General features: G+C 41.1%; 2 protein-coding genes and 1 non-coding gene across 3 annotated transcripts; 1 reads left to right on the forward strand and 2 right to left on the reverse strand.

Annotated features, from left to right (window-relative positions):
* Positions 1-1,193: 1,193 nt before the first annotated feature.
* morgue (modifier of rpr and grim, ubiquitously expressed) lies at positions 1,194-27,397 on the reverse strand. Its single transcript, XM_045750232.2, has 11 exons — positions 27,296-27,397; positions 21,020-21,201; positions 17,124-17,252; positions 13,834-14,515; positions 12,339-12,528; positions 9,894-10,003; positions 8,531-8,672; positions 6,723-6,894; positions 3,154-3,324; positions 2,625-2,764; positions 1,194-2,323 (listed from the first exon to the last, which is right to left on the reverse strand). Exons 2-10 carry the CDS (start codon positions 21,050-21,052, stop codon positions 2,687-2,689), a joined length of 1,707 nt encoding a protein of 568 aa, XP_045606188.1. The 5' UTR covers positions 21,053-21,201; positions 27,296-27,397; the 3' UTR covers positions 1,194-2,323; positions 2,625-2,686.
* A 5,027-nt stretch (positions 27,398-32,424) lies between these two features.
* Positions 32,425-32,496, reverse strand: TRNAM-CAU (transfer RNA methionine (anticodon CAU)). Its single transcript has one exon. It is a non-coding gene; the product is annotated as a tRNA-Met (tRNA).
* Positions 32,497-48,645: 16,149 nt separating this feature from the next.
* Positions 48,646-55,582, forward strand: LOC123763203 (calcium and integrin-binding protein 1). Its single transcript, XM_069303017.1, is given in 8 exon segments — positions 48,646-48,670; positions 49,475-49,869; positions 50,152-50,251; positions 51,607-51,630; positions 51,632-51,755; positions 52,624-52,733; positions 54,108-54,155; positions 54,157-55,582. Coding segments are annotated over 7 exon segments (552 nt in total). The 5' UTR covers positions 48,646-48,670; positions 49,475-49,783; the 3' UTR covers positions 54,217-55,582.
* Positions 55,583-72,089: the final 16,507 nt, after the last annotated feature.

Here is a 72,089-nt window from a genome sequence, read left to right on the forward strand (position 1 = left end):
AGACCATCAAAATGAATTTTTTCTATTTTCTCCTTCCTCTTGCTGGTGGCCATTTTTGTTTGATCACCATGTGCTCCTACACCATTTCCTACAAAAACAGTCAAACTTTTTTGGGCTTGTCTGTCTGGCAGATATTCATACATGTTTATTAACTTTTTCAATCTGATATGCCTTGTTTATCCCCCACAGAATCTCAAAAAACACTGGAGCTCCCCAGCTCTCAACCCTCACACAAGAGACTGCGTGTATTGTTGCCACAAGCCATCATGCCGCTACATTGAAAACAAAGGGTTGAGAGTCAAGGCTAATTTGAAAGAATGGCGACGAGTGTGTAAACTCCATTGAAATAGGTTCCCCTGGTAGGTATAACAGATATGAGACACTTGTGAAGTAAAGTTCAACTCGCATTTCCCACAGACTTTTTTGTACCATCATGCCCTCTTATTTTGGGGATATATTGCATTTCAATAATTGCTGGAACACATTTTTAATTATTCATTTAAGGGCATAGATGTAAGTGAACTCAAGGCAATGGGAAAGCCATGAAATGGTTACAATTTTGTGCAATACACTTGTCTGATGAAAGGTGAAAACTCTAAACAGTTTTTCTTCATAATCTGAAGAATCAGATTCTTTTTGTTAATATTCATGCAACGATTTTAAGCCTGATTTCAATAATTTGAGAGCGATTGCCTCATATACCGCAATCGCCTTAATCGATTTCAGGTGCCCTATTTTATTCAAAAGAAGTTCCCCCTGATTGAGTGGCACTAGAGACTTCTGTCAATCATATGCCATATTTTGAAAACAATTGGAGTCTGTACGAAGACGAGGAGTCACAATAACGTGGCTGAAATATGCTGACCAAACCACACTAGAAAGCGAAGGGACGACGACTTGAGAATGGTCCAGGACGGACCAAAACGTCGTCATCCCTTCACTTTCTAGTGTGTGGTCTGGTCAACAATTGGAGTCCTTCTGTATCCTTCCGGGACCTTAGTAAACACATGCTGATCATGTCTGGCACATCACCATTTACTGATCATCTAGGAACCATTGAACTTTTAACAGCAGCAAATCAGTGATAGCACACATCTGCACATATCCATTGCATATACAGAAATTGCATGTCAATTTTAAGTTATATGCATATAAGCCTAAATTACTATATTGGTATGAATAATATATGTATGCACACACTGTATTTATCTGTATTCATTATCTATAAATAATACATAACATTGGAATATACATAACACATCAGTACATACAAGAACTAAAAATAAAGTGAGAACAACGAAAATAAATAGACCAAGTTAGTCCCAGACTGCACCTCGCTTCATTACTACCAAAAAACACAACTTCACCACCCCATTACAGCTGATAATTTATGTGGATTTTCATCCTCCCTGGATGCTAATTAATGAAATCAAAGAATATACACAAGGCAAGTGGAGGGGAGAGGGGGTGACTTATTTTCCCCACTGATAGTCCTCTTTGGCTATGCTCACATTGATACAACTTTATCTGCTGTATCCAACAATACATCCAGAATGTGAACCACTTTCATTGTTTAAATATACAACTTTAATGCAGTCATACTATAATCTCCAATACTACACGAACTATACATAGTACAAATAATGGTAGAGGGGGTTGCCATTGCCCATCCATATGTGGTCCATACAGCTTCGTAGCTCCTATATTACAGGGAACCCATCTTTTCACAAGGGGGCAAAAACAGCCACTTTCTTTTTTAATATCTGTAGCTCTTCTTCACAGAGTTATTCCTGTACTTTGCACCCCTGACTGATGCCTTTCCACTCACGAAAAAAGAAACCAAGACGGTAATGACAGTGAAATGAATACATAGTAAAAATGACCTTGAAAACATAACACCCCAGTCTTACTCGACCTTTATGGCCAAACCATATACTGTGACTGGTACTTAAATTGCAATTAAGCTTGTCTGGTAATGATCATCATTCCTTCCATACAAAACACTCAAAACATGTAACAAGTTATGACAACTTTGTTAATGTCTTATCTTACAAATATGATTTTTTTGGGGAAATTTTAATAATTTACTACTGACAAAATGCTCCTCCACATAACAATTTGTAAACATTAATTTCAGTGTTCCTCACTTTGTTCTTAACCTTTTTTTTTTAATTTTGCATTTTATCTTTGTCGTCTTTGTCACTATTTTGCTGCGAGTATTGTACTATATTAGAATTAATAAAACTCTTGTAGAGTGCACCGACTCTGCAATTTACACAACTTAGGTGTCCATGTCTCTCTCCGTTGATTCAACACACATCATCTGTAACATATCATGGACTCTTCAGTCTCAAATACAGTATTACTGGATAATTTTTGTGAAAATAAAACTGAAGTGAGTTTTTGGCTTCAGCTTCTTTCCCAAAAAAATATATTTTAACAAATAAATTATCAATAATTATTGACTTGAACAGTATTTGTCAGCATTCATCGATAATTATTTTTTGAATGACCAAGTAAAACTAAACATATATTTCTCTCATCAATATACGCCTATAGCTGGCCATCTTACACTGAAATGTATTATATGCGTTAGAGACATAATGTTTCTTACGAAAACTTACCATGTAAGAGAGATATATATATTCTTAAAATGGTTGGGTAGAAATTAAGTCTACTTCAAGTATCACGTCAGGAAAAATGAAATCATCGAGTCATTATCTGCTCCTGTTCCGCTTGCTGATGGTGCATCGTCCAGGTTAACCTGTAAATTCAAGGATACTTTAATAACAGAGACCCGGAGACACTTCAAGATAATACACGACCAAAAATCCCATTCACTCCATAAATCTTCCACCTACAGGTTATTCATGCCCGTGCCATCTCTTGTGGTGGCTTGATCTTCAACAACAACACTTCAATAGTCTACAAAAACTTCCATGCATTAATCATCCACAAAGCCTCCAATGCAGTATTTATCTGATTTTATACATGTTCACCAAACACTGAGGATGCATTCCTGGAAATGAGAGTGATAACTGAATTTGAACTAGACAAGATCATTGCATATATTTGTAAAGGATATTTGAATATGTTCATCATAGGTAATAAAGGTATATATAGGCAATTCTTAGAGAGGAACATATTTCTCACCTGAGAGGAAGTGCCACATGTTATAAACGTATGGCTCAGAGTGGAAGATGGCACAGGTTCGGGGATGAGGGCATCATGCATGGCATATGTCCAAGTCCAAGATCTTGCCACACACTCAAATTGCTTTTTATCGGATTCATACAGTCGTCCAATTTCAGGTTCCATACACACCTGAAATATCAAACAGTCAATACTATTTTGGTGCATGATTTCTGTATGGCTTCAATGCCAAAGACTATGTACTTGAGTGCTCGGAGGTTCGTCAAGATTCTTGAAGCTATCAATGTCCAGCACTACTTACACGACAGCATTTAATACTGTAATTTGCCTTTCCTTCCTAGTACAAGATTTTAAAAATTCTTTTTTTTTATCACAATGGCATGATGTATCAATGAAAATCCTTTTGATGTAACGACTTGAACGAGCAGTCTGGTGAATCCCAGAACACCAGCCTTGACCGACTCGGAAACAATGAGCTACAGTAGTAGTCGGTAAAGGTAGGTGTTTCCCAGTGAATTCAGTAGAGTTCCAGGTTGATTGAGTTTTAGCCCATCGTGGCTGAGTCGGTCAAGGTCAAGTCTGGGATTCACCAGAATGCTGGATCAAGTCACTCCATTGTCTCAAAGTGATTTTCTTCATTCTTTTAAATGAAAACAAAATCTACATTATGTTTTCTTTATTATATGATTCCTCAATAAATTTCATTTACTCAATAAATTATTGCCATATACAATAAAATATTAAGTAAGAATATACTAAATGTATTTAACTATAGGGCAGATTTTAATGACATGATCCTAAGTGGCCCTGATGCATGATGCTGCTGTATTAAACAATTTAAATTTCACACTCCAAACTGCAGAAACCCAATTGTTCAAATGGATAGAATGGTTAGAGAGAATGGTCAAAAGGCTGTTTAATTACACACTATGCAAAGGCACAGAGGCACGTGATGGCTTGGGTTTAGTCTGCCTAATATTTACTCCTAGCACCAGGGCAGTACAGCAGTCGATCCAAACATAAGCAACTGCATGCGAGCCTAAAAATCCATGGACAAATGACCTTACATGTTTACTCAGCAGTGTGATAATATTATTCTCAACACCACACCACCATCTATGGGAAAGGGGAAGGGAACTATCAGGAGAAAGTACCAAGCCATTACAACTATATAGCCCATGGAGGGGATCAGAATAAAGATTTGGGATGGAACGGGGAAAACGAATCGTGCCCAACAACTTGGACAGTCGGGGCTTGAACGCCGACCCTGCATGATACAAGACTGTCACTACCGTCCAGCCCAAGTGGTTAGGCACCTACGGGAAAGCTTTACCACACTATTATGTCATGACATCACTCATAGAGTAATATACAGGGGCATCTTGATTAATGAGTTTAATCTGTTCCAGCACCGAGCTCATCACCCCAGGCCTCCTAGGGGTGAAGGCCTGGTTGAGGACCGGGCTGCGGGGACACTAAAAAGCCCCGAAATCATCTCAAGAATCATGTGGAAAACTCGTCTTGTGAAACAACAACAAAACTCTCGCAAAAGGTGTCCGAGAACCAGCGGAACACTTGTTAATTGGGGAAAAAGCTCGTTAGTAGAGACAAATGTTCTGCGAGTGGCTTGCTCGTTAATCAAAATGCTCGTAACTGGAGCCGCTCGTCACTCAAGGTTCCACTGTATAACATCACAGATAAACATGCACTACTCCTTGCTAACATTTCTCCTAAGCAGCACCTCGTCACCTCATACACCTGGTCTTATAGAGCAGTGGGCTACTGCTGTGTATACTTACGGGCTCACCATAGCCCGTGCTACATGGACACTTCGTCCTGAGTAGTTAAATCTTTAACAACAACAACATACTGCTGTGGATGACCACTCGAGTACAGATTATCTGTGATGCTATATATATATATTGTTATGTGTTCTGTTCACCCAGCAGTGGAGGGGTACCTGGTTAAATTATTTGGTGGGTCATATTCTGGGGAAAAGTTTGGATTTAGGACCTGCCTGAAACTATGCGTGCTAGTGGCTTTACAAGGATGTAAGAACTCTTGTATATATGTATAAATAAAAATAAAAAACAAAAACTGATATTTCTAAAGTTTGATTACATAATATCGTTGAATGCAATGAACACCATATCTATACAAATAAAATCCATCTTCAATTCTAAGCTGCAGAGCAAGTTTAGGACAGAGTAACTTAACTCATCCATACTACTGTGTGCTAGTATTCATTCAGTAACTGGGTCTCATTGTGCCAAGTTTGTCACAATTTGAACACACTTTCAGCACAATTTGTATTTTTATTTTTATATGTATTAACGACACTTTTTATTTACTTATTTAAATACAACTCAAAAGAAAATTAAGCAAATCAAATCAAACCCCCTTAAATTTGACAATAAAATATTAACTAATTTTGAAATAAACCATGAATCATAGAAAAATTAATATTATAATATGTTAACATATTGGCGAGATGATGACAGTGGTGACTAGTGAAAAATCATGTGAGAGCTCGCAAACTATTCATGAGCTTTGCTTCACAAATTGTGCAATTTTATTTACACAAAAAAACAGTGCAGCTTATCAATGCATAAATATGGTACCTGTACAGGTATTGGTTTCTCACTGCCAGGGACAAAAAGCCTCTTAGGCTTATCGAGGTCCCCCCTTGGCCGACTTCTGACCTTTCCCCCCCCATGATGCAACTCATAACAGTTGCCTCCCAGGTACCTGTTTACTGCTGGGTGAACAGAGGCATCAGGTGAAAGAAACCTTGCCCAAGCACCTCTGTCCTGTTGCAGAAATTAAACCCGGAACCTTTCAGCTGTGAAGCAACCAAGCCCGACCATTGCATTACAGGACCCCTATAATCTCCACTCTTCACCATTCAAGCATACAGTGGGTCCATCATTAGCAAACATTAGCTTCCAATTTCTAAATTTTATGGCCCATTTTTGGAAAGCATCCTAATTGTAAGTTGGGGACTGCCTCTACCCTGCAAACACACAACGTAACGGTCTCTATGATTCCTTTGTTACAACTTGTAATAAACAGACGAGGAGTCACAATAACGTGGCTGAAATATGTTGACCAAACCACACACTAGAAAGCGAAGGGACGACGACGACGTTTCGGTCCGTCCCGGACCATTCTCTAGACAATTGATTTGAGAATGGTCCAGGACGGACTGAAACGTCGTCGTCCCTTCACTTTCTAGTGTGTGGTTTGGTCAACAACTTGCAATAAAGTTGTTACATCTTGTTATAACATTTTTATGATATATTAGAACATTATTACAACTTGTTATATTGGTTGTTACAGTTGTTAAAAGGTGTTAAAACTTGATCGAACATTGTAGCACCGTTGTCGTTTGGCGGGTATACCTTATTACAGGGCAGGGGGGGGGGGCTTAGTTAGTTGATTTAGTTGCTTTTCAAAGCAACTAAATCTTACTGCAAATTCAGCTTATAAGGAATTTTGAATAAATTATCTAAATGTAAATGTAAATCACACAATAGTTATTTATTAGCATACAACAGAAAAACTCTCACCTTAATATATGGGTCAGTGAGGAGAGATTGAATTGAAATGAGAACCTTCGAGATAGTTAATGCTAAAGACCAGTTATGTTGTATGGAGTCAATTCCAATGTCTCCATGCCGAGATATATTGGGATGGAAGATCTTGGTGATAAAGCGAACAATAGGTGGACACAGAGGATAACTGAAAAATAAAATAGCTGATTAGACTGCAGTCAAAATAGAGCATCACACATTTCCAAACCACAAACCAAACAACAAGATAAATGGATTGAGTGATGGTCTCAAGACTCGGCACTGGGACACTTTGGCCACCAGTGCCCAGACCACAAGAAAAATATGGGATCGGATTTTGTTTGAAACGACAAGATTACACGAAATACCTTATTGTCAGTAATGCAGTGGAGGTCAACCTCAGGTAAACTTGTAGTTTACCAATATGTACCAATAAGCATTGATTTTTTGGTTAAAATTCTTACTAATCATATCTCCCAGATCCCTTTTGCAATCTCAAGACCATCTAGCTCGTATCTTGTAACTCTGTCATCATTACCTAGCCATAAAACCTTACATTTGTAAGCATTAAACTGCATCTGCCGCAAGTAAACTTGCAGTTTACTGGAGGAGGATTTTAAGCTCTTCTGTTCTTGTAGTCTACCCTGAGATTCAGCCTTTATAGTGCCTGCCTGATCATCAGCCTATTGCTACTTGCAGCCTGTAAGCCTACATAGCCATCACAACACAACTAGCCTGTAGAAAGCTGGTTTTACTTCAGCATCTCCATCTTTATTCCACCGAGTGTTATATTTACTGATAAACAACCGAAACATCTAGGTGCTTTGACGTTGAAAGAAGAGAATCTTCAAAATTTCTAGTACGTTTTCAACACTAGCTGGTGTTTTTTTTTTTTTCTCGGTATCAGATTCGAGAAGAATGGATGACAGGAGTTTGGGTTTAATTTATCCTAAATTCTGTCATCAATTCTTGAAAATAAAAAAAATTATGTAATATATATATAAACAATTTTGGACCTTAGTTGGTGTTACCCAACTGTATTTTGAATACAGCCCAAAGTGTTTCTTAACTACTGTATTTATGACACCTTCCTTGAAATGTAAGTTTACTTATTGTCCTTGCTAAGTTGGATGGATTGCTTGGGTTCATGCCTTTTTGGTTAAGAAAAACAGTTGCATTTTTAACAATAGAAAATTGAAAGAATAGACTGAAATAACTGCAAATAACTGCCCAGATTAAAAAAAAAAAAAGCGTTGAATGTAATGAAATGCCATTTTCTGGGCGAGACCCGGAGGCTCCCCGGAGCTATCCAGGCTGATGTGTATTTACAGTATTTAGCTTTCTGGCATCAGTCGAAGTGCAAGGAGTTCTGCCTACCGGGAACCATGACCAGAACCTGGCCCCCTCAGAGAGGTGCGAGGAGTGAGCCTATAGAACCCCACGTGTGGTTGGAAGTATTCTATGTCTGCCATCGACCGGATTTGTCATCCAGAAAGGTTGGCATCCCAAAACAAACCCCTAAACTGGTGAAAATTGCTACTGAAAGCCAAACGAGTGGACAGAACTCCCCAAACGAAAACTGCCAACTAGCATGACGTCATCACGTCGCCGTCTGTGCATGGAGCTACTTACTACACCCTGCACCTCTCTGAGGGTGGGGGGGGGGGGGGCAGGTTCTGGTTCATGGTCCCTGGTAGGTCAATAAGAACTCCATGACTGATGGCATCTTAAAGTCTGGCACTATACCGGTATACAGTACTATAGTAGGTTCAGGGAGCCACAGGGGACTTCCCCCAGAAACATACCTGTGGGGTATCTGGATGTACAGGAAAAATGTCCCGCCCTCATAAGGAGATCCTGCAGGACCCCGTATTGAAGCTTGCCAGTGCAGGGACATCTTATCGAGAGGAGATGCCTGAATGCCTTCAGGTGGATCTGACCGCAGTGCTACAAACAAGAGAAAAATCAAGCATCATAAACTGTACACATATAAATACACAAATACAAATCTTGTACACATTAACACTGGCATAATTTAGCTACACTACTCTGAGAAAATTCTGCATTATAAATTCATCATCAATATTTTTTTTCCATCAAAGCCTGTCTTGTTAATTCATTAATATTTTACCCCATTTTAAATTCTCAGCTCCTTTAAAAAATGTTCAGTTTAGGTAAGCTATGCAAAAATGAATAACCTGTATCCAACTTGCTTGTGCTCTGTAATGGTGGTCAATATTGTTCTCGAATTGATTAATTGATTTTAATGTTAAAGTCTAACAATTCTGGGAGACTTTCAGTCACTTATCTTGAGGTTATCTTGAGTTATCACTAGGTGAAGATCTTATTTCAGCAATTTATGATTTGTATTAAAAGTGCATATAGGAATTACAGCTATGAGCATGTGATTGTGCTGACTTTATGAGATGCCATATATGTGAAAAGTACACTGGCTAAGATGGGTGTCATTTTGAATAGCCACAACCATTAGTTATACAGTAAACTTTTCGTCTTTGCTGCTGAAAAAAAATGCCTTCCAAAAAATAGAAAATTGGATCATATGGACAATAATAATACATGGTATCAAATATACCCTTACTGTATACTGTATCAGTGTTAAAAGAAATCAAAAGTTTGATGTACTCTGCATCTAAACATGAGACAAGATGATAACGAATACCTAAGCAGTGTTGTATATATTTAAAACAAATAACAAATCATGGTGGCCTGAGTATCTGAAGCCTTCTGATGATGTATCCGAGGACTCCAGACACATTCCTGCACTAACATTTTCAACCACAAAATTTGTAGTCTTACTACGTTCACGTGTGCAATAAAAACTATACATAAATGATCACTTGATTTATATTTTATTCAAAACATGTGACTGTCTGAAAACACACTTTACCATCACAATGACATGAAGAGGATCAGCAAGATTTTGCCCAAGAAAGTGAACAAGAGGTATGGCACAGAAAAAAGAAGCTCAAGTGGCTTATCAAGCTTATCAAAAACTATATGCATCACCAGTCACACTTGCAAAAACAAATCACAATACAAATGTTTACCTTTACATTACTAGGATTTAATACTGTACTGTACTACATATATCAATATGAATTAAATTATAATAACAAATAATACAAAAATATAGAAAAAATTAATTACTTCGAAGTTCATTTCGTAGGCGATTTCTTCTCCACGAGTTTTCGCTGTTGTGTGGTGGTGTTAGCAGAGACATCTGGTGAAGACACACGTGGCAAGGTGCACTCTCTGTTCTGAAGGCAAGATATATTTTGCACTAATTAAAATTCATTCATTTATGCAGACTGGGTGATCTTGACTGAACATTGCAACACTTCCATGAAGTACAGTACATAGAGGTGTGTATATTTGTCATCGATATGACTACCTGACCCCTCTCTCATGGGGTGGGGAAGCATATAGGAAAAGAATATATGGTACATATCCTATTCAAACATACAGACATCCTATCCTATTCAAACATACAGACATCCTATCCTATTCAAACATACAGACATCCTATCCTATTCAAACATACAGACATCCTATCCTATTCAAACATACAGACATCCTATCCTATCGAAACATACAGACATCCTATCCTATCCAATATCATTCACTCTCTTAACCCTCAAAGTGCAGTCATCCTCATTTGTCGAGATCCAGTTCCACTACATTACCGTCATAATGTTATTGCTCAATTTGTGTACCAATGGTATTAATATAATAACTTTCAATCAGGAATACTGGGTTCAATTCATGGAAGGGACAGAAATGGTGGCCATGTTTCTTTTCACCTAATACCTCTGTTCATTTAGTAGTAAATAGGCACCTAGGAATTATGCAACCATTGTGGGGTTGCTTCCTTGGGAGGGTCAGTATTCTTATCTTAGAGGGACCTAAAAAAACATCGATGAATGTAATGAAACGCCATTTTCTGGGCGAGTCCCGGAGGCTCCCTGGAGCTATCCAGGATGAATGGATATGTATAACTTTCTGGCATCAGTCAAAGTGCTAGGAGTTCTTGCCTACCGGGGACCACGAGCCAGAACCTGGCCCCCTCAGAGAGGCACGAGGAGCAATGGCCTATAGAAACCCCCTTGTGGTTGGGAGCATTCTATGTCTGCCATCGACCGGGATAGGCACCCAGAAAGGTAGGCGCTCCAAAACAAACCCCTATTCTGGTGAAAATATTGCTACCGAGAGCTGAACGAGTGGACAGAACTCCCCAAACAGAAACTGCCAAACCGCAAACTCTGCAAACAGCAAGGACAAAACGGGCAGTGAAAAACCTAAGAGCCAAGGCCCAGGCAGAGGCCAACAAAGAAACGAGCACCATGAGCTGAAATGGGAAATGAGAAGTGAAAAACAGGGACCCCAAAACCCGCAGGAGCAGCACCACCAGCCCCAACAGGGCAGAAAGAAGCACTTCCCATTCGAAGGAAGGTGAACTATGCAAGACATGTACGGCACTAAAAAAATGTACAGTCCAGAAAGGAACACAAAAAAACCCGTAGCCAGGGCCAGAAGCCAAATGCCCCCTGCCCCAACAAAAGGAACTGTAGGGGCAGGAGTGGGTGATTGGAAGCTACAGACACCAGCAAACATTGCCACACAGAAGCTGGTAGTGACAAAGGAGAAGAGGAAGAACGTAGAGCTACACCGGATCCCCGGGCCTGTTCCACAACAGGAAAACTGAACAAGAACAGAACGCAACCTAACACAATGCAACCTTAAGCAGAACCAAAGGAGGCCAACCAGTATCCATACCTTCTGCCCAGGATAGAGAAATGGAGTCCAAGGGAAAGGCTTCAAAAGTTTGTGGTTGGCTGAAAAGAAAGGCCCAAAAGCCTCAGCGGGATCATCAGTTTCAACTACAGTGGCGCCTTGATTAACAAATTTCATCTGTTCTGGCACCGAGCTCGTCATGTGGTTGTATATAGCTTATACAGGATTATGTACAGCTTCTCCCCCTTCCTCGTCTAATATGTCTATCCATGTGAAATAGTTTAAATCCCTTTACTGTATTTAGTATTCAGCTGATAGTTCCCTCTTTTCAATATTTACCCATATTTTGGTTACTGCAATAATATTTAGTTTCTGTCCATAGAAGAGCATTTAAGTAATTTATTTTTGTTTCTTTGGACAGAACTTCTATTATTTGTGCAATACGCCTTAAATTGGTCTTTTGAGATGTTCTCTATCTCTATCGGTATGTTCCTTTCACCAACACATTTTCCCTGACAAAACTCAGCCTTCCTTTCCTTCTCCTGCCCTCAAATTTACTTCAATACACACACTTCACCAGTCTACCATCACTCATTCATTCATTCAACACATCCAAATTATCTCAATACTCTACTCAATCTCTCGATAAAGTTTTCATTCCATGCTTTGTCTACTTCTCCTACCAATACATGTTTCAAAGATTATTCATTTCGGCTATTCTCTCTATTTTTCCTTCACTTTATCACTTGAAATGCACGCTTTTAACCAATCATATTCATACATTCCTCCAATTTCCTATTGTATTTGGCAGTAAATAAGCTTATCATATGAATTTCAGTTCATATTCCCATTAATACTCACAATTTAGTGTAGACCATCTGCCAGGGAACGTTCTTAAAGAGGGGTGCATAGAGTGGCCATCTACGCTGTGTGTACTTCTGCCACTGATCATCCGTCACATACCGATCAACCAGTTGCTGCCAACGACGACACACTCGTCCAACAGACCATAATGTCATGTCGTCTAGGAAATCAAACACCAACACCCAAACTGATGGAATGAATATACCATTTAAGAATGCTGTGCTGTAGACTCTTTGGGCTTGCAGATTGGAAGTACAGTACAGTACATTAAAAATTTACTTTCAAGTGCCATTTCGTTTATGAAAGAATGATGGTTATCTTGAGATGATTTTGGGGCCGAGTGTCCCCGTGGCCCGGTCCTCGACCAGGCCTCCTTTTTGTTACACATCCCCAGGAAGCTGCCTGTAGCATTTGTCTAACTCCCAGGTACCTATTTACTGCTAGGTTAACAGTGGCATTAGGTGAAATGAAATCTGCTCAGCCATTTCTGTCCCAACCTGGGATCCTTGATCATGAGTCGAGAACAAAGCTAACTACAGTATACTGTACTACAAGACCCACTATGTCCTGGTAACGAGTTACTAGAGCATATTTTCACTAAAAAAATTATAACTTAAAATTAGTTATGTCAGGTTTGTTGAAAAGATTTCTGCCTCCAAGTATAGGCAATCAATTGGAATTTTCATAAGAAGCATACATTAAATCATGGTAAAATTAATGAAGCATTTTTCAATTTGTTTAAGGAGTAAATTCAAATAATTCCTAGTACTATTTGTAGTTTTTTGTATGCCAGTAGCATATTTAGAGTTGGATAGGTCACTCTTCATAAGCAAATTTTTCAGAAGTGTTTTTCAGAAGTTTTTTTAACTCTTTAGTCTATCCTTTAGTTGCCTGAAATGCAACAAAATCCTTTGTTCAACCTGCAGTGTCAACACCTCCAACCAAGATGGGAGAAGAAGCATCATCATCAAAGAAAACAACATTAGGAGACAGTGCATAAAGTCTGCAGCTATAATAAAAAAAAAATCAACAGAATGAAGGAATATTCAAAACTGCTACCCCCTTCTGCTAAATTAATATTTCATAAATATATATTGCAACACACTACCCCTTTTGTCTCTCGCCATTAACTTCACCATACTAATCCACAATTGACTCAGTGACCTCACCTCTCCATTTTCCTCTTTACAGTATTGTATATGTACTAACCCTGTGTATCCGTTAGATTTGATGACACCCTTGCCAAGATCTGATTACTAGTAAAAAAAAAATCTACAAATAGTCTATCATCTCGGTATTTCTGCACATACATTTTTAAAGATTCAGAAGAGTCACAATAACGTGGCTGAAGATATGAAGACCAAACCACACACCAGAAGTTGAGGACACGACATTTCAGTTCGTCCCGAACCATAATCAAGTCGAAATTTCGTCGTCTCCTCACCTTCTGGTGTGTAGTTTTATCTTCAGTTTTAAAGATGTTATCACTGACCTTCTGGAGGCATGCGATGTATGAGCATCGGGTCAAGATTTTCACTAGGTCGAGGGCAAGTGAGTTGGATTATTTGTTCTTGAAGAGTTTCTCTTATTGCCCCAGTTCTTCCTTCAGGATTCCTAACAAGTGAAATTCTTGTATCTCCCATTCGAAGACTGCCACCACCATTGCCACTGCCTCTTGAAGCTCCTCCCCCTCGTCCTGCACCATTTAGTCCTGGTATACCTCCAGCTGCGCCCATCACTAGCATGCTAGTACTAGAACCATTGATACCACAAATGCTCCCCATACTTCCAGATGCTTGCACTGCTATAGCTCCAGGTATTACAGTAGATGGTCCTGCTCCCGATAACTCTACAGCAGATGTTAAGAACGAGTCACTGCTGCCAACATCCATGCTATCAACAGCAGCACCACCACCACCACCATCAACAACAAAATCAAAGTCGTCAGTTTCTGTTTCGGTGTTGACCAACACACTGATGTTGCTAGTGTTTCCTTCTTGTTGTTGTTGATGCTGCACTTGCTGCTGTTCTAATATATGAAGATCATAATGCTGCTGCTGATAATATTGCTCTTGCTGCTGCTGTGATGGCAACTGCTGCATCTGCTCCTGTGTTTGGTAATAATCTCCTGGTTCACGTGGTTCTTCATTCCCTGAATCACCATCATCAGTTTTCTATGGAGATAATGAGGCATATTAACAACTTTATACACCATAGAATACACTTACTTGCATGTCTACAAACTGCACCGTAATTAGTCCAGTGACCAATTTTGTCTAGCAGTTTCTGTTAACTTACAGAAATTCTTCTCATTCCCTACATTAAAAACAAAATTTGTCAGAAGACTTAAAAAAAAAAAAAAAAAATGCCTTAATTGGCATACACATGAGGAAACATGACAATGAGAAGCAGGAAATAAAAAAAATAATAATGATAAAAACCAATAAAAAAGCAGTAAGTGATGAAGAGAAAATAATCAGCATTAAATAATGAAACACCTCATTTTAGTGGGACCTCAAAGGCTCCGTGCTGCTAGTTGCCTGCCCGCCAAACACACACTGAAACTACGACGTTGGTACAACATTCGAACAAGTTTTAACACTTCCTAACCAGTTATAACAATCAACGTAGCAAGTTGTAACAACGTTCTAATACGTCATAAACACGTTAAGCCAAGATGTAACAACTATATTACAAGTTGTAACAAGCGGAAAACAGACACAGTTTCGGGTTGTGTTTCCAGGGTGGTTAGCTCCACCTAATTCAAATCATACCAGGCCCTTGTATGTCATTATAAGTGTAGCAGGGACCAGAGGCATGTCAGAAGAGGTGCAGAAAGAAAGGGATCCATGATGACCTTAACCGAGAAACAAGCCACCAGAAAGGCAGAGCCAAACCAAACAAGACAACTGCTAGGCAAATTTAAACAACTCAGACAATGAGCCACCTATCAGTTAGGTCATTCACCCTCTCGTTCACAGCTGCCCACCACCCAGTACAGAGCACCCAGCTTAGCCAGTGTAGCTATATAAGTCATGAGCTAACCAAAGGCAGACAACACACCTAAAAGTGGAAGGTATGGCAGAGAGCCACCAAGGACCCACCAGGAAGAGGCATTTTATTACATTCTCTGCTGGTTTTCTGAGAGGGCTCCATTGGTGGGCTCCTGTTGCCATCTCACCACAGAGAATAGAACACAAAGGGGAATTCACCAGGGGCAGAGGAGGGTAGAAGCCAATAACCCCAAAGGAAGGAGAACCAGTGCTAGGTAACTCACCCTAACACCACATAAGCTTGGTGGTAATGCCCAATACATTAACAAGTTAACGAGACACCAAAACATTGTTAGATTGCCAGAGACATTAACTGAAGACATGTTTGCAAAAACAGTAGACAAAACTGGAAACTTTTGCACATCATGGGCCTGAGGGTACCTGGATGGGGTTTTGGGATTTCTTCTACTCCAAGCCTGGCTCGGGGCCAGGCTTGACCCAGTATTCAAGGATCATCTACCATGGCTAGGGTAGATAACAGGCTAACCTAACTTGACACTGAGGTTGATCCAAAACAAACAGGCCTTTGAACAAGGGATCATGGACACCAGATCAACAAACACCACATCCCCTAGAACATCACGAGTGGCATGCAAATAATGATCGACAGGTGTAACAAACAAAACAAATGATGCACATCTGGACAAACAAACCAAGCATCAGTGACCAAGGGATCCCTCCTAAAACACCCACCAGGCATGAAGCTCCCTGATCTTACAACTGGAAATAAGAACCAACAAAAACAGAGCCTTATAAAGAGTCCCCCAGAATGAAGGGGTGACCAAGAATCAAGAAGAAAGATTCACCAAAACCTAATCCAGCAACCAAAAAATTCAGGATGAGAAATAGCATGCCGGAGGTGACGAAAAAATGAACAGGCACTGAACAAAGCACTTAACGATATGAGGTGACAGTATTTAGCACGAGATGCTGATTAATGAGCAACCCGGACAAAGAGGATAGTTCCATCAGAACTAAAACCGAAGACAATTGACATAGACAGGAAAAGATAAAAAGGAAAACCACAAAAAACTTCCTACTGTTGCTTAGACGAAAGATATAGTTGGGTCACCAAGAGAGCAGACATCTGCACACCATACAAATGGCAACTGACTAAGAGTTATAAACTCCAGACATTAAGATCGAAGGAGTTTTAAGCCATTAAGGAACATTACATAAAATATTTGTTGAAAGAAGAGGAGCCATGGAAAAACATGCTGGTTTGGACGAGTGCAAAGTGCCGGAAACCACAGCTGAGCCGGCCATAAGGATTTTAGTCTGACCTGTGGTAGTCTTTTAATGACTTGCAAGAGCCCTCCCAGAAAATAATAATCTTGTGAAAATCCCAGGGTATCCCTAATGGAGATAGATACCTATTTACAAGGTATAAACTATCATAGCATTACACATTTTTCCATTCAAAGCCAAGCTGGGACCAGATTCATGAAGCAGTTATGCAAGCACTTACAAACCTGTACATCTTTTCTCAATCTTTAGTGGTTTCGTTTACAATTATTAAACAGTTAATGAGCTCTGAAACACCAGAAGACTGTTTATAACAACAGTTCATTGGGAAGGTTTTATGCTTGTAAACTGTTTAATAAATGTAACCAAAGCTGTCAAAATTTGAGGAAAGATGTACACGTTTGTAAGTACTGTACTGTACTTGCATAACTGCTTTGTGAATCTGGCCCCTAGTCTGCATAGTTATGCAGACCATAATTCTTACCTCTTGGTATGGACCAACACTAGGTAGCTTTGAAGGATCATCTGGGTAGAGAAACGCATGACAGGTGGTACACAATGGCTGTCCAAAGTTTGGTCCATAAAAGCCACTGCAGTGGAAACATGAATCATGCTGAAAGGAAAACAAAATAAAATCAGAAATAATTTAAAACAGAAAATCATCATTCATTGTACTTATATGCAAGAAAATACAACAGGTAACTTATAATAAAAATCATACATTAGAGTAAACTTTCAAACACCCGAGTATCATGGTCAAGTCTTAATGCTAACAAAGTACAGTACAATAGTTGAAGTACTGTATACAGAAGTAAAGTATATATCGGGTCCCAGTAGTACAGTCGGGTTTGTTCTCAACGCACAATCGAGAATTCCGGATTCAAATCCTGGGCGGGACAGAAATGGTTGGTACATTTCCTTTTACCTAATGCCTCTGTCCATCCTAGCAGTTAGTAGGTACTCAGATGTTAGTCAGCTTGTTGTAGGGTTGCATCCTGTGTGGGATTCAGCCTGGGGAGGTTAGAGAACTTCGATAAAAGCCTGATGTGTATGAATACACTCAGGCTTCCTGTCCTGACACAATGAAAGAATTACAACTTTTAAAACAATTAAACATATTATAGCTAACATGTAGGCAGGCAATTTTGGTACTTACTACTGTATGTAACATTAGTTTAGTGACAGTTCAGTACTGTACTGGGAAGGGTGGCAAAAAAGGGAAACTGTATTGATGAATGAGGGGGAATTATCAGGAGAAAGTGCCAAGAACTATAGTACATAGCACCTGGAAGAGATCAGGAAAAGAATTTGGGATGAGACGAAGGGAAAGGAATGGTGCCAAACCACTTGGTTGGTTGAGGATTGAACGCTGATCTGCATGAAACGAGACCATCGCTCTACCGCTCAGTCTAAGTGGTTCCACATACTGTATACTGATTAATGAGTTATATTTTAGATATAATGTACAGTATTAGATGTATTAATCACCGTGCTGCGCAAAGCACCTTGAGGCGTTATGAGTGTTATGCTTTTTTTTTTTAATTAGGCTATATTTTAATGTTTTTAAATGTTATCATCACTGTTTTGAAATGAAAATGGTTGAGTTCGGAAACATTTTGACATTAACTTTATCTGAACACTTAGAGAGAGAAAAAAATATGCCCTTAACAATTGCACTATGAAGTTTTTGCCGAAACCAGGTGCAGTACAGTGGTTAACAGCACAAAGGTCTTGCAAAGATGTGATTTAATAATGTAGTTTCCATAATGAAAAGTTGTAACTATAGGCTAGGATGGTTTAAAAATCCCCCAAACAATGCAAAAATGCCATTAAAGAGTACCGACACAATGCACCCTAATATCAGATATTAATGCTCAGTGGATTCTAAGAAACGAGGCATCAAACACTGGGATACCTGGTGTTTGATACTTAGCCTTGAAGGTGTCTCCAGACACCTTCAAGGCAAACCTACCTGCATGCAGGAACCTACCTGGAGCATACCTGGAGAGGGTTCTGGGAGTTCTTCTCCAGGTCTGCTATTCTCTAAGTGTTTTCTAAATTCTCTAAATCTAAATATATGCTGTACCTGGAAACCAGTGCCGAGGTGTCTGGAGACTTGGCTTTGAAATGAAACTCTGGACTTCACAGTTTTTGGTTAATATCTCTGTGGGCATTGCACATATAGTTGCCCATTCCGGTGTCATTTTATAGAATGTCTTTTTATATGCACCTTTGTACCCGAGACGATTTACCAACGGATCTTAAAACTTACCTAACCCAACCCATCCCAACTCAACCTACTTACTCCAACTCAACCTAACCAACCCATCTCAACCTAGACTAACTCATCCCCTCCTAATGTAATACATGATTTTTATATTTAGAAAATGAACTTTGTCAAAACACTTGTATGCAATTTGACTCTACACATCTGGGAATTAGGCAACTATCATGGATTGCATCCTGGGAAGGGTCAGTAAATGGCCCAAGGGGACCTTAAAAACTTAACAACATTCTATCCCAGACAATGGAAAACCATAACTATTTTTTAGCTATTTTTTAGTTGACATTTTAAGAACAAAATTTTCTTAAACTGTCCAGTGATCAGTGGCTTTACAAAATCCACTTTGTACAGAACATGGTTTTCAAACAGATTTTAAAACAGTCTAACCATGAGATACTTACTATATATTAAGAATTTAAAGCATACTGTATAGCGTGCTCATATAAAGAAAATTACAAAATACTTTGTAAAAAGTGGTAGAACTTTTTTTTTACTCTGTACCAACAAAATGACCTCTGTACACAAATTACTCTGTATTAAGTGCCTCTGTATATATTTATTTATTTATTTATTTATATACAAGAAGGTACATTGGGTTTGTGAGAATATATGTATTCTCACAAACCCAATGTACCTTCTTGTATATAAATAAATAGTATTTACAATCTTGTAAAACCACTAGTATGCGCAGCATTTCGGGCAGCCCAAAAATTACACAAATTACTGCACCTTGCTCGAGTTAAGCACACAACTTTTCAGAAAATGTAGTATAAGGTTTAGCTGTTCTTTGCCACTCATCCAAGCCATTAGGCCAAGTTTCACTAGACTATATGGATGTGATATATTATGCTGGTTAGGCTAGATAAAGGCTAGCACAAGGTTACCTTGAGATGATTTTGGGGCTTAGCGTCCCCGCAGCCCGGTCCTTGACCAGGCCTCCTAGTGTATAATACCGTAGTTATTTTTGTTTGGAGCAAGAGGGTAATGGGATGCCTAGACCTGAAACTGTCTATGGAAGACCATCACTTTTTTTTTAACAATGAGCTAGGCCTAAATCTAACACTGCAGATACATTTCCGACACGGAAATGTATCTGCAGTGCATCACTCGGTGACAATTGATGCCTGCCTAAAACGCTATGCGTGTTAATAGCTTTGCAAGAATGAAAAAATACAAATGTTATGTACTCTCACAAACCCAATGTACCTAATTGTATATATAAATAAATAAAATAATATAAATAAATGTTTTGTAATTCAGCAGATATAAGTCTCTCTTGCCCACAAGATGGTTCGCCAACTGATTTTAAAACCCAACGTTACCTAACTCAACCAAGCAAACATAGCTAACCTAAGCTGTGTTTTGAACATCACTACCTAACAATACATATACAGTTTCGACAATCAGAAAATGAACTTTGCGAAAACGCTTGTGTACGACTTTATCATACCTCAAATCAGCACTCTAAACAAAATTATTTTCATAACATGCTACTTTATAGTAGCTTTATTTATTTATATACAAGAAGGTAGATTGGGTTTGTGAGAGTACATAACATAGGTGTTCTTACAGTCTTGCAAAGCCACTAGCACTGCACAGGGCAACTTACAATGATACAGTATTGTTGTTTTAGATTCAGCTCCTCAGAACGACGTGTCCATGTAGCATGGGCTATGGTGACCCCATAAATGTTAGCTTGAAATCTTATCGACGAACTAATATGTGCTTATCCACGTAAAGCAGCATTATCACTGCACTATCAAGCAACCACATACAACATACCAACACTAATTAATAATTTATATTCAGAAAAAACTACATACATAAAAAATGAGTTACCAACAGAACGTCGGATTTCTAGAGCTATATACTTTACAGTAATAATAATTTGGATTCACAAGAAGGTACAATAGGTTAGTGAGATTACATAAGACTTAGTTTTTTACATTCATGCAAACCCACTTGCAATACTTATTGCAAATATTGCAAAGACGCATAATTTTGGGCACTATGCCTAAAACCCCACTAATAAACATAGCATTTTATTGCCACACCGGTCTCCTAACGCCTTCAAAATGCACCCTAAGCAAGCTGACCTTATGGGCGAAGTCCTCGGTGAACTGCATCATAAATCACTATATTCAGCGACACGGAAATGTAACTAAAAGTTGGAGGTCAACCTTGCAGCAGCCGATGCCAGACCCGCAGACCTGAGCTCTTGTTGACAAACCTCACCAGGGTCTCCGTGGCGCAGTGGGCTGCCGAGTCCCATCAACACCTGAAACGGGTTTCAAAGTAATATATTTTGATATATAGAGTACACTACACGATGTTAATTGTTTTATTATTATTATTTCTGCACACACACACACACATATATATATATATATATATATATATATATATATATATATATATATATATATATATATATATATATATATATATATATATATATATATATATATATATATATATGTCGTACCTAGTAGCCAGAACGCACTTCCCAGCCTACTATGCAAGGCCCGATTTGCCTAATAAGCCAAGTTTTCATGAAATAATGTTTTTTCGACTACCTAACCTACCTAACCTAACCTAACTTTTTCGGCCACCTAACATAACCTAACCTATAAAGATAGGTTAGGTTAGGTTAGGTAGGGTTGGTTAGGTTCGGTCATATATCTACGTTAATTTTAACTCCAATAAAAAAAATTGACCTCATACATAATGAAATGGGTAGCTTTATCATTTCATAAGAAAAAAATTAGAGAAAATATATTATTTCAGGAAAACTTGGCTTATTAGGCAAATTGGGTCATGCATAGTAGGCCAAAAAGTGCGTTCTGGCTACTAGGTACGACATATATATATATATATATATATATATATATATATATATATATATATATATATATATATATATATATATATATTAACCTAAAAGGGGTACCACCTCTGGTGCAAGTGTAGGGACCCATAGCCTCGGAGAAGAAAATAAACAGTACCCAGAGAAGACCTTGTGGATCCTCACTGAACACTTTGATATTTTCTTCTCCTACCACCATTATTCTTTTAGTATGTGTATACATTTTGTAACCGGAGCCCAACTAGTTGTGTAGCCGAAGCTCGACCAGTTGTGTAACCAGACCCTGACCAGTTGTGCAACCGTAAGCCTAGCAAGGTTACATCTCATCCAACCCCCACAAAGCTAAACAGTCCCAGAGCACAACCAAACTCCATTCCTAGCTCGACCAAACAAAAAAATCATTAGTCCTACCTAAAACCCTCCACTTGCCCTAAACACCAACTATTGACCCATAGCAAACAATTGAACTATATACCAAAAAAGAAACACGGATTTCTAGCAAACATATGAACATAGAGCCTTAGCAAACAAACCTGGAGCACTAGTACACAAACAACCGCTGAAGCACAACCATGCACGAACCGAAGCCTGACCATGCACAACCCAAAGCCGAAGTAACACCCCCGGAGCCCGACCAGTTAATTAACCGGAGCCCGACCAGTTATTTAACCGGAGCCCGACCAGTTATTTAACCGGAGCCCGACCAGTTGTGTAACCGAAGCTTGACCAGTTGTGTAACCAGACCCCGACCAGTTGTGCAACCGTAAGCCTAGCAAGTATACATCTCATTCAACCCCCACCAAGCTAAAGACTCCCAAAGCACAACCAAACTCCATTCCTAGGTCGACCAAACAAAAATCTTCTTAGCGCTACCTAAAACCCTCCACTTGCCCTAGACACCAACTATGGAACCATATCAAACAATTGAACTTTATACAAAAAAAGAAACTCGAATTTCTAGCAAACATGTAAACATAGAGCCCTTGCAAACAAACCTGGAGCACTAGTACACAAACAACCACTGGAGCACAACCATGTACGAACCGGATCACAACCATGTACAACCCAGAGCCCAACAAGTCACACCCCTGGTGTTATGTAATCGGAACCCGACAAGTTGTGAAATCGGAGCCTGACCAGTTGTCTAACCGCAAGCCTAGCATGAACGAACCAAACAACCTTTGGATCACAACCATGCACAAACGGAAGCCCGACCATGCACAACCCAAAGCTGGAGTGACACCCCCGGAGCCCGACCAGTTAATTAACCGGAGCCCGACCAGTTGTGTAACCGGAGCCCGACCAGTTATTTAACCGGAGCCCGACCAGTTGTGTAACCGAAGCTCGACCAGTTGTGCAACCGGACCCCGACCAGTTGTGTAACCGCAAGCCTAGCATGACCGAACCAAACAACCTCTGGATCACAACCATGCACAAACGGAAGCCCGACAATGCACAAACGGAAGCCCGACCATGCACAACCCAAAGCCCAAGTGACATCCCCGGAGCCCGACCAGTTATTTAACCAGAGCCCGACCAGTTGTGTAACCTAAGTCCCACCAGTTGTGTAACCGGACCCCGACCAGGTGTGTAACCGCAAGCCTAGTATGAACGAACCAAACAACCTCTGAATCGCAACCATGCATGAACCAAAGCCTGACCATGTACAACCCGAAGCCCAAGTGTGAGACCCCTGGAGCCCGACCAGTTATGTAACCGGAGTCCGACCAGTTGTGTAACCGGACTCCGACCAGTTGTGTAACCGTAAGCCTAGCAAGTATACATCTCATCCAACCCCCACAAAGCTAAACAGTCCCACAGCACAACCAAACTCCATTCCTAGCTCGACCAAACAAAAATCTCCTTAGCCCTACCTAAAACCCTCCACTAGCCCTAGAAACCAACTCTTGAGCCATAGCAAACAATTGAACTATATACGAAAAAAGAAACATGGATTTCTAGCAAACTTATAAACATAGAGCCTTAGCAAACAAACCTGGAGCACTAGTACACAAACAACCGCTGAAGCACAACCATGCACGAATCGAAGCCTGACCATGCACAACCCAAAGCTGGAGTGACACCCCCGGAGCCCGACCAGTTAAGTAACCGGAGCCCGACCAGTTGTGTAACCGGAGCCCGACCAGTTATTTAACCGGAGCCCGACCAGTTGTGTAACCGAAGCTCTACCAGTTGTGTAACTGGACCCCGACCAGTTGTGTAACCGCAAGCCTAGCATGACCGAACCAAACAACCTCTGGATCACAACCATGCACAAACGAAAGCCCAACCATGCACAACCCAAAGCCCAAGTGACACCCCCGGAGCCCGACCAGTTGTGTAACCGGACCCCGACCAGTTGTGTAACCGCAAGCCTAGCATGACCGAACCAAACAATCTCTGGATCACAACCATGCATGAACCGAAGCCCGACCATGCACAACCCAAAGCCCCAAGTGACACCCCCGGAGCCCGACCAGTTAATTAACCGGAGCCCGACCAGTTATTTAACCGGAGCCCGAACAGTTATTAACCGGAGCCCGACCAGTTGTGTAACTGAAGCTCGACCAGTTGTGTAACCGGACCCCGACCAGTTGTGTAACCGCAAGCCTAGCATGACTGAACCAAACAACCTCTGGATCACAACCATGCACAAACGGAAGCCCGACCATGCACAACCCAAAGCCCAAGTGACACCCCCGGAGCCCGACCAGTTATTTAACCGGAGCCCGACCAGTTGTGTAACCTGAGTCCCACCAGTTGTGTAACCGGACCCCGACCAGGTGTGTAACCGCAAGCCTAGTATGAACGAACCAAACAATCTCTGAATCACAACCATGCATGAACCAAAGTCTGACCATGTACAACCCGAAGCCCAAGTGTGAGACCCCTGGAGCCCGACCAGTTATGTAACCGGAGCCCGACCAGTTGTGTAACCGTAAGCCTAGCAAGTATACATCTCATCCAACCCCCACAAAGCTAAACAGTCCCACAGCACAACCAAACTCCATTCCTAGCTCGACCAAACAAAAATCTCCTTAGCCCTACCTAAAACCCTCCACTAGCCCTAGAAACCAACTCTTGAGCCATAGCAAACAATTGAACTATATACGAAAAAAGAAACACGGATTTCTAGCAAACTTATAAACATAGAGCCTTAGCAAACAAACCTGGAGCACTAGTACACAAACAACCGCTGAAGCACAACCATGCACGAATCGAAGCCCGACCATGCACAACCCAAAGCTGGAGTGACACCCCCGGAGCCCGACCAGTTAAGTAACCGGAGCCCGACCAGTTGTGTAACCGGAGCCCGACCAGTTATTTAACCGGAGCCCGACCAGTTGTGTAACCGAAGCTCGACCAGTTGTGTAACCGGACCCCGACCAGTTGTGTAACCGCAAGCCTAGCATGACCGAACCAAACAACCTCTGGATCACAACCATGCACAAACGAAAGCCCGACCATGCACAACCCAAAGCCCAAGTGACACCCCCGGAGCCCGACCAGTTGTGTAACCGGACCCCGACCAGTTGTGTAACCGCAAGCCTAGCATGACCGAACCAAACAATCTCTGGATCACAACCATGCACGAACCGAAGCCCGACCATGCACAACCCAAAGCCCCAAGTGACACCCCCGGAGCCCGACCAGTTAATTAACCGGAGCCCGACCAGTTATTTAACCGGAGCCCGACCAGTTATTAACCGGAGCCCGACCAGTTGTGTAACCTGAGTCCCACCAGTTGTGTAACCGGACCCCGACCAGTTGTGTAACCGCAAGCCTAGCATGAACGAACCAAACAACCTCTGGATCACAACCGTGCATGAACTGAAGCCCAACCATGCACAACCCAAGTGACACCCCCGGAGCCCGACCAGTTGTGTAACCGGACCCTGACCAGTTGTGTAACCGCACGCCTAGGTCTACTTAGACTGTAGCTGGTGCGCCCCCACATGAATTATTGCATCCAGGCATGGAGACCTCATCTTCAGAAAGACACAGCTGCTCTGGAGTCATGTCTTACCAGAGCTATAGAGCTTTGTCTTACGACAAAAATCATACCAGAGCTTAGTCATCTGTTGTATCAGGAACGGTTGAGGGCCACAGGGCTAACACCACAAACCAGGCATGACAGGGCGGACTTCATAGAAACCTTTAAAATACTAAATTTGGAGAATGTCGATCAGGACAATGTCTTCAAAGGGTAAGATGTTACACAAGCAAGGAGCAACGGGTTCACACTCAACAAGCCAGAATGCTTTTTCACTCACAGGGTTGTAAACCAGTGGAACCGCCTACCCGCCGAAGCAGTAAACGCCAAACCTCTGCTGGGTTTTAAAATACAGCTGGAAAAGATCATCAGGACAAATGGGGGGGACCTCTGACAAGCCGCCGGCTTACTGCCCTCATCGAGGCCACCAGTGTTAGTGGCCCTCAGGTAAATTCAGTTCCCGGAGGGGTGTCCCCGCTCCTTCCTGTTGGGAAGTTGTTCATCTATTGCAGTATCATACTATCATGCAAGAGGAGCCACACATCTATGGATCATCCAATAATATCAGCAGACTTCTAGATGTTACTACTGCTCGGCTTAGACTGTTACAAGTATCTCTGGGAATTCTCATTATCTGCTGATGTAGACCTGATCAAATGTAAACTGTGTATCAAGATTGTAACTTTCTTAGCTTAATGAATTGTGGGGTTCAATCCCTGAGCCCATTATGTGCCTCTGTAACCCTTTCCTGTACCACCCACGAGATGGGTATGGGGTGCATAATAAATGAACTAAACTATAGCAGTATTTGTACACTAGCCTGTCGCTTGTCACTAAACTTAGTTGTTAACTATTAACTTGACGAAATAATATTACCATATATGCGAGAATAATTCTGAATACACAGCGATAAAATTGACGAATGCGGGTTTGAGTCGGGCGGCGGCGTAGGCGAGCCTGGCCTGAGGACAGGCAACTGTAAATGCTTCACCCTCCACATACTTCAAGTGAAAATATTTGCCAACAGAACCTAAATACCGAACCTACTTTACGCCTAATTATAGAATATAAAATTTATACACGATAAAAACTATTTTTAATACACAGTACATGAAAGTCGATAATAAATGCGTCTTGGGAGGTGGGAGGAGGTCGTCAACTGCCGCGTTAACGAGCCTAGCCTGACGACGGGGTAGTTTAACAATGGGGAAGTGTATTCTACATAATATCCTACCCATATAATGTTGGCAAATCATGATCCTCAAAATCTTCCACAATATCCGAGAGAGGACAAACTGTTTAGCATTAGTGGAATACAAACATTTGAATACTACAGAACCCGGATGAAAAAAAAAATACGGAAACAATGACCCTCGAGACATTACAAAACTCAATGTTATAATAGCGAACAAATGTATAATGCATTAAGCATTGTAGGTGGAGGTAGACTATATATGTATACGTACCTCCCAACTACTCATATATATTTGAAAAAAAAATTATCAGTCTTACCTACACGGGAGCGACACACCGCACGCCGCGGCTGCTTCTTGACTGACCGGGTCGTAGTCGATGACCCCGTAGCGTCCAACCGACCCAGAGACTCTCTGCCTAAAATTATTTGAACGCTATATTGAAATTCCTAGCGTATAGCGCCAGGAATGTGTAAATTAATATTTATATGCATTATAGGCCTTTCTAAAGTAATTTATAGATCTGAATATCATATATTGTCTAACAAACGAATTATTTAAATTAAGATTTTTTTTATGCCAGATACAAGTCTCATCGCACACTGATTTTTTTTTTTTTAGATATATACAAGAGTTGTTACATTCTTGTACAGCCACTAGTACGCGTAGCGTTTCGGGCAGGTCCCTGGAATACGATCCCCGCCGCGAAGAATCGTTGTTACAACCAAGTACACATTTTACTGTCGAGTTAAACAGAGGCTACAGTTAAGGATTTGCGCCCAGTAAATCCTCCCCGGCCGGGATACGAACCCATGACAAAGCGCTCGCGGAACGCCAGGCGAGTGTCTTACCACTGCACCATGGAGATTCGTCGGCGGATTTATTTTTATTTATTTTTATTTATATATAAAAAAGCGTTTTTAAATTCTTGTAAAACCACTATAGCACGCATAGCGCTTCGGGCAGGTCCTTAATCCTAATTTTTTTCCCGGAATACGACCCGCCAAATCGTTTAACAACCTATTCACTGCTGGGTGAACAGTTAAGGATTGGCGCTCGATCCGTGGCATAGTGGAATTTTGAATTTTGAAACCTGACTAACCTAGTTCAACCCAACCTAACGTAACCCAAATCAAACCAATCTAATTCAACCGAGCCCAATGCAGCCTAACCTTAATAACATAACCTAATACAGCTTAGCATGACAATACATCCGGATTTAAAACTGAAAATGAGTTTAGCCGAATCGTCTCGTGTCTGAGTGTAACCAGAACCCGACCAGTTGTGTACCTATACTGACTTAGCAAACAAACACCTGCAGACGAGGAGTCTCAATAACGTGGCTGAAATATGTTGACCAAACCACATACTAGAAAGTGAAGGGACGACGACGTTTCGGTCCGTCCTGGACCATTCTCAAGTTGATTGTGAGAATGCACAATTGACTTGAGAATGGTCCAGGACGGACCGAAACGTCGTCGTCCCTTCACTCTCTAGTGTGTGGTTTGGTCAACAAACACCTCACCTAACCAGACAAACACCCCCCTTACTCTACCAAGCACACTGAGAGCCGTACCAAAGTGGGGAGGGTCCACAGACGAGAACGTTGTTGTAAGTATAGGTCCACAGGCATGGGCCCCCAGTGCCCATCATCTTGGAGGGCAACAGCTTTGCTCAGAGAGTATAATGCTGCTAACACAGCCCTGCCTTCAATATGCAAACTTTTCAGGATTATTTAATTAGCTAAGATTTACCTGAATTTACCAGAGGGTCACTATCTCTCAGTGAGGATAGGAAGCCGGCGGCTTGTCAAATGTCCCCTATTTGCCCTGGTGATTTTATCGAGCAATGTTTTATCATTTACGGCTTCGTTGGGAAGGTGGTTCCCTGAATTTACTGGAGGGCGGCCCTCGGGTAAATTCAGGTATGTCTCTCTCTCTAGTGGTCTCGACGAGGACAGGAAGGTTGTCTGGCTTTTCGAAGGCCCAGCTCCCATTTGTTTTGGGGCCAAACAAATGCCAATGTTTTGGCATTTACGGCTTCGGCGGGTATGCGTTTCCACAACTGTATAATTCTATAGGAGAAAACAAATATTTTCCATCCTTCAGTGTGGCTTGTTGAGCTCGAAACCGTTGCTCCTTGTTGGTCTTACATCTAGCCTTCTGAAGAAGTGTTTTGGGTCAATATCTTCCAAATTGTTCAGTAATTTAAATCCCGGACGCAGGTTCGAATCCTCGACACGGCCCTTGTGGATTTGTTCATTCTTGAGGCTTGCTGCCTCACTCACTTGTACAACTTTTAATTTAAACAATGAATGGTGGATTCTACTTTTGTTTATTTTTTGTCAGTTTATATTGTGTTTTCTATTTACCTGAGGGCCACTATATCTATAGTATCCTCGACGGGGACAGGAAGCCGGGTGCTTGCTCTTAGCACGTCAGTTTGTGGTGTAAGCGACCTCATGGCTTTATTACCATATGAGTGAAAAACACATCTTTTTTTCCTGTCCTACATTGTGGCTTGTTGAACTTGTTGTCCCTTGTGACGCGTAAATGGAAACAGGTAGATCCTATAGCTTATAATAATAATAATAATAATAATAATAATAATAATAATAATAATAATAATAATAATAATTTATTCACACACAGGTACAGGTGAGATTACATAAGATTTGTACATTCTTTCAAAGCCGCTTACACGTATTTCGGGCTTAATAGAAGTTGGGACCAAACTGCTTAGACTGGTGCATTAATAACAAGTTATCGTTTTGTTAGACATAATTTTATTAAATGATCCATATTTACCTGAGGGCAACAATATCTAGTTGTCTTAACGGAAACAGAAAGCCGGCTGCTTGTCAAAGGTCCACACCCCCATTGTTCATCCCAACTGGATTTTGAACTGAAGTAATGTCATGGTATTTACAGCTTAGGCTTTTATATATTTATTCTATTTGTTAATGCATTAGAAACATGTGTATTTAGCAACATCAATGATTTAATTCTTGTTGTCGGTGACAGAAAGCCTGTACTTATATATAGCGTTAGTTGACAAGAAGCATCAAACGACAGGCAACTTTCCCAACCATTTTTGTCTTGCCCGGGAATTAAATCCGGGATACCCAGTTGTAAGTCAAGAACGATGCCAAAAGTTTTACGAGACCCCATAAATATATATATATATATATATACCAATAGTCGTTTTGTATAGCACAATTCGTCGAAGAAACTAAATCAAAACAGTCTTTAAACCGAGCAATTTACATGTGGTGAGTCCTACCACATGTAAATATGGTGAAGGTCCGTATCTATCCTCTTAGGTGCTCCAAGGAGAGTTATCATCCCGTCTTATGAGACGCTGTTGCCAAGAACGCCAAGTCGCCACTTCCTAATATAGTTTTCACCCCTGACGGGCATCATCCCCCATCCCTTCCTCTTTCGGCTTGCACACTCCTCCTTGTCAGCCCCGCGCTGCTGCTTGCTTGCTTGCTTGCTGGAGTTGCTGCCTTAGTTCTACACCGTCGCTCCATTGACAAGCAACTGCGGGAGTCGTCAGTATAGCTCAGTCACTACTGCTTCTTATCCCCTCGACTTGGTACACCCATTTTTACATTTCGTACGTCGTCGATCTTTATCACTTTAAACCATCTGTATAAAAAATACACCTGTGTGCTTGTTCATATTCCAAGGAATTGTTATTTTATGTTCTCTGAATCTGCGATAACTGCAGAACAATGGTCATGAACATACTATTAAACAAAGTACTTGATAATATACTAATTAGCTTTCTAGCTGACGACCTAGACATTTCTAATTTTCAATTTACATTATACATATCTCATATACATATATACATTACACATATCTTGCATTGTATCTATATTTTGCTTCTAGTATATAAATTAAAGCAATGAAATTCCATCACTATGTGCTGGAGTGCGAAAAGATACGCGAATTCCTAGACAACTCTAAATAACAAATGTTCAAGACAATGATTTACCAAAAATATAGCCTAATATTCTCAGTTTGCTAAATGGAGGTAGTAAATGATGGTGTTTGTAACCTTTCCACCGCTGCCCACTATGGATAGGGTGCAGAATAAACATAAATTATAACGTTAGTTCTCCAATATGTCAGTTGTTTAGCTTAGGGAGTGTACTTGTGGTTGGTTTCGAACACATTGATGTCATTAAATTTAAATATATTATTAAAAGATGATGGCATTAAATTTAAATACAATACATTTTGTAACTAGCTCATCAAGACTGTAACTTGTTTAGGTAGATGAATTTTGGGGTGCCTCTGTAACCCCTGTATTGAGATAATAAGATACATCTCAAAAGGATATAGTAGCTTAGGCTATTTCTACCCTCCATTGAGCATTCTTTTGAAAAACTTCGGCGTCCCTGGCTAATATTCCGGGGAACAAGAATGTATGAACTCTTGTATATGTATATATAAAAACAAAAATATAAAAAATAATGAGATTAGTTTTGCTTCCTTAAGAATCATTTTACGGTTAATCGGATCTACTTTACTAAAATACTGTATTTATTTTTCCTTTACTGTCTCTACTGAATCATTATATGCTCCTAAATCCTAATCCTGATCTGAAACACTTCCTTGAGAGATGTAATAAACGCCAAGAGCATCACACAAGAAATATATATATCTTTGATATCCCCACAGTCAAATTAAGTCTGTGCAAAAACTCTATGCAAATAATGGGACATGGTCTATGGAACTCACTCCCTAACAAATTAAAAAGCTGTCCAACCTATCCCTTAATCAAAGGTAAAACTAAAAAGTACCTATGCAGGCGATGAGTCACAAGTAACCGTGGCTGAAGTATGTTGACCAGACCACGCACTAGAAGGTGAAGGGACGACGACTTAAAAAGTACCTAATTTCATCCTCACCGATTCATACCTTGTGCTTCAAACTTGCACTGTATCTTGTGCTATCCACTTCCCCTAATATATGTGCCTAAGACATCCAATTTAACCATTGTAATCACTGCAATCAACTTAAATTGTAGTTATTATCTGAATGCAAATCTTGCTAGAATGTACCTAATAATTTTATTCAAATTTCGCTACAATGTAATAATTTTCTTCACGATTTTGCTATTGTACCTACTAATAATTATTTGTTAGATATTAATAAAGACCTGCCCGAAACAAGAATGTAAAAACACCAAAATTATGTGCTCTCACAAAATCAATGTACCTTGTAAAAATAAATAAATAAATAAATATTAATTACTCCTTGTATTAGGCGTCTCTCTTTGATATTTGAATAGTTGTATACAAGTCAGTACAATTGTATACAAATGCTCAAATATAGCGTAACGTTATGTGAAACAACCAGAGTCCTCTTGATATGAAGATCAAGATATGAAGAACAGAAGAGCCAGTTATTTCGAAATATTGATAAAAATATTTCGTAGCAGAGCGTAGTTTCGATCTACGGACCTCTGGGTTATGGGCCCAGCACGCTTCCACTGCGCCACTCTGCTCCTGCAATCATATCTTGGGGAGCGTAAGTGATTCCAGCCTGCGGGGGACCTTGGATATAGAGAGAGGAGGAGAGAAACAGGAACATTCAGCAGTGTTTTGGCCTTTACGGCTTCGGCGGGTAGGCGGTTCCAAGGGTTTATAACCGTATGATTTCCTATTATTTTTGAGACTGAAAACCGATTACTCATTAAGGATTCTTACGACTGACGATGCAACTCATAACAGTTTCGTATATCCTATAATAGAAAAGGAAACTGTCTACCATTGTAATTCCTATTTCATGAAATCTCTGGATCAAGGGGAAACTCGCCTTAAATTTTAAGTATGCCAATGTTACTTCCATTAAGCTGAGAGCTCAGATTTTGTCCTGTGAATGACCATGACTGGACTTCTACCATTCCGTGGAGCTAAGGCAGTTGTTCAGTTTCACACTAACGGCCTGTAAATATACGTTGTTTTTGTATGTTCTACAGCCTGTTAGAGTGCCCCCTGAACAGACCCATCGGTGAAAATGATATTGAGGCCTTACAGGGAAATGTACATGAATTACACTAATGGTCAGAAGACTATCAAATGCTTATCAATATTGTGAAATGTAAGACGGTGTATATAGGGGATAATGCAACAATAACTACTCTCAGATTGTCATGCACGAATTATTTATGTTATTAATATAATTTAAAAGGTATTTAAATCTCAGGAGTTTCCAGCGAAAGGGTGAATAATTATTCACTATCAAGAGATCTCTCGTGAACTATATGACAGCATGAGCCTTTAGAATCCCGTACGCTAACACGGCACTGCCTAACGATCAAATCAGCAAAACTACCATGCAGTACAATGACGAAGAAAATGATTTAGAAGCTTACGATCAATCAATTTACATAACAAGGAGGCGCTGCATAAAAAAAGAAACCTAGGAATAATCCGCATTCTTTAAACAAATTATATATTTTTTGCTAATCTTCTCTCGAAGAGCGAGTTTATAAAGCAGTGTCAGTCACCCTGTGAGTGAAGATACAGCCATATAGAAGCATGTACAACGGTTCCTATTGCAAAGAAACCCCGCGTGACCCTCAGGTAAATTCAGGTTAAAAGTCTTTCCATTCAAGACGTGCGCAGATCCGATCCGGTCCGATGCGCAGAACCGGTAGAGCTCAGCTCATTATGTGGCGCTGTCCAGGAGAGCTGCAGCTGGTGCCACCTCTCTACCTCCTGTCGTCTCACCCGACTGCTGCATCGTCCACACACAGCAGCTGCTACCGCCCACTCTAGTCTGCCTGCACACCACCCTCCACTTCCCCCCTCACTCTCGCTATCTCTATCCTCCCCCCTATCCCCACTCTTTACTCCCTTTTTCTCTTCCTCTCTCACTTGACTCTCCCGCTGGAGGTTTATGAGGCGCTGATTGGAACAGGACAATCCTCTAGGAAAAAATCCTCTGTTTTTCGATACAGACGCAAATTTTTGATACACAGGTGCAATTTGGAAGGTAAAATGGTCATTGATTCGCATTAGTAGAGATATTGACCGCAGGAAACCTGGAGATGCCATATGTATGCCACGGTAACCATATTTTTTTATGGAAAGCCTCTCATGGAAGTCATGGAGCAACCATATGGATTCAACGTTAATCTTATCTTTATATATATCTACTGGGATGGATCGGTATATGGGCGTGGGAGAACTGCCACATGGATTCCTTATTATATATCAAGGAAGCCTAGTACGTGTGTATGCATGATTGGGCCAGTTTCTTGGTGGAGTGTTTGTAAACAATTACTATGTTCATTCCCAACTTAATGTGAAATATTTTCATAAAGGACTTAAGTTATTATACATACCATTTACAGGTTGCATTTCAAGCCACAATTATATGTAAAGTACACATTACACTTACACTGAGGTCCCTCTCCAGGATCCAACCTTACAACAAACTTACTAACTTCTATTTACTTGTAGGTGAAAATGGACATCAAGTGATAGAAAACGCATTTAACTATTTCCGCCCCGCCCGGGGTTTCAAACCAGGCATTTCCTACTATAAGTTGAGAACAAACCCAAATATATTAATAAATCACCGTGTTTGAATTACCGAGACGGAAAAAAACATCCCCTAGAACCTGATTAGGCGTTTTATTGTCGTCTATAATTTCTTTGAGTCACTACTGTTCACATATTTTCTCCTGGTTCCGTGTAGATGGGAATATTCTAGCTCCTCTTGTTGCATTGCAACATGTGTTGACTGATGAAGATTAAGCCACCAAAGAGGTGGGCAATTGGTAGATTTTGTGGAGCGAATGTTATCTTTATGAGCGTGAGATATGCAATAATGCAACCAAGCTGGTAGCAAAGAGCAGTCCGGTACTAAAATTCACTCTTCACATGATCAATTCCTTCTCTGATGCGTAGCAGCCAGCCAGCTAGCCTCTCTCTCTGTCTGAACTTCATTTTTCTCATAATATTGCATATATGCAACAATTAATCACTTCTACTATCTATGTTATTCCCTAATTAATAATTTATTGAATCTTAACTTACATACTCTCTTATTCATCATCTTAGTGGTCAATCTTCCTCTTTTCTTCTTCCTCTCTATCCTCCTCTCTCTCATGACAGAAAGAGCCTCCGGATAGGCGACATTAGCCGTCCGCTGTAGACAGGGGCTCATAAAACATGGTACCCGGAACCGGTAACCACTATATTTCGCATATTTATAATTATCGTTGCTTTTAATCAGCGTCATTAGCTTCAGAAAGGCTTATCTCCTCATTAAGAGCCAATTGTGCGCCTGCAGGGTCTTTATTTACTTAAATTTGCAACATAATAATGCTTAAAAGTGTGGCAGAAGGCTAGTTGACTCACCTTTGAACGAGAAAACATGTACATGTGATGTTGCAAACTGCGTTCCTGTTTTAACGTGATGCTGTAGATGGGAAAAAGTGAACGTGTATCTCCAAACGACTTTATTTTCATTTAGTTAACTCACAAAAAATACAATGTATATGTTTAGTGATCTTCTTAATCAAATTTCTTGAGTCACCTCAGAAGCGACCATAGAAAATTGTTTTAGGTAGACTATCTTAATTCTGAAGATTAAAAACTAAATGAATATAATACAATAGTTTTAATTGCTAATATATATATATATTAGTGCGTGTGTGTGTGATATCACAAATAACAGGTGTTCTCACCGGTGTGAAGCAACAGGTAACAGGTGTTCTTCCATGTGTAAATTAAGAAGGCTGTCGGTTATACGAGGCACGGTGCTGAGGTACGGTACGGCGATAATAGGCCTTTGGTGCTGAGCCTAAGGCCTACTGGCCAACTAGCAAGTATACCTTCATCCCGAACATTGTCCAGGACTTACTAACGTAAATACCTCAGTGTATATTCATTGAAAAGCAGAGTATACCTATCTACCTTTTGGTGTATGTATCCTCTGAATGTGGTCAATTTTCTGCCACACTCACAAGGAGTCTATAGTAAAGTAACTTATCAATAGAATTCTCCGTGTATAAACATGCTAATAAACTACTTATCATGTCAACTGGAATACTGAATTTGTTCAGCATTTCCTCACGTCCCTATAGTCATCAGTGACTAAAGGAAAGTCTCCGTGGTGTAGTGGTAAGACACTCGCCTGGCGTTCCGCGAGCGCTATGTCATGGGTTCGTATCCTGGCCGGGGAGGATTTACTGGGCGCAATTCCTTAACTGTAGCCTCTGTTTAACGCAACAGTAAAATGTGTACTTGGATGAAAAAACGATTCTTCGCGGCAGGGGATCGTATTCCAGGGACCTGCCCGAAACGCTACGCGTACTAGTGGCTGTACAAGAATGTAACAACTCTTGTATATATCTCAAAAAAAAAAAAAAAAAAAAAAAAAAAAAAAAGAAAGCGAGGTCCAGTCTCATTTACTGTTCTGATGCTCGTGTAATTATGTAACCTATTAACCAAAAAACAAGTTAATCTAACAAAAACTAAAAAGACATTTCTAATATTAAATTAGCAAATTACCAATATAAATAAAAATAAGGAAAAGGGAGGAGTTAGAGGGGAAGAGAGATAGAGAGGAAGAAGGAAATGTTTGTTAAAGGAGTTTAGGAGGCCGGTGGTGCCTGCCGGTGGAAGACGGACTGTGGTGAAGGGTTAAAACCAGACTAAAGCGAACAGTGTTCCATAAGTGGCCCCACCCCTTCCTCCACCACACCTGTGACTCTTACACACCTACTTCCCCAAACACCTGTGATTATCAGACACGTGTCTTCCAAACCAACTGGGCGGGTAGAAATAGCCTAAGCTACTCTATCCCTTTGAGATGTAATTTCTTTCTTGCCTCAATAAACATACTTGAACTTGAACTTCCAAACCAACCGATTCCACCTGCCAACTCAAATACTTGATTCTCAAACACCTGCCTCATCAAACTTGATTCTCAGACACCTATATCTTCAAACACCTGTCTATTATACAAAATATAGATTGATATACAGTATATATGTTAATGTTAGTAGGAGGGAATGTACACACGCGTGCGTGCGTGTGTGTGTGTGTGCGTGTGTGTGTGTGTGTGTGTGTGTGTGTGTGTGTGTGTGTGTGTGTGTGTGTGTGTGTGTGTGTGTGTGTGTGTGTGTGGTGTGTTCGTTCCTGCAGGTGAAAAACTGTGACCGGGCACCAAAACGTGAGCTGTAAACTGTGTAGAGGACAACAGAATCCGACAGTACACCATAAATACGGGTGTTCCAGCAGCCTGCAACACCTCCCTCTCTTTGTTTGCTTCTAGAGGAGTGTTGCGCTCTTTCTAGTGCGTATGTTTGTGTTTCCTAACATGTCTGTGTTTCCAGTGACTTTGTCTCGTGTGTGTGTGCTTGGGAATAATGGAATATAAAACATATACCTAAATGTATGCAAAAAAGAAATCTTTAAGTACATAATATCTGTAACTGAGATTGTATCTCGGGATTGATAAACGAACACACACGAGTAACACGAGATAACGCCCGCGATAACCTTCGAGATAACAACTGATATAACACCTGCACAGCATAAATCCTTTCACGTGAGGTTTACGAGAGTCATTGGACTCAGCTGCAGAAGTTCTATTGGTCAATACGAAGCAGCTGCTATTATACCAGATGAGGCAGCTGCTATTGTACAACAAGAGGCAGCTCCTACTGGACCATACGAGGCAGCTCCTATTGTACCATACGAGGCAGTTGCTATTGTACAATAAGAGGCAGTTCGTATTGGACCATATGAGTTAGTTTAATTAGCTTTGCCTTCTATGTGTCTTCGTTCCAGCTTGGGCCCATTATTTCCCATTTTTTGTCATACTTGAAGTCTCCCATTAGTTTTTTTTATCAAATTTTTCAGTAAGTTTTAAATTGTTTATAAACAAATAAATAAGTTTTATCAACTTTTCTTTTAATCTTTTGGTCGTCTCTGTCACCCCTGGAAGGATGTTCAATTGTCTTGTTTATAGTTAAGTTCTCCTCTATTAATTTTCAATGGTTCTCCTGGGGGGTCGATCACAATAAATTATTCCAAAGACAGAACAGAAATCGTTTAGCTAAGCAAATTTATTACCAGAGTTTGGTTTAAGAGGTATCCAAGGTGTCCAGTATGTCGCAAAATATGCAAATTAGCTATAGCCATTGTAAGGATGGTAGATGGATTACAAGATGTATTTAAGGGTTGCTGTGGTTGCCACGACAATTAATGTTTATTGTTACGTACGAATATATGAACTCATTCTCCAAAAATAATAGTACTGATTATTACTATGAGTCGAATGTCCACATTGGAATGGTTCACATTTTGTGCTACTGGAATACGATGGCTAAAAGTGGAACAGTAACTCTAATATACCTAAACTAGCCTCTCCTAAATATGCTCTTAAAGGCCTAATATATGCCATCTTGTGTGTTAATTTAGTACCTATATGCGTTACATTAGGCGTAGGAGGTTAAAGTTTGATTGTTGCCTTCTTTCTCTGACTCTCTACAAAACGAAGAAAACAAGACAAGTTTTTTGTGCTTGCAACATTCTTGTAATTTTGTACGTGCCATCTACAGTGGTACAAGTTCCTGCATTTTTGGATAACTGGCTGTCATATGCACTTGCATATATACTGAGAATAATTTCTGATTATAAATTTAAAATTTTTATTTAATATTAGATATGCAGTTGCCTTTTCATTCTTAGATTTTTGTTTACATTTAATTACATAGTGATGTAGGTTATGAGAGTAGCTTTGCAGACCAAGTTGATAACATGAGGTGCTGAACGGGTCATATGTAAATACCGTTTACACCTAAAAAAATATATAGTAATTACTGAACTAATTATGCTAAAAGTAACTTACGACACCAATCTCAATTATTTAAAAAAATTAACATTTTCACAGACGAGAAGAACATCAGTGATGAAAAAAATGCTCTAAAGCGACGTATGCGAAAAAGTATAAAACTATCCCAACAAAAAATGTAAACAAACCAGGATTAGCTTACTGCTATCATAGATAGGGTCTACCTGTACCCTATCGTATGTATCCTTATATACCCCACACCACTCTCAGGTATACTGCAATAGATTATCACAGTGATACATGTCAAATTTCAATTCAGCAGGAAGTTAATTAATTAAATACCCCACGTTCTTGGGGTGAGCCAGAGTTGACAGACATGGGGCGCCCTCCTGAACAGCAACTCATGAACTATGGTAATATTCTTAATTTCCCCTGGAGTATATTTACTTCTTGAAGCAGTATACAAAAGAGCATGCACAACAAACATTTATATTCTCAGCACACATTTAAACAAAATATTGTTTAGTTTACCCTTAAGGACTAAATGCATGGGGGTAGTATTAAAGATATTAGTTAGCCTCGATACAATAATGTATGTTGGTGAGTGAGGCGTGTATGTTTGTGTATGTATATGCATGTAGGCGGGTCCCGGTAAGTATATATTATGGGTGACGACTGCTGCCACACCAGGCGCGGGGCAACAGCAATGCATAGTACACCATCTCTCTCTCTCTCTCTCTCACACACACACACACACACACACACACACACACACACACACACACACACACACACACACACACACACACACACACACACACACACACACACACACACACACACACACGCGCACACACACACACACACACACACACACACACACACACACACACACACACACACACACGCACACACACACACACACACACACACACACACACACACACACACACGCACGCACACACACACACACACACACACACACACACACACACACACACACGCACGCACGCACACACACACACACACACACACACACACACACACACACACAGGGTAGAAATGCACTTCAGTGTAAAAGAAGTGAACAAATTAAATAAATTGAAATAGGAAGTAGCTGAGACTACTAACTCCAGAGTTTCAGAAGCAGGTATAACAGGTTCGTGACTGCCAACTGAAAGGCGGGGCCCAACAGCTGAACCTCACTCTACATGGAAATGTAGATGAGTACATGTAGATGAATACTCACACACCATTGGGATAACTTGGGGTAATTTAAATTAATCACTCTAGATTTAAGGACAAGCAGAGTGGACATGTTCCAAACATACAAAATACTCAATTCTCCTCACAATGTTCATCATAGCACTTGAAGTTTTTAGATCTTTGTGTTAAGTCAGTAAGATTTTCATAAACTAATCATTTCAGTATATGCTTTTTCATGGCAATGAAATGTTGCATTAATTTCTATTCCTAGTCTGACACAGAATGTTTCTTGCAAGCGTGTCAATAATATTACGCTTTCAGATGCCAAACATGTAATGGTGTGCAGACGACGAGTGACAATAACGTGGCTGAAGATTTGATGACCAAACAACATACCATAAGATGGAGAAACGACGACGTTTCGATCCCTACTGGTCATCACATACGACGTTTCGATCCCTACTGGGGAGCCGGTCGGCCGAGCGGACAGCACGCTGGACTTGTGATCCTGTGGTCCCGGGATCGATCCCGGGCGCCGGCGAGAAACAATGGGCAGAGTTTCTTTCACCCTATGCTCCTGTTACCTAGCAGTAAAATAGGTACCTGGGTGTTAGTCAGCTGTCACGGGCTGCTTCCTGGGGGTGGAGGCCTGGTCGAGGACCGGGCCGCGGGGACACTAAAGCCCCGAAATCATCTCAAGATAACCTCAAGATAACTGGTCATCACATACGACGCTTCGATCCTTACGGGGTCATCACATACGACGTTTCGATCCTTACGGGGTCATCACATACGACGCTTCGATCCCTACTGGTCATCACATACGACGCTTCGATCCCTACTGGTCATCACATACGACGTAAGGAAGCAGAATCTTACAACCGAAGAGGGACATGATCACTACATACCAGAATAATAGGGAATAGACAAAGTAGACAAGGACAGCCTCTTTAAAGAGACAATAAGACAATGCTAGGGCGGATAAAAGGTTAAATATACTGGTAAGTTTCACGATCAATCGAATGATAGGTACAAAGCAAAGTGTGTTGGTGATGGATGGATGTTGACCTAATAGTGTAGCCCGTCCTCCTAAGTGTCTACAACGTCAAGAAAATGTCGTACTAAAGTCCCCCCTTATCCTAATCTACCAGAGGACCCAAAACAGAAAACGGGACAGAATGTCAATTTTGCGAGCCGCTTCCATTTTCTAATACGACGATTTTTGGCCTTAGAGTATAAGTCAAAATGCGACGTTCTATTAGGACAGGTTGTTTAGGGGAAGTGAGGGGCTAGATGCCTCGCCTACTAGCCTTATCGTCCCTGTTGCGTTATTTCATAGTCGCGTCTGGCTTTAAACCTGTGGATAAATACGGTATCGAAAACATTCACTGCATTTCACTTGTTGACTTTCCCTCTTTTGAGGGGTACCAGCTTTCTATCTTGAGTTTGGCTGCTGCCACCTGTAGTAATGGATAGATCAAACTCGCCCCTCGGGGCAAAATTTAAAATGTTAAAAATTTGGTGGTCAATCGCCAACTAGCCTATCGTGCAACACATATTTATGCTGTGAGCGGCAGTGCACATATAACGTGCTTGTGCCGCTGCAATGCGGCAAGGATTACAGATGGCACAAAAGGTTTTAATATAGAAATCTTGGCCGAGGTCTGATTAACAATGCAGCTAGCGTATGGGGGTTGTGCCTGGGAGAGGAACCGACCCCGGGAACCCGTCTCAGACGCCGCCATTATGGCGCGCTGTTGAGTGCGCGCTCCCATAGTGCTTTAGTGTACAGGCTCAAGGGGCGTTCGTTCGTCCATCCCCCTCTTACCACCCCTGCTGCCCCTTTGCCGGTGTGTAAAGGGGAGAAGGCCGGGGTTATTGGGATGGGGTTAGACGAAGTGGGTGATGAAGCATGACGTCGTCTTGGGGCAGCGGTGTTAGAGAACGTGTGGTTTGAGGGAGAACGGAGGAGCGACTTTAAGGGAGACTGAACTGTTCCTGTGTGTACCTTCCTTTCTGCGTCTGCAAGGTCAAGGCACTTACTGAAACACGTTATTGTAGACCGTAATGCTGGAGCAACACAGTTCTTCTCTTATGACAGTATTGGGCAGCGCCACTCATCCTGTGAGTGGACACACCGCCATAGTGACAGTATTGGGCAGCGCCACTCATCCTGTGAGTGGACACACCGCCATAGTGACAGTATTGGGCAGCGCCACTCATCCTGTGAGTGGACATACCGCCATAGTGACAGTATTGGGCAGCGTCACTCATCCTGTGAGTGGTCACACCGCCATAGTGACAGTATTGGGCAGCGCCTCTCATCCTGTGAGTGGACACACCGCCATAGTGACAGTATTGGGCAGCGCCTCTCATCCTGTGAGTGGACACACCGCCATAGCAGCATGTACAACACTCCCCAATAGGAAGAAAACCCGCTGGGTTGTTCATCCTGTCACTTGTACCCAGACACAGCTGGGACTTGCTTAACTGTCTCAAGTGAACAGCTCCTCAAACAAGAAGATTAACATCTGTCAACTCTTAAAATTTTACGTTATCTTGCGGGTGTAAAATGGGGGAGTCTCTTAAGAGAGTATATTATCAATCAATCAATATTTATTAGATAACGCTAACGCCCGAAACGCTACGCGTACTAGTGGCTGTACGAGAATGTAAGAACTCTTGTATATATAAATAAAAAATAAATTCTGCAAGCAGGATTTGAAAATTTAGATATTCTAGTGATCATTTTTATTTCCTTTTTCTTGAAGTCCTTCCTTGTTAGGCGCAACTTCTCGGGGAACCCCAAGGCTAATACATGTTAATACGTGTGTGTATGGTAAAAAAAAGTTAAAAAATACAATAAATTAAAACAAAATACAGCGTGAGTTGCCTAACCCATCATAGTATATTTATATATATACAACCAAAAAAATCCAACATTGTTTCTAATTCATTTTGAATATATGTACTTTTACCCGAATAAACATATTATTTTATAATAGAAAGCTTTATCATTTCATAAGAAAAAATAATTAAAAAAAACTTGGGTTGTTAGGCAAATCGAGCCTTGCATAGTAGGCCAAATAGTGTGTTATGGCTATTAGGTACATTTATATAAATATATATAAATATACCTTTAACTAATAATGATATATATAATGGATGTTACATCCGTAAAAAATAGTTTTTCAGAAATTAGCGTTTCATTACAAAGGACAAGCACCTTTTTGTAGGCATGTATAAAATATATATAAAAGAATAAAGAACTCGAAAACTTTATGTAAGATTTTAATTATTTTATATACTTTTTGCAAACTTTTTAAACACTTTTCATAATCTTTAAATTATAAATTAATTTGTTGCATAAGATAATGTTTAAACATAATAAAATAATTTTCTCTGTATTTTAACAGCGAACTGTCGCTTTATAACTAATAATTTATTAAAACAAGAAAAACTTATAACAAAGATCACCCGAACAGAGTAACATTTGCTTTGTTCCTATATAAATATATATATAAATTTATACTAATCCTATTATTTTAAGCACAATCCATATAAATATTAGGAAGCAAAAACATTTAATAATACGAATTCATTATAATGCCCGAAACGCTGTGCGTATTAGTGGCATTAAGGCCTAGTATATACTAACTCTATCTAGAAATCAAACATTCTGTTTGTAACTCATTTTGAATGTATGTACTTTTACCTGCATAATTATTATTATTATTATTATTATTATTATTATTATTATATACACACAGGTGTAAAGAGTTGCTCGGTGTACATTTTCTGTGACTGGATCTTATCGGTAACTAAAGTGATCTTGGTAGCCGCCGGTAACATATAGTCATATTTTTAGATTTAAATTTGTTATTCAGGTAAAGGTACATACATTGAAGATGAGTTACAAACATAATGTTGGATTTAAAAATAGAGCTAGTACATACAATACCTTAATAACTTAGAAACGCTATGCGTGCTAGTGGCTTTACAAGAATGTAAATTCAATTTAAATTCTATGTTCTCTGTTAAACCCCAATGTACCTTCTAGTATATAAATAAATAAATAAATAAATAAATAAATAAATAAATAACAACTCTCCCGAGATTGCTCGACCACAACACCAAACCAAAGCAACAGGATATGGAGGGGTTAGTGAATGAGTTTACTCTATTGCAACGATAATGAGCTAATTTTTGAATTTGAATTTGAATTTGTAAATGACTTTTAATCAATTAAAGTATTAGCTACATTTTGATGAGAGATCATGTAAGGTATTTTAGTAACAAAACACTCAAGAATAATATTAAAACTATCTGTTTTCTTTTTACCTATTTGAAGATAATAAATAAGGTTTGGTATTGGAATTTACATAATTTGACAATAACACATTAAAACATAAAATGGCTATCAAAATTAGAATAAATATTTTTTTTATATAAAAAAATGAAGATTTCTGTAAGGGAACATATGATTTTTCAAGTAATGTTAGTAGTCTACATTATATAGAGAGTTGAGAAGCATATTGGTAGATAAATTGAAAAAAAAATAAATTTAATTTGGTGATTTGATTTTAATGTTATCCTTTATGTAATTTAAGTGGAGACAGAGGCAGTAAGTGGGAGCTGGCATGGAGAAACAAACTCATGCCCTGTACGGGGTGGTCAACAAGTAGCAAGCAGCATGCACTGAGGGATGTTGGGGAAGTCACCTCCATCCACAACTCTAAAGCCAAATTAGACAAGAATTCAAAAGCCAGGCAAGTTTAATAATAACTCAGCAGACACAACATGGGTAGTAGACGGGGCATGAAGATTTAGCTCATAGACAATATTCCCCTGTAGTTGCGGTTAGGCAAGGCTTTACAAAACCTTTGCAAAAGGCTTTACAAGGCTTTCTGTTGTTTAGAAAGCTAAATTAGGACTCCTTCAAGGTAATCTGCATAACATTTGTTAAACAAATACTGTGATATGCAGCACCGGCATGCAATCCCCACCTTTTGAAGCTTAAAATCAAAGTTGAAAAGGTAAAAAAAATTGCAACAAGATCGGTGCCAGATCTAAGAGGGTTAAGCTATGAGGATAGGCTAATGTAACTAAATCCCACAACCATAGAGTCAAAAACGCAAATCAAAATGTTTATTCAGGTAAAAGTACATAGAAGATGACTTACAAACATACTGTTGGCTTTAGTGGCTTTAGGTATTCTATGTACTAATTCTATCTATAAATCCAACATTATTTTTGTAGCTCTTCATCAATGTATGTACTTTTACTTGAATAAAAATTTGAATTTGAATTTTGAATTTTTGAATGTAAGGAATTACTGGTGTCCTGTACGAATTTTTTTTATTATTATTATTATTTTCTACCACAGACGTGGCCACACATTTACAATGCTAACCAGCATATATACATTTTCTTCTGTCCTCCATGGACAGGGTGAAAGATTTGTCAAACATACAGTTCAGAGATTTATTGAACAACCACAGAAGGTGATCGTAGTGCTTTTAAAATGTTAGGCTAAGCTTCTTTACGAGTGGACGCCTCCTCCATCCATAACTTTAAGGCCAGATTCGACAAAGAATACTTAGGAGCTTCAAGAATTTTGCCCCAAGAGTGTAACACTTATATGTGGTGCTTACTATATTAACCTGCAATGTTAAATGGGATTCTTGTGCTGTATTGTGATTTGTGTATTTGTACTCACTGAATTTGTGCGCCCCTTGAGGGACTTGAAGTGGAGGGAGGGTAGAAATAGCCTAAGCTACTCTATCCCTTTGAGAAGTATTTTTTCTTGTTTCAATAAACATACTTGAACTTGAATTGAACTCGACAAAGAATTTAACCGTCAGAATAGTTAAACTATATAACTATAAAAACTATAGACTATAAAAACTATATACGTATATATATATAAGTTAAACTATAAAACAGCTGCACCAAGGCTATTAAGAGCTAGACTCCCGCTATACACACTGTTAGACTACTATTAGATTAGTGAAGTGCTGTTAGGTTTGTTGTTGTTGTTTTAGATTTAGCTACTCAGAACGAAGTGTTCATGTAGCACGGGCTATGGTGAGCCCGTAAGATGTTAGGTAATCACCGTTAGATAAATACCAACAGCCACCCGACTTATGAGCCCCTGGCCGCCTCCACCAGCCTCCGCTACATCTTGGGCTGTTCTAGAATCCGCTCCCTTACTGCTTGCTTCTTCACTTTCTCCTTCTCTCCTTAACGGGTCCAAGGCTGAGGGGACTGGAGAAGGGAGGGAGGGATGAAGGAAGGTACAGGGAAGGTGAGAATACAGGAAGTTTGTAAGTGAAGGAAAGAAAGAAGGAAGAAATAAGGAGAGAGAAACAGATGAGAAGGTTAAGACAAAATTACCTATTTATTACCTCACTCAGTGATTGATCCCAGTCGACCAATGGGAACGCAGGGCAAGATTACCCGGTCTCCCTTGGTAGGGAAATACCTCACTTTCCCTTATCTCACTTTCAATATGTATGGTAATATGTTTGTTGTTTGTGATGTATGTTTGTGTGCCAAGCCAATATGCAACGAAGGTGCATTGATATACGCTAAGATACTGGAGCCCTGGGTGTCTGGGTTCGAATCCTTCAGGGGGTGAGGAGTTTTCCGTTATAAACTTATATATACATATAGAAAGTTAAGGTATAAAATATTTCTGTATCTTCACAAAATGTGTGGTTGTATGTAAATATGAAAATTAGAAAAAACAGGAACGGAAACGGACCAAAAGTGCATCATGGAATCTGTTGTATTAGTAGATATGGGTTATCAGCATGTTAATTAACGAGAGGTTAGTCAGCCTCATACCGCTGACGGCTACAGTGCTGGTGGTACAGTGCTGACGGGTACAGTGCTGACGGGTACAGTGCTGACGGGTACAGTGCTGACGGGTACAGTGCTGGTGGTACAGTTCCTGTGGATAGTCACCACTGCTGCTACCACTGAGTCAGGTCTCAGTGAAACTTGTACACGTTTTGCATTGAGAAGTAAGCTTAAGGTAGGTATATATACAGCTGTATGCTTGTGAGAGGTTTGTATACAGCCGTATGGTTGAGGGAGATCTGGGAGCCGGTCGGCCGAGCGGACAGCACGCTGGACTTGTGATCCTGTGGTCCTGGGTTCGATCCCAGGCGCCGGCGAGAAACAATGGGCAGAGTTTCTTTCACCCTATGCTCCTGTTACCTAGCAGTAAAATAGGTACCTGGGTGTTAGTCAGCTGTCACGGGCTGCTTCCTGGGGGTGGAGGCCTGGTCGAGGACCGGGCCGCGGGGACACTGCAAAGCCCCGAAATCATCTCAAGATAACCTCAAGATAGGGAGGTTAGTATATCGAGAATAAGCTTGTGTAGTTTTGTATCCAAGGGTAAGATTGTAGGAGATTTGAATACAGAAGCTTGAAAGCAATTTGTATAGAGAGGTAAGCTTATGGGAGTTTTGCATACTAGTAAACTGGAGGGAGGAAAATATCGGGAGAAAACGCCAAGCCATTACGACTATATAACGCTGGGAAATGCCCGTTGATATTTAACATGCTTAATTGACAGTCATTATCAATTAAGTTAACTTGTATTCTAAAATTATCCCTTTGGGGCCAGATTCACGAAGCAGTTACGCAAGCAGCTTACGAACCTGTACATCTTTTCTCAATCTTTGGCAGCTTTGTTTACAATTATTAAACAACTAATGAGCTCTGAAGCACCAGGAGGCTGTTTATAACAACAACAACAGTTGATTGGCAGGTTTTCATGCTTGTAAACTGTTAAATAAATATAACCAAAGCCGCCAAAGATTGAAGAAAGATGTACACATTCGTAAGTACTTGCGTAACTGCTTCGTGAATCTGGCCACGAGAGGAAATGCCTTGATTAGAGTTCATAAGTTGGTACACAAAATGTGGACCAGCATTTGTACGCTAGATAAGATAATCGTCAGGAGATAGCGCTAACCCATTACGACCATACTGATATTTACACGCAAGACGTAAGAACGTACGAACTGAATGCGTTTATGGAGCGTAAAAACTGGAAATTATACGCTTTTCTGTGGTAATGAGAATCTGCCGGGACAAACTGTGTTGTTTTGCTTCTATAGAGACGATAGAGCGCTGAAATCACACCAATTGTTTATAAACACAAGCTAAGAAAACATGCACGGCAGTAGGCTATCTATTCTGCTAACTTTGACAATTTGGCGGTAAAATATAAACACTTTAAAAATAAACACCTATGAAGATAGCCCTGACGTCATCACGACGAGCTCTGTTGGCAACACTGCCTACAGCTGCCTCTAATTAACTCATTATTCTTGCTACTGTTGAATACTTAACGCATTAACTGTAGTTTAGGCAAAGCTAAACAAATTATTTTCCAGGTGGGCTTAGGAAATCGTGGGGAAACGGTTGACCAATGAGCCACAAATGAGAAAGTTATCCGCGTTAAGTAACTGTGCATCACACCTGATCGCTATCTGAGCCAGGTGTATGCACGATAACACCTGCACAGGAGAGGTAGGGTGCTCAGTACCCGCCTCCGATCACAGGCTTGCCGTGCGCAGGCTGATAAGCCTGAGTTCTGCGCGCCCCAAGCCTAATGAAGGCATTTTCACCACGTGTTCAATGTGATTTTCACCGGGTGCTCAATGCGATTTTCACCGCGTGTTCAATGCCATTTTCACCGCGTGTTCAATGCGATTTTCACCGCGTGTTCAATGCGATTTTCACCGCGTGTTCAATGCGATTTTCACCGCGTGTTCAATGCGATTTTCACCGCGTGTTCAATGCCATATTGGTTGTTTCACTACTGAGCAGTTGTTGACGGTTTAAAGATAGAAGAACAGCAGAAAATAAGCGATACACACGATTTTAGTTCGTGCCTTGGGACACGTGCCGATACATGTATTCGATATCGTGATACAATGAGGAAAACATCATAGTTGTGGGCACAGAGTGTTATTAGGCTTGATGTGATCACTGGGACCTGCTGCATGGGTAACAGCTTCTCCTCCATATCGACCTACCCAGGTTTTGCGCCCTAGTGAGGACACTCCAGCCTCACCATAGCGCAACTATAGTCTCCCGAGACTACAGGAGGCCTACTATCTGATCACTGGGTGTCATTATGCTGGATGTGATCACTAGGTGTGGTAAGGTTCGCTGTAAGGTATGTAGTAACAACACCAGAATCCTTGAAAACATTCACTAAGAAACCTTTTCTCTGACTTTGCACAATAGGTGAGTACATTTGCCCTTTCTCAAGTCCTCATTTACCGTGAATAACAAATAACATACAGAACACAGGTCACCTCATAAATGTATTATGAGGTGCGATTCCTACATTAAACAAATACGATTCCCTCCCCATGTGTTGGTGTGTATGATATGAGGCTTCTAATGTTAATTGATAATTGTTACTGGGTCTTCAGGAGCAGCGGTGGCGTACAGCGGCTGCGTGTGAGGAAGCAAGCCCCTTTGGACAAGTTAGGAATAGTGAGTGACAGAGGGAGTCTGCTAGAGCTGTGTGCAGCAGAGAAGAAGAGGAGCCAGCTGCAGGAAGAGGCAGCATTGAGGGGGTGCAGTTGGAGAGAGACAGCAAAGGAGGCAATCAACTGGAGAGATAGCAAAGGAGAGACAAAAGGGAAAGTAGGCACCTAGAGTGATAGAGAGAGACAGGGAGACAGTAAAAGAGGGAAACAGAAGGAGTAACAGAGCAGGAGAGTCAGCAACACATCAAGATGGGTAACAACAAGAGCTCCTTCTCCGAGGAAGAACTAGAAGACTACGAAGACCTCACCTTCCTAACACGAAAGGAAATTCTCCTGTAAGTGAGACTAAAGATGACAATACTGCCCCACCCTGCAAACACACACACACACACACATACCTCATCACGTACATAATATACCACTCTGTATACACACACACACACTTCAACCTGTATATATATATATATATATATATATATATATATATATATATATATATATATATATATATATATCCCTGAATATAGCGTGACATTGATCAGTAGATTTTCCCAGATATACAACTGCTGTTCTTCCATCTAACACACCTGTACACCGGTTCTCTCGCCCCGGTACAGGGCCTGGGAGAAGTGGGAGACGCTGGTAGGCAGTCAGAGAACCAGAGAGAGAACCGTCCGCTACCCAGAGCAAGCAGTCCAAGAACTGGCTGAACTGAAGGTACGACGCATTATATTCTTGACTAGGCTCCGACCTGGGGATAGGCTATCATTATCCCAGTAACCATATTTAGTCTGGCTCGCGTTTCTGTCGTAGACATTAGTAGATTCACTATAATAATTTTATTATTTTTATTTACATTTATGGATGTCTGGTATCTAAGCATTTGAGTAGTATATCTAGTATCTGCGCATTTGTATGTTTAGTATTTACGCATTTAAGCCTTCATATGTCCAATAATTCCGGTATCCATATAATTCCATGTTCAATTTACAAAAGCGTAATATAATTCTGAAATCTCAGCATCCATGTATTTCAGAATCTCTGTGTTTGAGCATTACCATATCCCACCATTCTTGTATACAAGCATTCATCTCAGCTCACCTGTATCCCAGCATCCCTATCCTGCATTCCAACATCCTCTTATCCCAGTATTTCCGTAGGCTTTATAACGCGTATATCAAGGTATATATCAGAGCTGTCAGGTGGCACTTTGGTTATTCAATATATGAATGAGGTTAAGGTCAGAATGACAGAGTGACGTGCTAGGCTAGTGCACATGAATATGTACACTAGCTAGGCTAGGCTAGTAATATGAATAGTATGAATAATATGAATAATATGAATCATACAAACTTTATGTATGCAAATGGTACATAGTTCTTGTAGGAAAAAAGTGACAAAGTTTATTGAGGTTAAGTAATAGAGTGCTGTTAAAGATGAAAATGAAAGAAATTAATGGAAAATGGAAGGATTATTGGACGCTATGGAGGAAATAGAGGGGAATGATGTTTGTGGAAATGGATTGACTTATAGTGGATCTCTTAGACCAACTACTGACCCTCCGTCGGGATGGCTCCCACAACAGTTGGATAACTCTCTGAGGACCGGTTTACCGAGAGACATCGGGCGAAAGGAAACATGCCTAAACGTTTCTGTCCTGCCCCGGGAATCAAACCTGACACCCTCCGTATGTGCACCGACTCTGCTTGCTTCAGGAAGCAGAGTTAATATGATAGATGAAGCGAAGGATTAGGTTGAATAGTTTAACTTCCTGAGGATATTAGTCAAGTAGGAATTTGTGCAAATGGAATTAAGATTAGGGGTCAATCAGCAAAGGAATGCAGTTGAAGCTATTAAAACCTTGGTTAGGTAAAAACAAGATGGGAATAGGTGCAGATGACTTAAGTGACTTAGTAAATCAGCAAGGAAATGGGGGAAAATGACCAAGGCAGCATGATGAAACTGTACATGGGATATCCACTGTATCACCATCCCTGTATCAGCCATCCTTGTATCACCATCCTCCTTGTATCACAATCATTCTTGTCTCTATCTCTCTCTCTCGTACGCAGAATAACCCTTTCCGGGAGAGGATTCACGCGGGTATTCTCCTCTCAGCGGGACTCGAAGATGAGTTTCGAGGACTTCCTCGACCTCCTCTCTACGATGAGCGAGTCAGCGCCCCTCCACTTAAAGGCTTACTACGCCTTCCATATGTTTGGTGAGTTAATCGAGAGATGCAGTGAGATGCAGGCGATGAGTCACAATATCGTGGCTGAAGTATGTTGACCAGACCACACACTAGAAGTTGAAGGGACGACGACGTTTCGGTCCGTCCTAGACCATTCTCAAGTCGATTGAGAATGGTCCAGGACGGGCCGAAACGTCGTCGTCCCTTCAACTTCTAGTGTGTGATCTGGTCAACATGCAGTGAGATAGAGAAGAAACTAGAGGGATGCAGGGACGTAGAAAGGAGGAGGAATGTGTGTGTGTGTGTGTGTATGATATTTAGGTGGTAAGCGATCTTGTCGATGTTACTGAATGTGATAGAAAGGGTGAGATTCAAGCACGAATAATTTTCTATATTTCCTTTGCTCATCTTCACTTGAGAAGCTGAAAAAGTAACTCTCCAAAGTCATGATCGACACCATCACCCCTAATCACTATCACCCTAGAAGCATACAACAATCACCAAACTGACAATCACCATACTCAACCACCATTATAAAAAAACATTAATTACTCACAATGATTATCATAATAACATAATGTTTATTTATTATTTATTTTTATTATATTTAAATTATATTATAAATATTGAATTATATAAATATATTATATTATAAATATTGAATTATATAAATATATTATATTATAAATATTGAATTATATAAATATATTATATTAAATATATAAATTAAATCATAAATATTTATATTTATTATATTATTTATTATTTATTTATTAATTTAATTATTAATACGCCATTAACCACCACTCTCACAATTACCACTATCACTACAATCATATAGCCACCGTGGTCGACATATTTATCGCCAATATTATGTCTGGACAATATGCCCGGACAGATTACAACGAGGACAGTATTCTGGACGCAGAGGACCTTGCCATTATGGTAGATAAACTGACAGGCGAAGGAGCACTCCTGCCGGAGGAGAAGAAGAGACTTGTTGACAAGGTGAGATGAGGAAGATGCTTCCCTCCCCAGCATCCCGTCTGTGGTGTAACTGTATGTATGTAAGAGACTCCTGTATGTAACTGTATGTATGTAAGAGACTCCAGTATGTAACTGTATGTATGTAAGAGACTCCAGTATGTAACTGTATGTATGTAAGAGACTCCAGTATGTAACTGTATGTATGTAAGAGACTCCAGTATGTAACTGTATGTATGTAAGAGACTCCTGTATGTAACTGTATGTATGTAAGAGACTCCAGTATGTAACTGTATGTATGTAAGAGACTCCAGTATGTAACTGTATGTATGTAAGAGACTCCAGTATGTAACTGTATGTATGTAAGAGACTCCTGTATGTAACTGTATGTATGTAAGAGACTCCAGTATGTAACTGTATGTATGTAAGAGACTCCTGTATGTAACTGTATGTATGTAAGAGACTCCTGTATGTAACTGTATGTAAGAGACTCCTGTATGTAACTGTATGTAAGAGACTCCTGTATGTAACTGTATGTATGTAAGAGACTCCTGTATGTAACTATGTATGAAAGAGACTCCAGTATGTAACTGTATGTATGTAAGAGACTCCAGTATGTAACTGTATGCATGTAAGAGACTCCAGTATGTAACTGTATGTATGTAAGAGACTCCTGTATGTAACTATGTATGAAAGAGACTCCAGTATGTAACTGTATGTATGTAAGAGACTCCAGTATGTAACTGTATGTATGTAAGAGACTCCAGTATGTAACTGTATGTAAGAGACTCCAGTATGTAACTGTATGTATGAAAGAGACTCCTGTATGTAACTATGTATGAAAGAGACTCCTGTTTGTAACTATGTTTGAAAGAGACTCCTATATGTATGAAAGAGACTCCTATATGTAACTGTATGTATGTATGTGATTCCTGTATGTAACTATGTATGAAAGAGACTCCTGCATGCAACTGTATGTATGAAAGAGACTCCCACTAAACATGATCCACTCAAATATGTATACCCAATGTATAAACCAATCATAAGAACATAATAGAGAAGGCTCCAAGGCATCTATATACTGACTTCTCACATATTTGCCCAAAAGAATAGTACCTAAATTTATCTGGATTACCTGAATTACTAACTCCCGTGGCTTAGAAATGTTTTGAAATTTAGTCAAAGTAGCCATTGAGTGGCTACTGTAATGTGGCACAATTTAAGGTTTGCGTGTAAAGCGTGATTTTACACAATTAGTTCAACGGAAAGATTCTAAAACATTCCGGCTCTCTTAACGATTTTAAAATTGAACTGCATAATCTAAAAACAAAAAAGAGGGTGAAAAAGAGTGAGATATTTTTAATTTTAACCGTTTGTTCCTCTCTCTCTCTGTTGCAGCTTCTGGAGGAGACAGATTTAGATGGAGGCGGCATCTCTGAAGAAGAAGTTCAAACACCTTCTCACTAAATGTCCCGACTTCATCCATTCCTTCAGGTTTTCGATATGAGTTACCCATTAATTACTGACGCGTTTTCTCTATGCAGAAACAAAGAAAACGTGATAATTGCTACTCGGTGACTTTACAAAATATGTTTTAAATTCATTTACTTTGTAACAATAATCTGTTAGACATCAAGAATTAACCTAAAAGGAAATCTAAAACCAAAAAGCGCATCTGGTTTTAATATCTGTGACCTACGACCACAGATCACAGCTTTAGGAATGTACAGAAAAAGTTAGGGAATCACGACAATTATACAGAAATGTATATGTCGATGGATACATGATAATTCATTGTGTCGGGGGACAGGCAGCCATTGTGTATGTGCATGTGTATATATACACACACACGTTAGGCTTTTATCAAGGTTTTAGGCAGCATAAAAACCATACTGCGGTTTTATCGAGTCCCCCCCCCCCCTTCTTAGGGCTATGTAGCAGAAAACGTATATTTATATATTTTAAAGGATATATCCATTTGTTTTCTGGAGATATCTATTATTCCTGAAATCCATCTATTTACTTTTCTTCCTATCTCCCGTATTTATCCCAGTATTTTATACTGTATCTGCGAGTCTTAACAGCTCCAGAGTTCAACTTAAATAACTGAAACATGTCTTTTTGTTATCATTTTATTAATTCTGCTAGAATTTACCTACTTAAAATTATCTTATTTATTTATATATATATATATATATATATATATATATATATATATATATATATATATATATATATATATATATATATATATATATACAAGAAGGTACATTGGGATCGTGAGGATACATAGTATAGTAATTATAATCTTGTAGAAGCCAAAATCTTGTAAATACTAATGGCTTTAGTATCTGTTAGATTAAGGACCTGCCCGAAACGCTGCGCGTACAAGATTGTAAATACTATGCTATGTATTCTCACACACCCAATGTACCTTCTTGTATATAAATAAATAAATAAATAAATAAATAAATAAATAAATATGCCAAAATAAGTCGCGGTAGAACAATCGGGTTCGATCTCAACTCACTCGGCAACTTCGGGTTCGAATCCCGGACGGGACAGAAATGGTTGGGCCCATTTCCGTTCACCTAATGCCTCTGTTCACCTAGCAGTGAGTAGGTACTCAGGAGTTAGTCAGCTTGTTGTGGAGTTGCATCCTTGGGGGTGGGGGGGGGGGGAGGATCCTAGTTGTAAGTCTAACGGGCATGCATACACTCTGTCTTCCTGTCCCCCCGACACAATGAATTATTAAATTATATAAAACCAATGTCTTAAAATATATAACTCTCTCCCAAATTATGTAAATAACAATTTAATTATACATAATTAATTTAATTATACATAATTAATAAATAGCTACACAATATTTATTTAACTGTCTGTAATTATGGCCTAGTCACTAGTTTTATTTCTTTGTTTATGTAACTCAAAACATAAATCTACAAGAATACAACAAGAGCTACAAGAATACAACAGCTACAAGAATACAACGAGAGCTACAAGAATAAAATGAGGCTACAAGCTTCTCACTGTAGCTTTAAAGTCATTACAAATTCTTTGCTGGTTTTTGAAACCTTTCCTTAATAAATTTGGGTGTTAGTATTTGAGAGATTTGGTTTAGTTTTTGGGTTATGGCTTGTCATGGATGTATTAGCCTTGGTTAGGTTGATGTGGGTAAGGTTAATGAAAGATAGGTTAGGTTGGATTGGTTTATGTTAGGTTAGTTTAATATTGATTGGGTTAGGTTTGGTTAGGATAGGCTAGGAAAGGTTAGGTTCGGCAAGGTTCGGTTAAGTTGGGTTAGGCTAGATTAGGTACGTTCAGTTAGGTTAGGTTGGGTCGGTTCGGGTCGGGATGGGCTGTGTTAGGCTAGGTTAGGCTAGGCTATGTAAGATTAGACTAAGTAAGGTTAGACTAGGTAAAGATAAGGTTCGGTAAGATTAGATTTGGTTGGATAAGGTTTGGTAGGTTTTAAATCCATTGGAGAACCGCCCTGTGTACCCTGTACCCTGTACCCTGTACCTCTGGTACATAGATGAGCTCAAAGTAACAGAACAAAGCAGAAGTCAAAGTCTGCTTTGTTTCTATCAAAAGAAAGCAGACCTGTCCCGGAAGAATGGGAAACCAATACGTCACTCAAAATAGTCAATTGAATAATTCACTTCATATTCACTCTAGTGAATAATAGCATGTAATTTAAAAAAATATGAGAGGCATTAGATGACAAAATTAGACGTATGGAATCTCGTATCAGTATCGCTGGAGTTTTAAAGAGACAGATAGTAGATAGTAGACAGTAGATAGACAGTATGGCTACCTGATTTACGGAGTTAGGCTTCGCTTGGACGTTGCGGATGTTGATTCATCAACCCGTCGCTTTTCGCTCGTATGCGCAATAAAAATCGTCGTACTAGAATATGGAAGCGGATTGCGAAAGTCGACGTACTGTCCCGTTTTCTGTTTGGGTCCTCTGGCTTCTAGTCTGTTAGCAGTTTTTTATGACTTTTTGAAACCTTACAAGAACTTGCTTCCCTCCTAACCGACCAGAGGACCCTTAACTTGCTGTTTTGCGTCCATTTCATTTGGAAAATAAATTTCCTTTTTCTAGTACAGGCATTTTTGGACCGTAGCGCATACGAGCGAAAAGCAACCTTATTTTAAGAGGACGAAGGTACCAATATGTGCATCCACATATTGGTACTTAGCATAACAGTCAAAAATTGACAGATGTTTTGACTTAATGACAATCAATTAACATAGGTAATGACCTCCTAGAATTAAATATATTTTTAGTAAAGCATACGCCTGTCACTGAATGAACAATTCACGTCCAGCATTTATGTAAAATTTATGTATGATTTATGTAAAAAAAGTAGCTTAGGTGTACTCCTTCAGGATGTACTCATTTTCATGTGCTTTCATGGCCTGGTGTGTGTGTGTGTGTGCGTGCGTGTGTGTGTGTGTGTGTGTGTGTGTGTGTGTGTGTGTACTCACCTATATGTACTCACCTATATGTGCTTGCAGGATCGAGCATTGACTCTTGGATCCCGCCTTTCGAGCATCGGTTGTTTACAGCAATGACTCCTGTCCCATTTCCCTATCATACCTGGTTTTAAAATTATGAATAGTATTTGCTTCCACAACCTGTTCCTGAAGTGCATTCCATTTCCCCACTACTCTCACGCTAAAAGAAAACTTCCTTACATCTCTGTGACTCATCTGAGTTTCAAGCTTCCATCCATGTCCTCTCGTTCTGTTACTATTCCGTGTGAACATTTCGTCTATGTCCACTCTGTCAATTCCTCTGAGTATCTTATACGTTCCTATCATGTCCCCCCTCTCCCTTCTTCTTTCTAGTGTCGTAAGGCACAGTTCCCTCAGGCGCTCTTCATACCCCATCCCTCGTAGCTCTGGGACGAGTCTCGTTGCAAACCTCTGAACCTTTTCCAGTTTCATTATATGCTTCTTCAGATGGGGACTCCATGATGAGGCGGCATACTCTAAGACTGGCCTTACGTAGGCAGTGTAAAGCGCCCTAAATGCCTCCTTACTTAGGTTTCTGAATGATGTTCTAACTTTTGCCAGTGTAGAGTACGCTGCTGTCGTTATCCTATTAATATGTGCCTCAGGAGATAGATTAGGTGTTACGTCCACCCCCAGGTCTCTTTCACGCGTCGTTACAGGTAGGCTGTTCCCCTTCATTGTGTACTGTCCCTTTGGTCTCCTATCTCCTAGTCCCATTTCCATAACTTTACATTTGCTCGTGTTGAATTCTAGTAGCCATTTCTCTGACCATCTCTGCAATCTGTTCAGGTCCTCTTGGAGGATCCTGCAATCCTCATCTGTCACAACTCTTCTCATCAACTTTGCATCATCCGCAAACATCGACATGTAGGACTCTACGCCTGTAAACATGTCGTTAACATATACAAGAAATAGAATTGGTCCCAGCACCGATCCTTGTGGTACTCCACTTGTTACTGTTCGCCAGTCCGACTTCTCGCCCCTTACCGTAACTCTTTGGCTCCTTCCTGTTAGGTAGTTCCTTATCCATTCTAGGACCTTTCCCCCCACCCCCGCCTGCCTCTCGAGCTTGAACAGCAGTCTCATGTGCGGTACTGTATCAAAGGCTTTTTGGCAGTCCAGAAATATGCAGTCTGCCCAACCATCTCTGTCCTGTCTTATCCTCGTTATTTTATCATAGAATTCCAGAAGGTTTGTTAGGCACGATTTCCCTGTCCAGAACCCATGTTGATGTTTGTTCACAAACCTAATGTTCTCCAGGTGTGCAACCAGTCGTAGCCTAATTATTCTTTCCAGTATTTTACAGGGGATGCTTGTCAGTGATACAGGTCTGTAGTTAAGTGCCTCCTCTCTATCTCCTTTCTTGAAGATCGGCACGACATTTGCCTTCTTCCAGCAACTGGGCAATTCTCCTGACATAAGTGACTCATTAAAGATCATTGCCAGAGGCACGCTGAGGGCCTGTGCTGCTTCTTTTAGTATCCACGGTGATACTTTGTCTGGTCCAACTGCTTTAGTTGCATCTAGAGTTGTCAACTGTTTCATTACCTCCTCTGCTGTCACCTCTATATCTGATAGTCTTTCATCTAGGGTAACCCCTTCCAACAATGGGAGCTGCTCAGGCTCGGTAGTGAACACTCCATGGAAACTGGCATTCAGTGCCTCGCAGATTTCCTTGTCACTTTCAGTATATGCCCCCTCTGTCTTCCTTAGTCTTGTCACTTGGTCGTTCACCGACATTTTTCTTCTTATATGACTGTGTAGTAACTTAGGTTGTTTTTTCGCTTTGATTGCAATATCGTTCTCATAGTCCCTTTCCGATGTTCGTCTTATGTTAATGTAATCGTTCCTAGCTCTGTTGTATCTGCTTCTGTTGTCCTCTGTTCTTTGTCTTCTGTACTTCCTCCACTCCCGCCTGCTGGCCATTTTTGCTTCCTGACACTGTCTATTAAACCATGGGTTATTATATTCCTTCTTATTTTTTCCCTTTACCGTTGGTATAAATCTCTCTTCGGCCTCCTGGCATTTCTGTATGACTAGGTCCATCATATCTTGGACTGTTTTTCCTCTAATTTCTTCCTCCCACTGCACTTCACCCAGATAGTCCCTTATCCTCATATAGTCCCCTTTCCTGTAGTCAGCTCTCCTTTCCCAGATCTCTTGTCCCATGGTCATAATTTTGAATTCCATCATGTAGTCAAAGACTAGGACACAATGGTCACTGGCCCCTAGAGGTATTTCATGCTCTAAATTCTCGATATCTTCTACGTTCTGGGTGAAAATCAGGTCTAATAGGCTCGGTGCATCTCCTCCTCTTTCCCTTGTGTCTTCCTTCACATGTTGTGTCAGGAAATTCCTGTCTATAACATCTACTAATTTTGCTCCCCACGTTTCATCCCCTCCATGGGGATTCCTTGATTCCCAATTTATCTCTCCATGATTTAGGTCCCCCATGATCAGCAGCTTCGCTCTCATTCTGTGGGCTAGTGTTGCTGCCTTCTGCAGTTCATCAATACATGCTTTGTTGTTGTCATCATACTCCTGCCTGGGTCTTCTACTGTTTGGTGGGGGATTGTAGATTACCATGATCACAATCTTCCTCCCATCTACTGTCAGAGTTCCATGTATGAAGCTTGTGCACTCATTGGTAACTCGATTTCCCAGGTCTTCAAACTTCCATTTCCGCTTTATTAGGAGTGCTACTCCCCCTCCCTGTCTCTGTGTCCTCTCTTTTCGTATCACCTGGTACCCTTCAGGAAAGATAGCATCTGAGATCATGTCATTAATTTTAGTTTCCACAATTGCAACTATGTCAGGATCTGCTTCACTCACTCTTTCTTTTATCTCTTCTGCTTTATTAGATACCCCATCAGCATTGGTGTACCAAACCTTGAGATTCTTCATGGAAACTCTTGTACCAGAGTTCTCCCTTTCTCTGGGGGTCTGGGGGGATCTGGGGGATGTCTGGGGGGTGACTGGGGGCAGAGGGGATCTGGGGGATCTGGGGGGTGTCTGGGGGATGACTGGGGGCGGGGAGGGTCCGGGGGATGTCCGGGGGGATCCAGGGGGTGTCTGGGGGGGTCCGGGGGGTGTATGGGGGGTGAAAGAGTTCAGGAGGGGTGCTTGGGGGGCTACTGGGGGCTGGGCTTCTAGGAAGGTAGGTAGGAGGGTCTGGGGTAGGGCCTGGGTAGGTAGGTCTGGAGTAGGAAGGGCATACTGGGTCTGAAGATTAGGGAGGGCATAGAGGGGTTGGGAGATGGCGTAAGGTTGGGAGACAGATAGAGGTTGAGAGGTTGGGAGGGGGATGGATAGAGGGGGTGGGGGGGACCTCCCACCTCCCTCGCAAGGGTGGGGGGTCACATGGAAGGAGAGGGGATGAGGAGGGGTGAGGGCAGGGTAGGCTTTGGGTGTTGAGGGGATGAGGTCTGGGTGGGTTCTTGGGGTTGAGGGGATGAGGTCTGGATGGGATTTGGGGGTTGAGGAGATGAGAGCTGGGTGGGTTTTGGGGGTTGAGGGGACGAGGGCTGGACGGGTTTTGGGGGTTGAGGTGATGAGGGGGTCCTTGGAATGTGGGATGAATTTGACTCCAGTGGGGTCAGAGGGGTCAAGGGATGTGCTGGGGAGATAAGCAGGGGCGGCTGATTTGGGAAAGGGGTGACCTGAGAAGCACGTGTGAGCTGGTTAGCATGGGGTGGATTAGCACTGGGGTGTGTAGCTGCGCTCAAATGGGAAGAGTCGTATTGTTGTTTGCTTGCTCTGTGGGCAATCTGTTCCTCCTTCGTCATGAATTTGTCAATAAATACGTTGTAGTAATTTTCGCTACCTCTGAGTAGGTGTTTGTGATGCAGTATGTAATCCACTGCCTCTTCGTTAGTGAACTGTACCAGGACAGGTCGTTTCCTGTTACAGTTGTATGGTCCAATGCGTCGGTGGACTTGCACCTCATTCCCTGCCATCTGGGCTCTCATGTCTCTCAAGATCCCCTGTAGTTCCAAATCCTCAATCTCCATCCTTTCCTGCCTCGATGGTGCCCTGGCTTCAAGTAATCCATGGATTATGATTGTCCTCTTTCTCAGTTCAGGGTCATGCTGGTGGCCCTCTCCCTGGCTGACCCCCACCCCTCCTACACCCGCTACTCCACCTACTACTACTACTTCCCCTTCCCCTGCCAAGCTTCCCTTATTCCTGCCAAATTCATTAGTAAGCCTAGATATTTCTCCTTGCCATTCTACCCTGCTCTTCCTGATTTCCTCTTGAATATAATCCATAAACTCTTGTTTGAGTCTTTGAACCTCGCCCTGTATCTTATTAAAGACTTCACTTTTAATCCCCTGGATTAGATCACCTATCCAAACATCCCTCTTCTCTACAAATTTCCCAATCATCTTCTCCACAAACCTATCTTCTTCCTCAATCATAATACTGCTGGACCTAGACGCCCTTCCTGACCTAGTCATTGCTATAATGCAACCTTACCCACAGGGGTTCCAAGTATCTTACCGTCCTGCTAACACAATAGGTGAGTGAATCTCCAAGCGTCGTCCCCGTGGTGGTAGGAGGGTTGCTGCCGGGGTGAGGTCACGCGGTCAGAGGTCGGTGAGGTCTGCTCCACACTACACACTGCCACAATACTACAACTATTTTGAATTACGCTATTTAAACTGTTTTTCTTCACTACTTTATGGCTCTGGCCAAAACTCAAGGTTTTTTCATTCACTTGTACACACTTTTTCACTTCGAAGTTGCCTGATTACCCCTCCCACTCCACTAGTGAACCTGGAGCTCCCAACCCACGTCCACCCAACACGATGGTCACAAGACAAGTGTGTGTGTGTGTGTGTGTGTGTGTGTGTGTGTGTGTGTGTGTGCTCTAATTTTTGTCTGTAAATATTGAGCTTTAGCTCATGGGTCCCAACTCTCACTTGTGCAATCCTACCCTTGTCGCTCCCACGGAAAACGGATTTTGCAAAGTTCAAATTCAAATTCAGGTAAAAGTGATTTTGATATCGCTCTATATCTCATCAATATATTCAGCTTCGGTGCATTTCTAGTTTAGATTCTCACTTAACATAACGCAAAACCAAATTAATCCCCTCTATTGCAACTACCGCAAACCTGCCACCAGGATTTCTCAGTTATTTATGTGTCTCATCTCTTCAGGGGCCCCGACAGGTGCTGCCCCCGCGTGGCCCGAAACTGAACTGGTTAAACTCGCAGAAACTTTTTTGCTGGGTGATTTATTCAATCGATTCTTGGAGAGAAATATGGATACCTCCTTGTGAGTTTTCATACGGGATTTGTTGATTTAGGAAATTATGCAGCTCGGGCTTTTAAAGCGTTCATTTTCCACCTGTGTTTGGAGAACTTCCCACAGTTAGGGCGTTCAGTTTCCACCTGTGTTTGAAGAACTTCCCACAGTTAGGGCGTTCATTTTCCACCTGTGTTTGAAGAACTTCCCACAGTTAGGGCGTTCATTTTCCACCTGTGTTTGAAGAACTTCCACAGTTAGGGCGTTCATTTATCACCTGTGTTTGAAGAACTTCCACAGTTAGGGCGTTCATTTTCCACCTGTGTTTGAAGAACTTCCACAGTTAGGGCGTTCATTTATCACCTGTGTTTGAAGAACTTCCACAGTTAGGGCGTTCATTTCCACCTGTGTTTGAAAGAACTTCCACAGTTAGGGCGTTCATTTCCACCTGTGATAGGAGACCCTCCACAGTTAGGGCGTTCACCTCCACCTGTGATAGGAGACCCTCCACAGTTAGGGCGTTCACCTCCACCTGTTTGATAGGAGACCTTCCACAGTTAGGGCGTTCATCTGGAAGCTCCAACGTTCACTAGTTAAACCTTTGCGTTTTGTTAACGTCTTAAGATCCACACTAACTACATCAACAGCGTCACAGCCTCAAGTCTCACGGATATGTGTTAAGACACGGATACATAAACACAACTGTATGTTTATGTATACGATGTATACAAACCCAGAGACACAGAGTCGACCATAGACAACACCTCATCCTCAACGGGGCTCACCATAGCCCGTGCTACTTGGAACGTTTTGTTCCAGGTAATAGCGAATCTTTAACAACAACAACAACAACAACAACAACCTCATCCTCCTGTTTTGATAGTACTTATAGTAACTATGAGGACAATAGTACATATACCGACGTACAACACAATTAAAAAAGTAGAAATCGGTACTATTGGATTTGTCTAAACTGGAAAACGATGTTCTAGTTATGTTGCAAAGCCAAGGGAAGGGAACTATCAGGGGGGGAAAGTACCAAGCCATTACGACTATATAGCACTGGGAAGGGGTCAGGATAAGGATTTGGGATGGGACGGAGGGGAAGGAATGGTGGTCAACCACTTGTGGGCGGTCGGGGATTGAACGCCGACCTGCATGAAGCGAGACCGTCGCTCTACCGTCCAGTCCTAATACTAATACACGATATCTAGGGCCATATGTGTGCTATACTAGGCCTAAGAATATTTAAATTTGTTTTTAACTTCAATTTTGTCGGACTCTGTAATGTGAACAGTACAAAATTCTACTATCTAACTGCTTAGTACGTCAATGTTTGTACTATGGCGGAAATAGTTACAAAAAAGTGCAATATAAACAGGATAGACAAATATACATATTCATACTCACTCTCATTATACTCATACTCACTCTCATTGTATTCATACTCACTCTCATTGTATTCATACTCACTCTCATTGTATTCATACTCACTCTCATTGTATTCATACTCACTCTCATTGTATTCATACTCACTCTCATTATACTCATACTCACTCTCATTATACTCATACTCACTCTCATTGTATTCATACTCACTCTCATTATACTCATACTCACTCTCATTATACTCATACTCACTCTCATTGTACTGTATCGCTCTGAGCCGGTATATCTAAAATGATGATTCAAAGGCTCCATATACCTACACAAATGTCCACGCTCTGACGAATAAAGATCAAATAAATAACTTCTATTTATCTTGAATTATGTCTACGTTTAACTGAGAATGTTTGGCTGGCTCTTAAGGGCTGTACAGCAGCAGCTGCTGGTGGCATCTTGAGACGCTCGTTAGTGACAGTAATAGTGCCTGATTCGTTATGCTTCTCTTTCTTACCTCATGTCCACTATATCTCCGTCTCTCTGTCGGCTGTACCCTAACTTCTCCGTGGGTTATGACTAGGGTGTAAGAGCTAGAAGAGGCCACCCTAGAGTAACCTCTCGTCACCCTGGGTTACTCACCTGGGTGTAGGGGCTGGTTTAATACACCCTAAGCCTCACTATTATCCAGTAATACAATTTGCTGATATTAAATTTATAGTGTTTTGGGCTTTTGTTTGCGTGTGAATTTGTATGTTAATTCTATCAAGATATAGCGCAGAAAGCCAGCAGGTGATATCGTGATATCGTAAGATTATTATTACTTTTCACGATCTCTGAGAACATTTAGAAATGAACAGTATGATGAATCATTATTTATTGTTTTTATCTGAAGACATAACTAATCTTCTAACTTAGGGGGCAATATACAGGTGAATAAAGATGAGATAAATAAATTAGAATATTCAAACTCAAATTGCCCGGACCCAAATAAGGAGCCCCGAGGCCAAAATTGGTTTATGTGAAAGCGATCATGTCCCACAGGTTCGATATCCTACATAAGTGCATTCGAGGCAATCACCCGGCAGCGACAATGGTGTTTGGCTCTATACCGTACAGTCGGTAGGCCTGTCAAGAAGGCTGAGGCCTATATGACATAGAAAGAAATTGATCTCAACTGGAATAGAGCCTGGCTAAAGAATTGAAGGCATAGACCACGAGTGATGACGTACAATATAGAGTAGACATCAATTCCCTTGATGAGACATACTCCCGGCATGCGAAATCTCAAATGCGAGGAGAGGCAAGAGCTAAACATAACCGAGACCTACAACCGGTTGAGGGGGGGTATCAACAGGAAAATCAAATATTAATCAACTATTGAAACTATCAAAACACTTTGGCTGGCCGATGACGATATCTGCGTCATCCAAAAAAAAAAAACTCCCGTATACTGGACGAAACTACCAACCCAGGTGACAGTTCGTAACAATAAGCTGTAAGCTGGAGACGTTCACTGAGAAAGGTGATGTACAGGTTTGGTTACCTTGAGGTTACCTTGAGGTGCTTCCGGGGCTTAGCGTCCCCGCGGCCCGGTCGTCGACCAGGCCTCCTGGTTGCTGGTAGAACGCGTTACATACCTGGCCGAACATCACAGGGTAAAGGGTTCATCTTTAAAAAAAGAAGTTTGGTGAATAATTGATGATTAGAGTGACATGAATAGGGGCGCCGTCTAGAATAAACATAGGATCTGCTGTGGTGGCTATATTAACGCTTGGGACAGATTCACGAAGCTCTAGACAGATTCGACGGGCTCACCATAGCCCGTGCTACTTGGAACTTTTTGTTCCAAGTAGCGAATCTTAAACAACAACAATTCACGAAGCAGTTATGCAAGCACTTACGAACCTGTCCATCTTTTCTCAATCTTTGGCGGCTTTGTTTACAATTATTAAACAGTTAATGAGCTCCGAAGCACCAGGAGGCTGTTTATAACAATAACAACAGTTGATTGGCAAGTTTTCATGCTTGTAAACTGTTTAATAAATGTAACCAAAGCCGTCAAAGATTGAGGAAAGATGTACACGTTCGTAAGTGCTTGCGTAACTGCTTTGTGAATCTGGACCCCTCTTCTTATTAGTATTAATAATCACAGTAGCAATTGAGATATTATTATTAGTAGTAGCAACAGTAATATTAACACTTAACAGTAGTTTGGTATTAGTAGTAGTAATATAATTAGTAGTATTAGTAGAGGTAATTGTAGTATTCACGTAGCGTCCTTTTGAACGAATGATCAAGCAAATGGATGCAAGGAAAAGCTAATTTCTCAGGTCTATATCCCTTCTGTAGTCCTCAGGGGGAATTAAATTCACGTTTTCACCCCCAATAATGAGTCTCTCCAACACTTCCTCTCTCTCCAACACTGTTTCTCTCCAAGAAACAGTGTTGGAGAGAGTTGGTGTTGGTGTTCTACTTACACCAACATCATCTCACTTTGTTTTTTTCCCCCTATTTCCTATACATCATTCCTTATCTTTTCCTAATCTAATCTTCTTGGATATGTTTTCATCCAATACTTGAATTCCTTTTCTTTAGTTCACTTTATGTCTCTTCCCCTCTTTATCCATACCTCTCTCTCTCTCTCTCTCGTTCCATATTTATAGACTTTTTCTTACTCCTGTTCATCATGTCTTCTTTCCTCCCCCTCCACCACTCTCTCGGGATTGGAGAGAGAGAGAGAGAGAGAGAGAGAGAGAGAGAGAGAGAGAGAGAGAGAGAGAGAGAGAGAGAGAGGGGACAGGGGTAAAAGAGTGTAGGGAATGGGGAATAGGGAGGGTTGTAAGACTAGAGCCGTATCTAAGAGCCGTGTCTAAGAGCCGTGTCACGCCTGTATCATCCATCAGGCCGCCCGGATACATACACATACCTGTCGCTAATGAAGATACTTGCCTCCGTTCCCTACATGTCAGGGAGCGTCGCCCCCTTCACTCACGGGGGTCCGTGTCTGCTTCACTCTGACACGCGTCACTCTACAAGAGTGCACTTTAACTCAATGCTTATTGGAACTAATAGTCTGGGACAGCAAATAGTCATGATACTTTTCAAGATGACACATGGGTGGTGTGGGACTGTCATAGGTTAGCCAGGGTCGGTTCCAGTCTCTCTCTCTCTTTAAGGAGAATCAGCTCCTTTTCCGTATCCCAACTTACACACAATATTAGCATCTATAGTAAACACTGCGATTTTCGTGGTCTGAAATGAAATCGAGGATGCGTTTTCCATAGAGTTTTTTAAGCAGTTGTCAGGTTAACAATAGTACATCTATGGACAGCACAAAACGTCCACTAGACTGTGCGACACAGTGGTTGCAAGGATCAGGTTGGGTTACCGTTACCTGTGGCAGGTGGCTGCAGGGGACGGGTCTCCCAATCCTGAGCACTCCAGTTGCAAACTCTGTGAGCAGGAACTACGGCATGATCTCCCGCACTACATCACTGAATGCCCAGTTATTAGACCTTTCAGACCAGTTGGCATGAGGTACCTGGAGCTTTGCAATTACTTTATTCACTCTCGTATTCTTGAAGATATCCTCACAGTATACCCAAAATTTGCCAGTGCAGGCTATTAAACACATGGCTCTGTATGACTAACCATCCTGCGAGATGGGGACTTGTATTACCACTGCTACCTTATTCAATCTTGTGTTGTTGATATCCTCAAAATGCATCCGGAGTCTGCCAGTGCAGACCGCTTATCACATGCCTCTGTATGACTAACCATCCTGTGTGATGGGGATTTTTTAGCATCACCTAGTTAGCTTTTTTGACACACTGTACTCCACTTCATATAGTCTAGGGTAGCTGCACTAATGCAGATGTACCTCATATCTTAATAAAAAAAAAAAAAAAAAAATAACAATAGTACATGACAGTTTCAACAGCTTATATCAATGGCACCTGTGTGTGACCCCTGCCACCCACCAGACGTACCGCCACCCACCAGACGTACCGCCACCCACCAGACGTACCGTCACCCACCAGACGTACCGCCACCCACCAGACGTACCGCCACCCACCAGACGTACTGCCACCCACCAGACGTACCGCCACCCACCAGACGTACCGCCACCCACCAGACGTACCGCCACCCACCAGACGTACCGCCACCCACCAGACGTACCGCCACCCACCAGACGTGCCACCATCCACCAGACGTGCCACCACCCACCAGACGTACCACCACCCACCAGACGTATCGCGTGGCTGGTCTATTTAAGATCATATTTCAGGTGACGGGCGCGAAGCGATAGCCTTTTGTTACCAGCTGTCTGCAGGCAAAGGCCCGGGCCGCCACCTACGGCTACTACTCCGTTGGTCACTCCTGTCAAGATAGCGGCGCCGATATCACTTTAATTGGCGCGGTGCCGATATCACTTTAGACTGCTGGCGTGCCGAGCAATAGCAACATCTAGGACTCTGCTGATGTTATTGGGTGATCAATAAATTCGTGATTTTTCCATGTGTGTGTTCATAGAAGGAATAGCATGTGTAGAGTTCACATTGCCTTAGCACTCTTGGTAAGAGGGGGCGCTAAGGTATTTGTTCTTACACACGAATGGCTTCTAGGGGTTATTTGAGACTCCTAGGGGGCTACTTGGGACTCCTAAGGGCTACTTGGGACTCCTAGGGGCTACTTGGAACTCCTAGGAGTCTCAAGAGACATCAGAGTGCGAGATGTCACCAGCGGAGTCCCACAGGGCTCTGTACTTGGATTCATCCTGTTTCTAGTAAATGTAAACGATCTTCCTGAGGGGTATAGACGACGTCTTGGAACTCCTTGTTGATTTCGATCTAAATGTATCTATAGATGAGTACTGTGTAGCGTTCACATATACAAACTCAGATGTTTATACAGATGTTTTAGGTATGTATTTCATCTTGGAATTATGTATTGTGGTGTTTGGTTCCCATCGAGTACAGATACAAGCTCTTGGACCACCAGCTACGGTGGTGGTGGTGGGGGTTGGTAGGTAGTGGTGGTGGTGGTGGGTGGTAGGTGGTGGTGGGGGGTTAGGTGGCAGCGTGAAGCACCTCACAACCCCTCCTCTTGTGTGTGTCCACCTCCCGTGTAACCTCATTAAGAGTGCCTCTTCTATGAGGAGGGCCGCCTCTAAACCGCCCCGCCACGCTAGTGTGAAGCGAGGGCCTCTTTCCCTATATTTTCCCAGGATAATGTTGATGAAGATGACAGACAGTTATTAAGTGATAGCATTACATCCTTTTTCCCCCGAGAACCGCCATTTTTTTTTGGTTTATATATATATTATATCATCCCCTTGACGGTGTTGATGTTCGTGTAGCAGACAAGAACGATCCTAGAAGCGTCACCGAGCTGTCGTATTACAATCCGCGCATTCAAGACGGCTGCATATACGAACGATATGGTGCTTAACGTTTTAATAAGTCTAATTGCAAGTCGGAGAAGCCTGTGTTGATTCGGTTGATGAACAGAGCGTTCATAAAGGGTGTTCAGTACCCAGACACACCGTGGGAAAATGTTTAATTCTGAGCCTTACAGACGAGGGGCCAGATTCACGAAAGCACTTACGCAAACACTTACGAACCTGTCCAACTTTTCTCAATCTTTGGCGGCTTTGCTTACAATTATTAAACAGTTAATGAGCTCCGAAGCACCAGGAGGCTGTTTATAACAATAACAACAGTTGATTGGCAAGTTTTCATGCTTGTAAACTGTTTAATAAATGTAACCAAAGCCGTCAAAGATTGAGGAAAGATGGACAGGTTCGTAAGTGCTTGCGTAAGTGCTTTCGTGAATCTGGCCCCAGGTATTTCGCTTTTCAGAAACTGTCCAGATGGGGCCGTTGTGACTTAGGTTGGGGGCAGTGATGTTGGGTTTGTCAGATTTTACCTGAGGGCCACCGTCTCTAGTGGCCTGGACGGAGACGGAGCCCTGAGGGCTACCGTCTCTAGCTGACTCAACACAGGAAGCCGGCGGCTTGTTAAAGGTTGCCCCCACTGTTAAGGTAGTGGGTGAGGAAAGGTGTATACTCGTAATGTGTAGCATTTACTGTGTGGTCCGCCAGGGTGTTACACACACACACACACACACACACACACACACACACACACACACACACACACACACACACACACACACACACAGAGGGTCTGGTAGCTGAGTGGACAGCGCACGGGACTCGTATTCCTGTGGCCCGGATTCAATTCCCGGCGCCGGCAGGGACAAATAGGCAGCGTTTCTTTCACCCTGATATCCCCTATTATCTAGCAGTTAATAGGTACTTGGGAGTTAGACAGCTGTTACGGGCTGCTTGCTGTATGTGTGTGTGTTAAAAAAAAAGTAGTAGTTAGCAACAGTTGATTGATTGACAGTTGAGAGACGGGACGAAAGAGCAGAGCTCAACCCCAGCAAGCACAACTAGGTGAATTCAACTAGGTGAATACACACACACTACCGGAAAGTTGGAAGACAGCTACCGTAGTCCCAATATACAAGAAGGGTGACAGGCAAGAGGCACTGAACTACAGGCCAGTTTCCCTAACTTGTATACCATGCAAGGTGATGGAGAAGATCGCGAGGAAAAGGCTCGTAGAGCATCTGGAGGGAAATAGCTTTGTAACGCACCACCAACATGGGTTCAGGGATGGTAAATCGTGCCTCACAGGTTTAATAGAATTCTATGACCACGAGAAAAAAATTAGGCAAGAAAGAGAAGGATGGGCAGACTGCATTTTCTTGGACTGTCAGAAAGCCTTTGAGACAGTACCCCAGAAAAGACTGTTACAAAAGTGGGAGTTGGTAAGGTGCTCCAGTGGATAAGGGAGTATCTAAACAACAGGAAACAGCGAGTAACTGTGAGGGGGGGAGACATCAGAGTGGCGAGATGTCACCAGCGGAGTCCCACAGGGCTCTGTACTTGGATCCATCCTGTTTCTAATATATGTAAACGATCTTCCGGAGGGTATAGACTCGTTCTTCTCAATGTTTGCAGATGATGCAAAAATTTTGAGAAGAATCAAGACAGATGAAGATAGAGACTACAGGACGACCTGGACAAACTGGAGGAATGGTTTAGAAAATGGCTGCTAAAGTTTAACTCAGGTAAGTGTAAAGTAATGAAATTAGGCGAAGGGAGCAGGAGGCTGAACACAAGGTATCATCTGGGAGGGGAAATCCTGCAAGAATCAAATAGAGAGAAGGATCTGGGGGTTGATATCACACCGAACCTGTCCCCAGAGGCCCACATCAAAAGGATATCATCAGGGCATATGCTAGACTGGCCAGCACAAAAACTGCCTTTAGAAACTTGTGTAAGGAATCGTTCAGGACTTTGTGTGCCACTTACGTCAGACCAACCCTGGAGTATGCAGCTCCAGCCTGGAGTCCATACCAAGTTAAGCACAAGGCAAAGTTAGAGAAGATTCAGAGGTATGCCACCAGACGAGTCCCGGAACTGAGAGGTATGAGCTACCAGGAAAGGCTAAAGGAGCTGAACCTCACATCCCTGGAAAACAAAAGAGTAAGAGGAAACATGATCACCACCTACAAAATTCTAAGGGGAATTGAGAAGGGTGGACAAAGACAAAGTATTTAACATGGATGGAACACGAACAAGAGAACACAGGTGGAAACTTAGTACCCAAATGAGCTACAGAGATATTAGAAAGAATTTTTTCAGTGTCAAAGTAGTTAACAAATGGAATGCATTAGGCAGTGATGTGGTGGAGGCTGACTCCATACATAGTTTCAAATGTAGATTTGATGATGATGGTGTTGGTGGTGGTGGTGATGGCGGTAGTGTTGGAGGTAATGGTGGTGGTGGTGGTTGATGGCAAGGAGGCGTGTCTGGGCACCAAACAAGCCAATTACAATTCAGCTGTGACCCCCAAATATTCAACCTACTTGCCGCCTTGACCACAGTCGACGCACGCTACTAATGCTCACCTCTATCTTCCCTTAACCATTTCTACCCATTAAACAAAAAAAACTTATATGAATTTATCAGAATATCAACTGTATTTCGCTATACTGAAATACACAATCTTACCAGAAACAAATTGTCTCAACTGGTTGATTGGCTCCTTAAAACATCCGTTCTAAATTCGTTCTTCTCATTTTCTTGCCTCTTACGCCATTTATTCCTCCTCCCTCTCTCTCATTCCTCTCTGTCCTGCCTCTCCCGC

The sequence above is a fragment of the Procambarus clarkii genome, chromosome 49, assembly GCF_040958095.1.
Source record: "Procambarus clarkii isolate CNS0578487 chromosome 49, FALCON_Pclarkii_2.0, whole genome shotgun sequence".
NCBI classification, from domain to species: domain Eukaryota; kingdom Metazoa; phylum Arthropoda; class Malacostraca; order Decapoda; family Cambaridae; genus Procambarus; species Procambarus clarkii.

What these genes read in the sequence shown, in the direction of transcription:
- morgue (XM_045750232.2), bottom strand. Translation starts at nt 21,052, where the DNA reads ATGATGCAGTTCACCGAGGACTTCGCCCATAAG. An exon ending in CCGAGGACTTCGCCCATAAG is followed by an intron (nt 17,253 to 21,019) that starts GTCAGCTTGCTT and finishes TTTTCCTTTCAG; the next exon opens with CATGATTCATGTTTCCACTG. An exon ending in CAGATGGTCTACACTAAATT is followed by an intron (nt 10,004 to 12,338) that starts GTGAGTATTAAT and finishes TCTTGCCTTCAG; the next exon opens with AACAGAGAGTGCACCTTGCC.